Genomic DNA, 72,089 nt, shown 5'->3' on the forward strand with positions numbered 1-72,089 from the left:
TCTACACACTACACTCTACTCTCTACACTACACTCTACACACCACACTCTACTCTCTACACCCTACTCTCTACACTACACTCTACTCTCTACACTACACTCTACACACCACACGCTACTCTCTACACCCTACTATACACACTACACTCTACTCTCTACACCCTATTCTACACACTACACTCTACTCTCTACACTACACTCTACACACCACACTCTACTCTCTACACCCTACTCTCTACACTACACTCTACTCTCTACACTACACTCTACACACCACACGCTACTCTCTACACCCTACTCTACACACTACACTCTACTCTCTACACCCTACTCTACACACTACACTCTACTCTCTACACTACACTCTACACACCACACTCTACTCTCTACACCCTACTCTCTACACTACACTCTACTCTCTACACTACACTCTACACACCACACGCTACTCTCTACACCCTACTCTACACACTACACTCTACTCTCTACACCCTACTCTACACACTACACTCTACTCTCTACACTACACTCTACACACCACACTCTACTCTCTACACTCTACTCTCTTCACAATACTCTACACACTACACTCTACTCTCTACACTACGCTCTACTCTCTACACTATACTCTACACACTACACTCTACTCTCTACACCCTACTCTCTACACTACACTCTACTCTCTACACTACACTCTACACACCACACGCTACTCTCTACACCCTACTCTACACACTACACTCTACTCTCTACACCCTACTCTACACACTACACTCTACTCTCTACACTACACTCTACACACCACACTCTACTCTCTACACTACACTCTACTCTCTACACTATACTCTACACACTACACTCTACTCTCTACACCCTACTCTACACACTACACTCTACTCTCTACACCCTACTCTACACACTACACTCTACTCTCTACACTATACTCTACACTCTACACCCTACTCTCTACACTACACTCTACTCTCTACACTACACTCTACACACCACACTCTACTCTCTACACTACACGCTACTCTCTACACTATACACACTACACTCTACTCTCTACACCCTACTCTACACACTACACTCTACTCTCTACACCCTACTCTACAGACTACACTCTACTCTCTACACTATACTCTACACACTACACTCTACTCTCTACACCCTACTCTACACACTACACTCTACTCTCTACACCCTACTCTACACACTACACTCTACTCTCTACACCCTACTCTCTACACTACACTCTACTCTCTACACTACACTCTACACACCACACTCTACTCTCTACACTACACGCTACTCTCTACACTATACTCTACACACTACACTCTACTCTCTACACCCTACTCTACACACTACACTCTACTCTCTACACTATACTCTACACACCACACTCTACTCTCTACACTATACTCTACACACCACACTCTACTCTCTACACTACACTCTACTCTCTACACCCTACTCTACACACTACACTCTACTCTCTACACTATACTCTACACACCACACTCTACTCTCTACACTATACTCTACACACCACACTCTACTCTCTACACTACACTCTACTCTCTACACTATACTCTACACACTACACTCTACTCTCTACACCCTACTCTCTACTCTACACCGTACTCTCTACTCTACACCCTACTCTACACACTACACTCTACACACCACACTCTACTCTCTACACCCTACTCTCTACACTACACACTACACTCTACACTACACTCTACACACTACACTTTACTCTCTACACTACACTCTACTCTCTACACTACACTCTACACTCTACACCCTACGCTGTACACTACACTTTACTCTCTACACTACACTCTACACACTACACTCTACTCTCTACACTACACTCTACACTCTACACCCTACTCTGTACACTACACTTTACTCTCTACACTACACTCTACACACTACACTCTACTCTCTACACTACACTCTACTCTCTACACCCTACTCTCTACACTACACTCTACTCTCTACACTATACTCTACACACTACACTCTACTCTCTACACTACACTCTACTCTCTACACTATACTCTACACACTACACTCTACTCTCTACACTCTACTCTCTACTCTACACCCTACTCTCTACTCTACACCCTACTCTACACACTACACTCTACACTCTACACTATACTCTACACACTACACTCTACTCTCTACACCCTACTCTCTACACTACACTTTACTCTCTACACTACACTCTACTCTCTTCACAATACTCTACACACTACACTATACTCTCTATACTACAGTCTACACACTACACTTTACTCTCTACACTACACTCTACACACTACACTCTACTCTCTACACTACACTCTACTCTCTACACCCTACTCTCTACACTACACTCTACTCTCTACACCCTACTCTCTACACTACAATCTACTCTCTACACTACACTCTACACTCTACACCCTACTCTGCACACTACACTCTACTCTCTACACCCTACTCTCTACACTACACTCTACACTCTACACCCTACTCTGTACACTACACTCTACATTCTACACCCTACTCTACACACTACACTCTACTCTCTACACTACACTCTACACACTATTTTTTACTCTCTACACTACACTCTACTCTCTACACTACACTCTACTCTCTATACTATACTCTACACACTACACTCTACTCTCTACACTACACTTTACTCTCTACACTACACTCTACACACTACACTCTACTCTCTACACTATACTCTACACACTACACTCTACTCTCTACACTATACTCTCTACACTACACTTTACTCTCTACACTACACTCTACACACTATACTCTACTCTCTTCACAATACTCTACACACTACACTCTACTCTCTACACTACACTTTACACTCTACACCCTACTCTCTACACCACACTTTACTCTCTACACTACACACTACACTCTACTCTCTACACTACACTCTACACACTATACTCTACTCTCTTCACAATACTCTACACACTACACTCTCATCTCTACACTATACTCTACACACTACACTCTAATCTCTACACTATACTCTACACACTACACTTTACTCTCTACACTACACTTTACTCTCTACACTACACTCTACTCTCTCCACAATACTCTACACACTACACTATACTCTCTACACTATGCTCTACACACTACACTTTACTCTCTACACTACACTCTACACTCTACACCCTACTCTCTACACTACACTTTACACACTACACTCTACTCTCTTCACAATACTCTACACACTACACTATACTCTCTACACTACACACTACACTTTACTCTCTACACTACACTCTACACACTATACTCTACTCTCTTCACAATACTCTACACTCTAAACCCTACTTTCTACACCACACTTTACTCTCTACACTACACTCTACACACTATACTCTACTCTCTTCACAATACTCTACACACTACACTCTCATATCTACACTATACTCTACACACTACACTTTACTCTCTACACTACACTTTACACACTACATTCTACTCTCTTCACAATACTCTACACACTACACTATACTCTCTACACTACAGTCTACACACTACACTTTACTCTCTACACTACACTCTACAGACTATACTCTACTCTCTTCACAATACTCTACACACTACACTATACTCTCTACACTATACTCTACACACTACACTTTACTCTCTACACTACACTCTACTCTCTCCACAATACTCTACACACTACACTATACTCTCTACACTATGCTCTACACACTACACTTTACTCTCTACACTACACTCTACACTCTACACCCTACTCTCTACACTACACTTTACACACTACACTCTACTCTCTTCACAATACTCTACACACTACACTATACTCTCTACACTACACACTACACTTTACTCTCTACACTACACTCTACACACTATACTCTACTCTCTTCACAATACTCTACACTCTAAACCCTACTTTCTACACCACACTTTACTCTCTACACTACACTCTACACACTACACTTTACTCTCTACACTACACTCTACACACTATACTCTACTCTCTTCACAATACTCTACACACTACACTCTAAACTCTACACTATACTCTACACACTACACTCTACTCTCTTCACAATACTCTACACACTACACTATACTCTCTACACTACAGTCTACACACTGCACTTTACTCTCTACACTACACTCTACACACTATACTCTACTCTCTTCAGAATACTCTACACACTACACTATACTCTCTACACTACACTCTACACTCTACACCCTACTCTCTACACTACTCTTTACACACTACACTCTACACTATACTCTATACACTACACTTTACTCTTTACACTACAAACTACACTCTACACTTTACTCTCTACACTACAGTCTACACACTACACTCTACTCTCTACACTGTACTCTACACACTACACTACACTCTACACACTACTCTCTACACTACACTCTACACAGTACTCTGTTCTCTCTACTCTATACACTACACTCTACACACTACACTCTACTATCTACTCTCTACACACTACTCTGTACTCTGTACACTACTCTCTACACACTACTCTGTACTCTGTACACTACTCTCTACTCTCTCCACTATACTCTACACACTACACTCTACACTACACTCTACACACTACTCTGTACTCTGTACACTACTCTCTACTATCTACACTACACTCTACACACTACTCTCTACACTACACTCTACACTACACTTTACACACTACTCTGCACTCTCTACACTACATTCTACACACTACTCTCTACTCTCTATTAAATTTTTTTATTAATACTTTGTCAAAAAGCAGTGTTTTTTTTAATACTTTGTCAAAAAGCAGTGGTTTTTATCAATACTTTGTCAAAAAGCAGTGTTTTTTAATACTTTGTCAAAAAGCAGTGTTTTCTATTAATACTTTGTCAAAAAGCAGTGTTTTTTATTAATACTTTGTTAAAAAGCAGTGTTTTTTAAAATACTTTGTCAAAAAGCAGTGTTTTTTTTAATACTTTGTGAAAAAGCAGTGGTTTTTATTAATACTTTGTCAAAAAGCAGTGTTTTTTAATACTTTGTCAAAAAGCAGTGTTTTTTAATACTTTGTCAAAAAGCAGTGTTTTTTATTAATACTTTGTTAAAAAGCAGTGTTTTTTAAAATACTTTGTCAAAAAGCAGTGTTTTTTTATTAATACTTTGTCAAAAAGCAGTGTTTTTTTATTAATACTTTGTCAAAAAGCAGTGTTTTTTTTCCCAGGCATAAAACCTGTATTCAAGCAAAGTGGCACTTTTACTGAAGTGCGGTTTCAGGCTGTTTCTTCTGACCTGAAGTGATCCGTCTGTTCAGAAAGTCCATATAAGCCCAGCTAAAACAGCCTACAGCACACCAGGTGCCTGTTAGACAGGCCGCTCATTACAGATGCTCAGAGTTAATGATTTCCCTCCTCTTTTTCCAACCAGGAAGTGATGTGGCAAGAGGAGACAAAACAAATCGTCTCATGGCAACGGCTTCAGGACAGCCGCTCTCCCTGGCAACCTTCAGAAAACTTGTGCCAGCTCTATCCTCTACACTTGTTTTCTCTCCCCCAGAAGAATGCAGGGTTGGATATGGACAGCCTATGAGCGGCACTGAATAGCTCTCTGCCACCCTGAGCAGCCCCTTTAGGCGCAGAGGAGGCCCACAGGAACAAACATAGCTGTCACAACTCCTTGTGTTTTCCTCTGTTGGCTCACCTTTCGTTGCACAATGTCTCGCCAAAATTATAAGTGTTAAAAGATTTCTCCCATCATGAGGTGGAGGTTTTGTTTGGGCTCCCTTTTGTCTCCTAACACAAAACACTTCATCAAATTCAGGCTTAAGAACCAAACACAGTAGTTTCAACATTCAAAATGCTTTTCTTTTCTAGTCCATGTGGGAGGCATTGTGACAGTACAAGTACCCAAGCTGAGATATGTAGAGACTCTCACTGAGCTCAGTGGAAAAAAGGACATTGATGGAAAACAAGAAATTTCATCCAATAGCCTTCAAACTGACCTGTGCTCCAGGTGTGGTATTCATCACAATACTATATCTCGGTCAATATCAGTGGGGAGTCCTTAGGGCTTTCTACACCTCCAGAAAAGGCCTAGTGATTTCTGTGAAATTAAAAATAATAGGTCAGTCATTTTCAGTTCATTTAATATATTCATAAAATTGTTGTGTACTTGCAGAGTTTAAATGCAACAATATATGTAATCATATACTGCTGTATGTAAACAAATTCTGCAAGTATTGAAGTAATACTCATTTTATTGGGAAATTTTGGTTGAAAAAAATGGATTGCATTCTTAAAACTCCCAACAGAAACGGAAAAATTAGCTTAGTGCTAACATGCTACTAGAATCCCACAGGGGAGCTAGCAGAAATTAGCATTACTGAAGACATTATTGTCTTATTTGTTTATGACATTTATGGCCTGAACAAAAGGCCATATGTATATATATATACTGCTCAAAAAAATAAAGGGAACACTCAAATAACATCCTAGATCTGAATGAATGAAATATTCTCATTGAATTCTTTGTTCTGTACAAAGTTGAATGTGCGGACAACAAAATCACACAAAAATCATCAATGGAAATCAAATTTATTAACCAGTGGAGGCCTGGATTTGGAGTCACACACAAAATTAAAGTGGAAAAACACACGACAGGCTGATCCAACTTTGATGTGATGTCCTTAAAACAAGTCAAAATGAGGCTCAGTGTTGTGTGTGGCCTCCACGTGCCTGTATGACCTCCCTACAACGCCTGGGCAGCTCCTGATGAGGTGGCGGATGGTCTCCTGAGGAATCTCCTCCCAGACCTGGACTAAAGCATCCGCCAACTCCTGGACAGTCTGTGGTGCAACGTGGTGTTGGTGGATGGAGCGAGACATGATGTCCCAGATGTGCTCAATCGGATTCAGGTCTGGGGAACATGCAGCAGATCGCTCCCCACGGCGTCTCCAGGCTCTGTCACGTCTGTCACATGTGCTCAGTGTGAACCTGCTTTCATCTGTGAAGATCACAGGGCGCCAGTGGCGAATTTGCCAATCCTGGTGTTCTCTGGCAAATGCCAAGCATCCTGCACGGTGTTGGGCTGTGAGCACAACCCCATCTGTGGACGTCGGGCCCTCATACCATCCTCATGGAGTCGGTTTCTAACCGTTTGTGCAGACACACGCACATTGGTGGCCTGCTGGAGGTCATTTTGCAGGGCTCTGGCAGTGCTCCTCCTGTTCCTCCTCGCACAAAGGCGGAGGTATCGGTCCTGCTGCTGGGTTGTTGCCCTCCTACGGCCTCCTCCACGTCTCCTGGTGTACTGGCCTGTCTCCTGGTAGCGCCTCCAGCCTCTGGACACGACGCTGGCAGACACAGCAAACCTTCTTGCCACAGCTCGCATTGACGTGCCATCCTGGATGAGCTGCACTACCTGAGCCACTTGCGTGGGTTGTAGAGTCCGTCTCCTGCTACCACGAGTGTGAAAGACCACCAACATTCAAAAGTGACCAAAACATCAGCCAGAAAGCAGAAAGGTACTGAGAAGTGGTCTGTGGTCCCACCTGCAGAACCACTCCTTTATTGAGTGTGTCTTGCTAATTGCCAATAATCTCCACCTGTTGTCTGTTCCATTTGCACAACAGCTGTGAAATTGATTGTCAGTGTTGCTTCCTAAGTGGACAGTTTGATTTCACAGAAGTTTGATTTACTTGGAGTTATATTGTGTTGTTTCAGTGTTCCCTTTATTTTTTTGAGCAGTGTATATATATTAGGGCTGTCAAAGTTAATACGATAATAATGTGTGTGTGTGTGTGTGTGTGTGTGTGTGTGTATGTATATATGTATTTGTAAGTCATACTAAATAATAAATCTGCGTGCTAGAAAAATTTCAACTCAAACTATAAGCTCACCTAGATATCAAGATACTGTATGAAAAGTAATCATATTTTTACTCATATTAAGCATTTGTGATTCAGTGTATTAGACATCTCATCAAACTGCAAATATACAATTTATATTCAGCCTGTGAACTCAATGTGGTTGTTTGTTATTGCTCTGCTTGAAAAAGTTTTGCGACACTGAAAAACAAGAGGTTTACTTATTAATGTGTTTAACTGTGTAAAATAAGCGTATTCTCAAGAATGTTAACTCATTTTTGCAGAATAAATAAATAACAGAAACAAGCTAATGTTTTTCCCTGAATGTAACAAAATAGAAAGTTCTTAAAACTTGAAAACTCGAAAGAAAAACACCTTCAATAGTTTAATAGTAAAACAGGTCAACTTCTTCAGTAATATGAGGTAAAATGCTACCGAGGTACATAATATGAACTGACCGTTGGACTCATCCTGTGGCTCCCAGATGGCCTGTATTTACACTTGCTGACCAGGCAGGCTGGTGGGAGTACAGTACACTCTACTTGCCTAACCAAAGTCATGATTCTTATCTTCAAAGGGAGCTATAGGGGCACAAACATGAACTTTCTGACAGATGCATGCTGGACTGCTTGTCCCCAACACTGTTTTTCTTTTCAGTGTTTACATCAAAACCTTGCCAGTGGTCAAACACTCAAGCATTTGTGACAGTATTACTCACTACTGTGTACAGTCCTAAAAATAAAGGTGCCAGAAAGGGTTCTTTGGATCGAAGCTATAGAAGAACCCTTAAACAACTTTTAATGGATGGTTCTTTCAAGGAAGGATTTTGTAAACAAAAAGTGGAGAACCTTTCTAAATTTAACCCAAAATCAAAATGGACCATTATTCTACTACAGCTCTGGTCAGTAACAGCTCTAGCTATTTGGTGATAATAAGTAGGATTTTTGGGGGGCCCTCATCTGAAAGTGCACTCCCCCACTCCCCCTGCACCTCGTAAACAGTTTAAACAGAAAATGACAATAAGTTTTGCTCGGAGGCCTCAAGCTACTGTTTTGAGTGACCAGTGTTAGTGACCTATTGGATGTGTCCTATGTGTTTAGATTAAACAATGTCGTAGCATGTTTATTTACTTTCAGCCTGGTTTATGTTCATTATGGAAAAGATTCACTAAACTAATGCAATCCAAACATTCATACGCATACATGAGATATGATTAACCAGTGACCTTTTCCCTTCATTACAGTATTTTATTTGGCAACATTATAGTAACTCGCAATAACCACCTAAAAGTTGGTAGGGAAGTTTTCAAGTATTTCTCAGTGGTGACTGCGAGGCTCTGAGCAGCTGCTTATGTTGCTTATTAGATAGAGCCCTGCTCTGGCTCTAGTCATATCAAGCATGATTCATCATATTATATAATTCAAAAGACGATGTTCTTGTTTTCCTGTAATGTTACATCAAAATGTGATGTCTTTTGCTTCTGAATCATCTGAATGTTGATTACAGTAGTGTGCAAATGTCAAGGACACCCTTCAGTTTTCACCCTTTCACCAGAGGACACCCTTCAGCTTTATTACACACCTCTTCGACCTGAGAATAGCCAGTTTGCAGCGAAGTCTCTGCAGTTACTGAGTAATAAGCCTTAGCATGTAAATTTTAAGGGGCTAAATTCCAGTCAAACTGGCCAAAATGAGTTGCGAGGTAATCATTTTTTTCAGGAAATATTTCTGATATTAGATAATCCACTTACACAAGAAAGGAGTAAGTCAAGCAAATGAAAGAAGCAATAAACTGACCAGCCCAGAGTCCAGACCTCACCTTCACCGAATGTGTTTGGGAATATTTGGATCATGAGAAGCAGAAAATGCAACCAACTTCTAAGACTGAACTTTGAAGGTGTGAAAAAATATCACTACATTTTTCTTTGAAAAACTGAAAGCTGGGCTCTTAAAAAGAATGGAAGATGTAATAAAGACGAAGACTGGACACACTAAACAGGCTGAAATTGAAGCTTTTGTATAATGTTCTGTTAAATATACAGTGGGGTCCAAACGTCTGAGATCACTGATGAAACTGCTTCTGTTTTGCATTTCTTCTGATTTAATTCGACATTTTTCATTACAAATGATATTATCAGCATAACAATTTGAGTGAAAATTAGAATCTTTGAACATTTACATGAATTTCGAAAAGTATTTGCTGGTTTGTCCCCTTTGGCTTTAAGACAGTGTGCGCTTGAGTTTGTGCAAAAGTCTCTAAGAAGTAGATCAGATCAACGTGAGAGCCGTCTGAACATGTTTCATTGGAGGGGAAAGAAAAAATCCATCTTGTTTGTATGTTATGAAAAGGCCTTAATACTGTCAATTCCAGAAACTTTATTTAATTTGAATATTTACCTAGAAATAGAGCCAAATCTCAAAAATGTCTTCTTCATTTCAAATTTCATTTTCTTCTTCATTTAAAATGCTCATGATTCTTGAACCTTCTGTTGTTTATTTCCAGGTTTCTCACACTTCAGGACTCTTGATTGGACATTAAATACATACAGGTGGTCTCGGACCTCTGCACAGTACTGTACATGTTCCACCTTCTCCACTCACCACTGCAACCGTCATTGGTAGCAAATGCTCAGCAGGCTCAGAGACTCTCCATGGTGCTGAGTTTCACTCTGAAATGTGTCACGAACATGATTTCCAATTCACATTGACTTTACAGCTCAAATATATAAAGACTGCATACTAAAAGCTAATTATATACTAAATCATATACATTTATATAATAATTATGCTATCCCTTTTCTCTAGGAACTAACGTTGAAGCTAAGAACAATTAAAAATCCCTATTTTTAAGACTGAACAGTGGCAGCAAACACTGTTCATAGTTCCACGAAGTACCTATCAAAAGTGAGGCGACTGCCTGGAAGTGGTCAGTTCAGTCCATTATCTTATCTAAAGCTGCCTTATGTAACTTTTGAGCTGTCAGATCAGAGTCTAAATAAAGGTAACTTGCCATGTCGTCTTCACTGGAAGCATCTAACCGTTAACCATGCAAACTTACAGCGCCTGTGTAAAAACAGACGCTACTAAACTTTAGTAATGTCAACATCCATTTAGTCAACGTCTCGAGCAAGGAAACAAATAATAACATGTTGTACAGTACGTTTCTGCTGTGGTACTCATTCCTCACTCTGTTGGCTTGACAGAACCAACATACCGTTCTTTGTTATAGTGTTCTATGCCTTTTTTTCACCGGTTGCAGTTCTTGAGCTAGAACTACAAATGTTTGCAGGATCATACAACCTATATGGGAACAGGATGATATCACAAAGCATACCTCTTGCTCCTCTCGTAGGTATTGCATACAGACTTATGTACATATTAACATGTGCGCCTGTGTGTGGGGGGTGTTCTGCCTCTCGATCTGTCAGTCTGATTGACGAGTCTGGCTTTGGTGAATGCCAGGAGAACGTTACCTGCCTGACTGCGCTGTGCCAGCTGTAAGATTTGGTGGAGGAGGGATAATGATATGGGTTTTTTTCAGGGGTTGGTCTAGAACCCTTAGTTCCACTGAAGGGAAATCTTAAAGCTTCAGCACCAAGACATTTTTGACAGTTGTACACACTCAACTTTGTGGGAACAGTTTGGGGAAGAACCTTTTCTCTTCCAGCTTGACTGAATCCCAGTGCAAAAAAGCAGCTCCATAAGGTCATTGGCTGGGTGAGTTTGGTGTGGAAGAACTTGACTGGCCCTCACAAAGCCCTGACCTCAACCCCATCCCATACTTTGTGAGCCAGGCCCTCTCGTCCAACGTCAGTGTCTGACTTCACAAGTGCTCTTCTGGATGAATGGACACAAATTCCCACAGACATTCACAAACATCTTGTAGAAGCATTCGCAGAAGGGTGGAAGCTGTTATGGCTACAAAGGACAACTCCATGTTAATGACTATGGATTTAAATCCTCTGTGTGTAATGTGTAGGTATCTCAATACTTTAATCCATGTAATATATATACACAATATGCAGAGAAACAGATGGACTACAGTCTGTAATTGTAGAACTACAAAGTGCACCTACAGAGTAAGTGGAGCTGTTTTAATATAACAGTGCATATATGTTGATGTAAGTTAATGGATAACAAAAAAAAAAAAAACCTATGCTGGAGTTACATTTACGGCATTTGGCAGACGCTCTTATCCAGAGCGACTTACAGGTGGTGTTGGGAGTCTTGCCCAAGGACTCTTATTAGTATAGTCTAGGGCGTTTACCCAGGCGGGGCATTGAACCCAGTCTACAGTATAGAAGGCAGAGGTATGACCCACTGCACTATATCAACCTCTAATCAGGGTTACTTTTGGTTCCTTAAAAACCCAGTTTGAAAAAGAGATTTTTAGTGTGAAGAACCTTTTGAAAGATTTAAAACACTGTCAAATAATGTCGGGGTTCTTCCTAGATCTTACACTGTGTGAAGGTCCTTTAAACTTTAAAAAGATTCTTTAAACGGTTCTCCAAAGAGACATCCAGTGATTTCTTTTTTGAGAACGAAAATGGTACTTCTAGGTAAAGTTTCTTTCTAGTGCCTTTAAGTCATTTAGGGGGTCTTTAAACCAAAATCAAATCGTTCTTCACATTCATATCCCATTTAAACAAATGGCTCACTAAAGAACCATCCATTCAAAGTTTTTCAGTGAACCAAAATTCTTCCATGCTGTTGCACAAAGAACCCTTTTAGGACCTTAATTTTTAACAGTGCTCATTTTTTAAAGTTACAACAAGCTCCACTTGATATAAACACAGTACGTCTGAGCTCAGAGCTGTTCAGCAGGTTGTATCTTTAGTGTGGCTAAACTTATCAACCACACATGTGTGGCATGATTTCTTGGCAAGTAAACTGAGTGGCTTACTCAGGAAAAACATGTGTGGTTGTGGCCTCCTTCCTTCCTCTGCCGACCTACCTCCTCCTTAACACATTCGGTGACAAATAACTGACAGTCTGACAGAAGTGTGAGTAGTTCTCACGCACAGCACAGCACAAAAATGTACCAGTGAAAAATGTCTACTCGGTTTGTCACGTCTAGGTCTGTCACTAATCACTTCAACCAGATTATCCGTTTTTAAAAGTCATCAGTTCAAATGTTTCTTCTCAGTTAATCGACAAGGAGTGTAATTCAACCAATGATTTCTCTCAATTAGTAATAGTAACTCAGTCATTTTGAGTTATTCTTTTAGCATATTTCTCCAGCAGCACTGCTGTGTCTGATCCACTCGTGCCAGCACAACACACACTAACACCCCACCACCACATCAGTGTTACTGCAGTGCTGAGAATGATCCACCACCCAAACAGTACCTGCTCTGTGAGGGTCCATGGGGGTCCTGACCACTGAAGAACAGGGTAACAGAGTATGGACTACAGTCTGTAACTGTAGAACTACAGAGTGCAGCTATACAGTAAGTGGAGCTGATAAGATGGACAGTGAGTGTAGAAACAAGGAGGTGGTCATGATGTTATGCCTGATTGGTTTATATGCAGATAGAACGACATGATTAATATCATATAATGAATGACAGGCTGCTTACTCCATGTGTTACTCCCAGTTTTGGCCTATATAGATTTACCTATGTTAAAAGTGATGGCTGCTAAGCACATGAAACAGCGTTGATGCCTATCAGGAGTATCTGGCTGCCTCAGCACAAGAGCAATATGTTCTAATGGTTTTAGCTAAAATGTCAGTTGAGTCAGTGGTTGAGGTGTTGGACTTTCTGTATCAGTGGATTTATGTGACACACTGCATAAATGTTTACATTTAAATGATTTGGACTTTTCCTGGTTCTTAATTTGATGATTTCAGACATTCAACCAGGGTCTTTGAGTTAAATCAACTTATTGGCCTTTTGCATACCCTTCTCAGCTTTATTATACATGTTTGGTCAATGCAACCTTCTTGAGTACAACCCACTTCATCCCTATTGGCTGTTGTGGCCATATATTTGCATATTGGACGAGTCTTTCCACCTTGTTTACCTTACCCGTGTGTTGTCATTCTCTCCAGCCTACCTTCCCTATGGGCGTCTACCTGGTTTCTACCTGATGAACTTTTGTGAGCCATCTTAGGACTGAATGCAAATCAATTGTCACGAAATTTTGACACAGTATAACTGATAAAATATGCCGTCCAAAGCAAAACGTTTGAGAACCACTGGTTAAGTTACATGCTTTGCTGATTTTCTAATTGGAGGTAAATGAACACATTTAATTGAGGCATTTTCTGCTTATATTAGTGCACAATCTCTATTTATTTACCAAGTTTAACACACTGAATGTGATATAAATGTGCCATTACTTTTGCACAAGCCACATGTTATGTTTTATTTTTTCCAATATGTTAACTTTGTACTTCAAAATATTCTGGCGTGTTCTCTGTAGAGGGCGTGTTAACTTCTTTATGCCTAGAAAATCTGCTTACAAGTGTGTAATTATGAAGGCCTACGTACATCTCACTGTTGTTCAGGTAATTCCATTTTTATTCTTCGGCCTTGTTTAAAACTCTGATAATTCAATTAATCGCCAGAATAATCTGTAGATGTCTCGGTGACTAATGTGACCGAGAGTGACGGCCTGAGCCACATCTAAAACTTTTAAACAGGTTTGGGGAGGATAATGCCTTTAGGTGTTCTACTGAGTGATGAAACTGTAGTGAGCTTGTTTAAGAGTTAGATCTGATAAACTGATTGCAGGATTTAAGCTGACACTTTTTAGAGGACCTTCTTCCATCCGGGCTGTGTGATTCATAATGGCCACAAGACGACGAGAGTGATATCGGCCCGGTTGTTTCTTTGAAAGGAAAAAAAAACACATTAAAACCTAAAACTTTCTCTTCTATTGTGCCATGTTGGTCATTTCTCTAGACAGACTTGCTAAACTTTTACCCCGCTGCCCCCTGCCATCGTTAAACACTGTCAAAAGCTGTTTTAGATTACATTCAGAACAGCACCGCACATTACTTAGCCTGCTTAATGTGGAAAAATCTCTAGCGGGGATAGGCATACAGTACGAGAGCTATCCCCAATGGCAGACCACCTCCAGGGGCAACGGTCCACTTTGCATAGGAGGTCACCCAGTGTCTAAAGCTTAGGGATGTCACATGACCGGTTAAGTACCCACATGGAAGGAGCCAGGAGGCACCTTGCACAGGAAGGCTTGGTTACAGAATAGCCGACATGATGGCTAGCATTAACCACATCTTAAAAAAGCCACTTTAACCCCACACTCTCGCCTTGAATGCCCCCAAGGACCTGAGCTTTTCCAGGGTAGCTACTGGAAAGTTGGTGTAGCAAGCAACAGATTTGCAAATGAGTATCCATTCAATGAGGCTGTTTTGTTAGCTAAAGTTTGGTCACATGTAGTGGGGTATGCAGTTAAATACACCATTTATCCAAACTTATCCACTTCATAATTAGTGAATTCAGCTGATTTAAGGTGCACCTGTATTTAATTGTGCACACGGCTTGTGTAATCTGCATAGAAAGGCATTGCAAATATAATGGGATGCAGGTGCACTAGAGGGATATAAACCCCCACTAGAAATGAGCTGTGGAGCAGTGGACCTCATTCTCTGGAGTGATAGAGCACCACTGAATACCTTTGGGATGAGTTGGAGTGATCCAGAAGTGCCCATCTAATACCTGACCTCACTAAGGCTGCTGTGGCTGAACGCAATCAAATCCTCACAGTGCAATCACCCTCCACTTCCAACATCTAATAGCCTTCTAGGAGAGGAGTTGCTGTTACCACAGCAAAGGGAGACAAACACTCTGTTAGTAGCCTTGATTTCAGAAGAAATGTTAGATAAACAGGTGTCTACAAGCTTTTACACATATAGCGTCAGTTTCCTGGACGGGGATTAAGATAGTCCTGGACTACATGCCTCTTTTTGGAAAATCAGAATGCTGTGTAGTCCAGGACTAGAATTAATCCCAGTGCAGGAAACTGACACACTGGCTGAAGAGTTTTTAGACCTGTTTCCACTGCTTTCCAAAAAGGCATAATAACAAAGAAATGAATGCAGAAGTCTTGTAATTCACTTTGTAAGCAGCTTGTTTACCTGCTTGCCACCGCTAAGGCAGTGCTAATCTCCTCTGGTCCCTCTATGGGATTTTCAGTGCATTAACACCAAGCTAACAGTGGTGTATATTCACCTTTATAGCAGCTCTCACTTTACAACTGACATAACCGTACATAACTGTTTAGAAATGCTTATTACAACATCTGTCATAAAGGCTACTTTAGCAGACTTTGATCAAATGTAACCTTTATAGCGAATGACGATTATTGGGACCAGCATTTATAAACAGTTATGTAGGGTTATGTCAGTTGCCAGGCCAACCTTATGTAGATGTATTTTTGCCTCATGAACAGCACCCTACAGTAAAGTGTTACCACTTAAACTTGTCCTGACAATGACAGCATATGACATCAGGCTTATGGCATGGTTATGGCATGGTTATGGCAATGTTACATAGGCTCAAGTGAAGTGTCACCAGGTAATGTTACATTACAGTTTTCCACTCTCTTGTCCATCAGTGACACAGAGTCCGTATGTGAACGGGCAGCTGCAGTGGTGTAAGTATGAAGGCTGGTGAGTGGGCATGGTTGTTCGAGAGGTGCAGGATGTTTGCCTATTTTGTTCCTAACAGCCTATATAATCGCATGCGCTTTACTCTCCTTGTTGGAGTTTAGTTACAAGAACACAAGGATCAGTCAGTTTATTTTTGGTTTACACTGGAAAACCCCTTACCTAACTGGCCTTCTACAGAGCTCTGTCACTTCGTCATTTTCTGGTAACACCTTCTCCCCACGTCTGCAATCTGAGTTATATCTGACCTACACTCTCTTTTGACATCCACATCAATTCCATTGCTAAGACAACATTTTACCATCTTACCAGCAATATTTCTCGCCTCTGACCACTTCTCAGCCAAGCCGACGCAGAAACGCTTGTGCATGCATTAGTGACACCATGGCTAGACTGCTGCAGTGCTCTTTTTTCTGGCCACCCTGTCAAAACCCTCACTAGGTTACAGTATGTTCAAAACGCTGCTGCTGAATGACCACATCACTCCTGTCCTTCGGAGTCTTCACTGGTTGCCCATTACATTCCATGTTCAGTACAAGGTTCTCTTTACAACATACAAAGCTTTGCAGGGTCTGGCTCCTCAATACTTGGCAGAGTTTCTTCATCTATGTGTCTCATCCTGCACTTCGAGATCACAAAATCTAGGCCTTCTTCATGCTCCTAGATTTAAACTGGTGTCTATGGGTGGTCAATCATTTAATGTAGTAGCTCCCAAATTATGGAATACTCTCCCCCAGTCTATTCAGGATGCAACCTCTCTATCTTCATTTAGATCTCAATAAGACTTGGTTTCACTGTTATCGTTGTTGTACTTGAATGTTTACCTGTATTGTCCTCTTGTTTAATGTGTTTATGTTGATTGTAAAGCGTCCTTGAGCATGGCAAAGCTACCCTTCAGCATTAGCTATATATGTATATATATATATATGTATATATATGGAAACATATGTGTTCATTCCATACTTATTTATGTTCATGAAATGTTTCCTGTTTGGTATATATATATATATATATATATATATATATATATGTGTGTGTGTGTGTGTGTGTGTGAGTGTTACATTCTGCACGTACTACAACAGCATGGCTCAATAGTAAGATAAAACTGCTCTGTCCATCCATCCATCCATCCATCCATCCATCCATCCATCCATCCATCCATCTTCCAAGCCGCTTCACCGTCAGGGTCGCGGGGGGGTGCTGGAGCCTATCCCAGCAGTCTTTGGGCGAAAGGCACGATTCACCCTGGACAGGTCGCCAGTCCATCACAGGGCAGACACACAGACAGTCACTCACACCTAGGGGCAATTTAGTCCAATTGGCCTGACTGCATGTCTTTGGACTGTGGGAGGAAACCAGAGAACCCGGAGGAAACCCATGCAGACACGGGGAGAACATGCAAACTCCACACAGAGAGGACCCTGGTCACCCGGCCGGGGAATCGAACCCAGGCCCTCCTCGCTGTGAGGCGACAGCGCTACCCACCACGCCACCGTGCCGACCTCAAAACTGCTCTGTATTGAGCCATAATGTGGCACAATACAGGGCAGCCAATCAGAGTCGAGGCCATTTACATTTATAAGTCTTAAAGGCAAACCAACAAAAGAACAACATATTTAACCCGTGTGTGGTGTTCAGGTCTGTGGGACCCGTTTTCAGTTTACCAAAAGTAAAAATGATGTGATTTATTATTATTTCAGCCTCAGATTCTTGGCTTTTGCTCATTTTCTGTGAAGAACGTATAAAACAACCCATTTTCAGGGTCTTCACTCTGTTCACCCCCCACACATTTATATAACACATGTGGTGCTGGGTTGAAGTAAAAGTGTGGAGGTGCTGTGTCCTTCACTCTGTTCTCCTCCTACATGGCCTGCTGTTAGTGTGTGTGTGTGTGTGTGTGTGTGTGTGGGTGAGGGCGGACAACACGGACAGGCTGCTGACTGGCTACAGCTGCTAAAGAAGAACCCTACGCTGGACACTTGTGATACTTTAAACATCTGCCATTTTTACATAAATTCTTAAGGCTGTATTGATTTAACTAGACAATAATGCAGTGTTACCACCAGACCACTGAGTAACAAACACATCAACGCCACACACGGGTTAATTGTAAGGAGAGGAAATTCTCAACTGCTTCTGGTGCATAAAACCAAACAAATGTCATTAGTGAACCCATATATTAAATGAATGTACTGCCCTTTAAATTTAGCTGACTGCTTTTTTCCTTCACATGGTTATAAAACCTTTAGAGCCCTATTTCCAGTAAGACAAACTCTTGGCTAGTGCAGCTGCTTTTAGCTGCTGGCTCCATAAAGGCCCATATTAGCCAAACTGCTAAAATCTGCTTAAAACTGAAACCTGCTACCACAGCATTTCACTCCTGGTAAATCCCTTAGAGTCATACCATGATAATGCAGATTGATACTCATAATCTGCCAGCAGTGGGAAGTTGTGATTAATGATGTGTTACTATGTGAAGATAAGAAAGTTCATAATCTCTTCTCTTCTGTAGGAACAAAACTCGCATTGCTAGCTGAATGCAATGAATTACAGGCTCTACTTTGAAGGGCTCACTTTGACTCCAAGCACTCACAGCATTAGAGTTGAAATTTTACAAACAAGACCATGAGACCATGGTGTTCCTGACAATCTGCACTCCTCTGTGTTTGGGTAAAGTTGGTGGCTAATTGAAAATGGCATGGCCTTCTACCTCTTATGCTTAGTATGAATTTAAATTAATAGTAAAGTTCTGTCCAGTGCTCATAATGGTAATGAGTCATTCTATGGAAACGTCCCTTTTTGTGTCCCTAGCGTTTATAGATATATAACACTGGAAAAACATGTGAGGGTTACAATTTATTTTAAAAATTTAAATAAAATAATATGTTATTATAACAGTTCCACCTTCTTGAGCCTCAACTCAGCAATACTGGTTTTTATAAATCATATAGAATTCCACGCACCACAGAAGAGCTCGTCCCCACAGTCATGTGTGAAGGCTGAGGCCGTTATGAAGACAAATATAACAATCAGTAACACCAGTGATTCCTATGGAGAGACAGAAAATTGGACGTTTCTGTAAAAGGCCCCTAATATCTGCACGAGCAACTAGAGTGACAATATAAACTGACTTATGGTTCCTCTGTAGAACTACCTCATTTTGGTGACATTTTAGTCCAGTGACTGAGGAAATCAGTGTGTGCCATGATTTCTTTCCTTTTCACATTGCATGTATTGGCTAGCATGAAGCAAACATTTGACATTACTGAGCTTCACGACAATAGAGCCCTATCGCCATGAACCCAGTGATGATAACCTGTGACCATTTGCTGAATGGCTCTACTGAAGACTACAGACCGATATCACTTCTTTCTTTCCTTTCAAAAGTTCTTGAATGTGCAGTCTATATTCAACTGTCTCACTTTCTCACACAGAACCAGCTCCAGGACCCCAACCAGTCTGGCTTCAAACCAGCACACAGAAACAGTGACTGAGAAGCTCCAGTCAGCAAGATCAGGTAACTGTCATCTGTCCTGATTCTTCTTGATCTCTCAGCAGCAATCCTTCTGGATGTCCTCACCAACCTTGGAATCACTGGCTATGCGTGGAAGTGGTTGAAGTCCTATCTGGAGGATCGCTCTTATCAGGTAACATGGAGAAGTTCCACATCCTCTCCATGCAGGCTCTCCAGTGGAGTCCCACAAGGCTCGGTGCTGGGTCCTCTTCTCTTTTCTCTTTACACTAGCTCTCTTGGTGATGTAATATAACCTCATGGCTTCTCTTATCACTGTTATGCTGATGACAGTCAACTAATGCTTTCTTTCTCACCCTCTGACACACAGGTTTCCAGTCGCATCTCGGCACGTCTCTCTGACACCTCTTCATGGATGGCAGCTCAGCACCTGAAGCTCAATCCTAGCAAGACTGAGCTGATATTCATCCCTGCAACTACAGGTCCTCATCATGATCTTGCCATCTCATTCGAGAATTGCTCAGTCTGTAGAGGCAAGAAGTCTTGGTGTGATTCTGGATGGCCAGTAATCGTTCTCGACTCACATCGTGAACCTGACTCGGTCATGCAGATTTCTCCTGTAGAACATCCATAGGATCCGACCCTTCGTCACCCGAGAGGCCGCTCCGGTGCTCGTGCAGTCTCTCGTCATCTCAAGGCTTGACTACTGCAACTTGCTCTTGGCTGGTCTTCCCATGCAGACCATCAAGCTTCTGTAACTCATCCAGAATGCAGCAGCACGGCTCGTCTTCAATCTGCCCAAGTTCAGCCACGTCACCCCTCTGTTGCGCTCCCTTCACCGGCTTCCTGTAGCTGCACGCATCAGATTTAAAACCCTAATGCTGCCTACAAAGCCAAAAAAGGACCAGCCCCTACCTACTTGATGGCAGTGGTGAAATCCTGAACTGTACCACGAGCCCTTCGAGCTTCGAGTACAGCTCGGCCTGACGTGCCATCCTTCAATACACGTGGAAGACGAGCGCTGACACTGTTCTCTGCACTGGCGCCCAGGTGGTGGAACGCACTCCCACTGGTTGTCCGTACAGCAGAATCTCTCGTGGTTTTCAAACACAGACTGAAGACCGTCTCTTCACACAGCACTTAAATCAGCACTGAATTAAATATTGACTGTAATGCATTGCACGGCACTTATGTATTGTATTGTATTTTACTGCACTGTTCTGTGTTCAACTCTGTTCCTTTTTCTCTGGGTATCTATAGTAACTTTTTGTTTCTAGCAGTATCTGAGCTCAGGACCGACTTTCTCTCTAACCCACTGGTGACGATCAAAGATACTTTCTCTAGACAGACAAAGCTCTTCTTGTAAGGCACTCTGGATAAGAGCGTCTGCTAAATTCTGTAAATGTAAGACTTGTTCTTTTAATTCTTCACAAAATATCTAACCTGAGTCTCAGCTAAGACCTTGGCAAGATCGGTCATCATTACATGATGTTAAAATGATATACCAAACTAATCCTGCTTGTGTTTTACCCACAAAGAAGCCACTGTCTGCCAAGTTTACACAACAATGGTGCTTTTTGGATATTAATGGCTGGTTTAACAGGCTGATTGTTGTGATGTGTGAATAGATTTAAAGCAAACTGACTGTTTCAAAAAGTTTTGTGCTAACAGATTAAACCAATTTAAAACTGTGCGTTTCAGAGTAACCTTCTGGTGCCCTTGAGCAACATATGATAAATCCAGCCATGCATATAAAGCACAACAATTTTTTATTGAAATTAGGTTTCCAACAAGCCAAATATAGTGAGAATATCTTAGAAACCGTCTATTCAGATACTAAATATCCAGCTTGGATCTCAGAGTCAATACGGTTAAAGTGTAGGAATTTGCCTTACAATGTACAAAACAAGTTTCTTGTGACTATTATATATTTTTGAATGAGGCCTGCTTTAATCTAAAATCCTGTCACAGCTTCAGCAGTTGTCGACTGACGTTCCCCCCAGTTTGCGCACTGCCATCGCAGTACATTATGAAGTTGGAGATGTGTTGCACAGTAATAATGAAGAATACATGCAAAACACGTTTTTAAGACCCTTTGGCCTTTTTCATCACAGCAAGGCAGCTACATATTCACTGTGTAACAGTGCCACCAAGTGGCACTCACCGTAATTACTCAACTCGGCTCCAGCTGCTTATAGAGCAGAGAGGGTGGTAAAATAAATCAATGTCATATGATGCAGACATCATGAAATTCATCCTAAAGCTTTTAGATCTCCTGAGGCAAGCAGCAGGTGCAGGATCTGTGCCTTGGCAAACAGGTTTAAGCCTGGTGTCAAAGGCCATCGCTCTGTAAAGCTGCATTCATGAGAGGATCATCATATTCGCACAAAGTTAAATATACTTGTCTATAAGCCCTTCCAACTACATCCTAAAAACAACATTAGTCCAGATTATCCTTATTTTAACCAGCTGCTCGGCTTGCGGCAAGTGGAACTCTGACTTCATTAAAATTTGGCTTCAGCGGCGCAGCCTAATTAGAGTTAAACTGCCTCATACATCATTGGAAACCTCATTTAGCTGATGAACGGCGTATGAGCACAGCAGCACTTTTAGCTGAGCTCACGCTCGAGCTGTGGGCTGAAGAGGGACAATGGAACCACGAGCCATTCACCTCTGCAAACTAAGAGAGCTGAGAAAAATCAATAGAGACAAATAAACCCCACTGCCAGGACTTTGGAGTCTACTCTCAGTCAACGTCAAGTACTTTCCCTGCCAAGATTAGGGAGAAAGCACCATGTACTTGACATGATTAAATCAAAGGAGACAAAAGAAAGAGCAGCAGAGGTCAAACGAGGCCATGACGCTTCACTAATGCGCACCTTTAGTTGAGAAGATGGGAAAAATCAAGCACAGCAAGAGTCTCAGATGAGAAATGTAGTTGCTTTAATGGCTGGAATGCAACAGTGCACTGCTTTCTACAAAAGACGTTGTTTCGTTACATTGTGCTGGAATTTTATTGCTGTGATTCCCATGACATTTCATTTTATCGAACTTTTACTGATTTTTAGGAAAGGTGAGTTTGGTAACACTTTCTATGAATGTCACATTTGTAAGCATCTATAAACACATCCATAACATGTTATATTGCATTCATAAGGCATCATAAATGTGGCTATAAATATTGATAAAAACGCATTGCATGTTATAGCCATGCTTATTATGCATTATGAATTGTTAACATAATGCATTATAAGTGCTGTTCATAACAAGTTATAAGAGCTCATAAGCTGTATTAGTCCGCTCTCAGTAAAGTGAGGCGTACTGGACTAAAGCCTCCTCCAGGGTTCAGACTGAGGCTTCAAGTTCAAGTATTTACTGAAACACTAAAACACAATAAAGCTCATTACAGGCTTCAAATCTCAGAGTTTAAACTAGAGCAACATCAGAGTTTCACCCAATGTGGGAAAGTCAATGTTCACCACTGTTAATGTTCACCACTGTTAATGTTCACCACTGTTAATGTGCACCACCGTTAGCCTGGCACTGATTTAACACTTCATATCCAATAGAACGCCAGCAGAAATCAGCCTTACTGTAGTGTAGTGTTACAGAGTGACGGGTTCTAGCGCTTGACGTTAGAACCAGTGAGGGAACAAATTACAATGACAGCACTCGACTATCTCGCCCATCCCTCTCCAGGCCTTCACTCCACAGTGAATTTACACTCAGTGTGATGTCAGACGGGGTTCAGAGGAGGGGCTGATGGGTCCTTGGTTTGCTGTGATGTAATGTAGTGTAGCATTTAAAGTGGGACGCTGGGTAAGAAAAGCTCACTGTAGCAGTGATTCTAGGCTGGACGGCCTGTTTGGAGCATCTGAATATTCAGGACTGAGGCCCTGAAGATGCAACTCTAACAGCTCCAGCGCTGAGAAATAAAATACTGGAAATCTCAGGGTGTAAATAAACTTTATATTAGTCTTTACGCTCTCCAAGCTGGGACTGACTTCTTTGGCACAGAGAGTATAACATGTTATTAACACTACTTATAATGCATTATATTAACAATTCATAATGTATAATCAACATGGATATAAAGTATAATTCAGTGTAATTTATTTTTATAAATATATCTAAGCACATTTATGATGCCTCATGAATGCATTATAACACGTTACGAATGTGTTTATAGATGCTTACAAACGTGACATTCATAGAAAGTGTTACCGTTGCTGAGTTGTTCTTATGTGAGTGGAGTGCGTTGATGTGAACCTTTCCTTGCAGAAGCTTGTCATAGTATACTAGTCATTTAAAATAGCTTATTTTACAAATAAAATTCTTTCTGCACGAACAACGACAACTAAATCCACCCTTTTCAGACCACAGATACTGCTCATAACTATATAAATTATTACACCATAACTTAATATAAATTACTTGGCATTTCCCCTAGACATAATGTGTGCAATGCAAGAATTCAACTGAATATACACATCTGAAGAGATGACAAGAACACTCTGGAACAGTCAGATATTCATATCCTAAAGAGCAAATGCACAATTCATCACAATACGTCTCGCACGAACTGCAGGCACGAAAAACAGCTGACACAAAGAGTAACACGATTAGGCTACCGCAACTGTGTACCTGTTCTGGCTATAAACCTCACTTTGTGAGAAAAACATGGAAATGCCACTTTGCAGAAAGAATACTCGAGACTAACCAAGAGACTCAAGAGCAACCTGACAATATTTCTGTGTATAGCTACAAAAATACCCTGCAAATGTCTATTAAGACACAGAATCCACTTACAAATCTTGTAAACCGATCAGACATAACATCACGACCGCCTCCTTGTTTCTGCGCTCACTGTCCACTTTATCAGCTCCACTTACTGTATAGCTGCTCTCTGTAGTTCTACAGTTACAGACTGTAGTCCATCTGTTTCTCTGATACTCTGTTACCCTGTTCTTCAGTGGTCAGGACCCCCATGGACCCTCACAGAGCAGGTACTATTTGGGTGATGGATCATTCTGCAGTAACACTGACTTGGTGGTGGTGTGTTAGGGTGTGTTGTGCTGGTCTAAGCGGATCAGACACAGCAGTGCTGCAGGATTTTTTTACCTATCTCGTTGGTCCACCTTGTAGATGTAAAGTCAGAGACGACAGCTCATCTGCTGCTGCAGTTTGTGTTGGTCATCCTCTAGTCCTTCATCAGTGGTCACAGGACACTGGCCACAGGACACCGTTGGCTGGATACTTTTGGTTGGTGGACTATTCTCAGTCCAGCAGCGACACTGAGGTGTTTAAAAACTCCAGTAGCAGCTGCAGTGTCTGATCCACTCAGACCAGCGCAACACACTGCAGTGCTGAGAATGATCCACCACCCAAATAGTACCTGCTCTGTTAGGGTCCATGGGGGTCCTGACCACTGAAGAACAGGGTAACAGAGTATCAGAGAAACAGATGGACTACAGTCTGTAACTGTAGAACTACAGAGAGCAGCTATACAGTAAGTGGAGCTGATAAAGTGGACAGTGAGTGTAGAAACAAGGAGGTGGTCATGATGTTATGATCGGTGTACATACACCTCTTCTAAAATCGCTCATGTTTTTACTTTGTCGACATCTACAGTATTTGTTATGCTCCTACATGGTAAGACTTCAGGAGTGGATTGTCTTTGCTATATGTTTGTGTTGTAACGCACGACGATGAGAGCTAACGTTTGGCACAAAAAACACGGTCCCAAGAAGACTTTGTGCTTTTTTGTTTAACAGGTAGAACAGGAGCCTATTGGATGATGGCATTATCTTCCTATTAACAAGAGTAGCATCTCCAACACTCTAAAAGAGGTGAGTTTGACTCATTGAAGGCAATTTTTCTTAGGCTACAGACATGCATGGCTAAAGAATCTCCTCCTCCTTCACGTAAAGAATCTCATGGGCTGAGCTCGGGATTTGATTGACGCCTCCCACCACCAATAGGCGGTCACGGATCACAATGGTGGAGGCGGAACAGCGTGGAGTCACCATGGGGGCCAGGTTCTCCCACTTCCTCTTCTCAGGATGAAAGGCCTCAACGGTATCCAGGACTGAGGGCTGATGACCTATAAGAGCAGACAGGTAAAAGATTATATGTGTATAATAGTATAGTGTATTGTTCAAAAGTCTGTGTCTGTGTGTGAGGGTGGACAACATGGAACGGCTGCTGACTGGCTACAGCTGCTAAAGGAGAACCCTACGCTGCCCATATGTGACATTTTAACATCTAGAACAACTTCAGTGTATGTTTGGTCTGCAAATCTTTCTTTTCTCAGTAACAGCTTTCTGACAGCTTCACATCCTTTCAGACCCATTTTTCAAATCCACGCCCTTTCAATCCATAGGATGTGGATTTGTTGCAGAACTGAGGAAAGAGTAGAGCTTTACTTTGTTTGAACTCTTTAAGATGAAAGCTTTTCTGATGGTGATAGTTTTGGTGGTTTACCAGGTCTTGCAGAGTTGGTAGAGTCCCATTTTCTCTATATCTTTAGATACATTTTTGAACTGGATTATCTTACATCCAATCTCCTTAGAAACACCTCCTGAAAAATGAATAACTTAAAAATAATTTAATGGCCATTTTGACTGGAAATAAAATAAATGAGGCTTGGTTAATGATTACAATACACTAGTTTCTACAAAAATAGTGCAGTACAGTGGATGATTATGCCACATATAACACTGCAAGCTCTTCACAGTACACAGTACGTATCATATTTCATTTTGCTAAGCGGGGCAGACACACTAGACCAAAGGCAAAATTCATCAATATAATAAAAATGCGAGAAAAAATGAATAACTGTTAAAAAATAGTCCTAACGGGCAAACATTCAATCGGCTTATTTTGATGGTGTGACACAATATGCCACTACAGCAGGGGTAGGGAACTGAGGAATCCAGCACAGCTTGGCGAGTTCTCTCTTCTAGCACACATTCTAAACCTGGTAATTAGCTGATGAGTTAAATCAGGTGTGCTTGAGTTGGAAAATCACCAAACTGGCCCTCCAGGAGTTCCCCACGCTTGGTTTACAGGCTCTCAACAGTTGGTCCAAATTTTACTTTTTTTAAAAACTTTCAATTAGCCAGTGTTCTAGAACTACTGATGATACCTGTGAAATAGGATAAAAATGTGACATAATTTATTTCAATATTGCCATATTGCCTACTAAAAGTCTTCTGAATGCATGGCATACCCAGTCCCCCAGCCACGACCATCCTCCCTCGTACTATGGCTGCTGCAAAGTCTGCTCGTTTGGTTTTCATGGGCACAGTGTCTTCAGACCTCGTCCATGATCCTGCAGAAAAGATTACGGTAACACTTTCTATGAATGTCACATTTATAATCATTATAAACACATTCATAACATGTTATAATGCATTCATAAGGCATCATAACCATGGCTATAAATATGTAAAAAGAAGCCTTACATGTTATAGCCATGCTTATTATGAATACTGTTCATCAAATTATAAGAGCTCATAAGCTCTAAGTAAAGTGAGGCACACTCTACTAAGGCCTACTCCAGTGTTAAGAGTGACACTGACAGTATAACATGTTATTAACACTACTTATAATGCATTATATTAACAATTCATAATGTATAATAAACATGGCTATAAAGAGTAATGCGGTGTAATTCATTTTTATATCCATTATGCATTATAAAATGTGATAAATGTGTTTATAGATGCTTATAACTGTGACATTCACAGAAAGTATTACCAAGATCACAACACCTCTTTACTCTCAAACTTTAATGAAACATAACTTTCTATAAGCTTTATTAAAAATAAGCCTAACTTTCTTTTTGGCAACAACAAACTAACAGATCTTAATCAAAACTGTCCAAAATATGTTGTAGAATATGTGTTGTGAATAAAAATATGTGTCTTTGGATCACAGACAAGGCTCCTGTCGGGGAGGCTTCTGAAGATTAGAGTCTGTTTACTTCTCGATTAGAGCTGACAGAATGGATTCCATTTGCGGGGAGCGCTAATAGCTTAGCTGATGCCCACAATAATGACTATAAAGACAATTTTGCAGAAAAGCACTGAGTCAGAACACTTTAATTGCATTGAGGAGGAAGAGCTGAGCTCCTCTGCCCTCTGCGTGTCACAGATGTAGAACATTAATTTGGCATATTATTTACACTTCCCATTCTATTTGACTGCCAAAAAGCAGCCCTGCAAGCCAAAAGCCAATGAAACAGCTATAGAGCAGTGATGATTGCTTGAAAGATGCCAGAGCCTGAAGCCATTTGGGTTTGCTTTTTAGGCTTCTTCGTCTATAATGCTGTAACAACTTTTTTGCTGCATCCTGGCATGCCGCAGTTGTAGTAGAACAATCCCGGCCCTAATGATTTCCCCAAGCCTGTTATTCATCTGAAGAGTGATAAAGCCAATCTCTGCTCTTCAGGACGGTAACTTGACTGTAGCCAGTGGTCCCGATTTGCTTTTTGAGTAAATGAACCAGTTTGGCTTGGTTGGTTGTGTCTGGGCTGCGGTGCCTGACTTGACCGAAAGGAAGAGCGTGGCAACTTTGGACGCAATATTGATCGTAGGGTCTTGGCAAGCTGGACTCACTCTGCGGTTGGCCGATATCCTGTGGCTTTTGTTTTGCGAGGCGGTAATGGCATCCTTAATTCCTTTAAAATGAACCCAATAAGCAGATGTACATTAAAAACAGGCTGGAGAAACTGTATTACATAGCTTGCCCGTGCCCGATGCTGCACAGCACTACTAATACATCGCACTGCTCTATTCGCCCAGAGCTTAATTAGTAGATATATGGTATTAAAATGGGCTTTGTAATAAAGAACACATCCATCTTGCTTACGGAGTGTGATTTTCCTGAGATCCTGCTATCTCCACACCAGGCTGCGAGAAGACGGCTGAACAGATGGACTCGATCGGGATGAGCTAAAAAGAGCTACAGCTCCGTGAATAAGGGATAGCAATCTGGTTCTGAATAGCATCGCTGAAACGCCCTCCTGCCGTCTCCGCAATGCAGACCCAGATAGTATCGGCTGGTTATATTAGATTGGGAGAGTTGTGCGAAGGGGTTTTTTATTGCCGCCGGCGGTTCCAGGCCGAGGGAAATTAGATATCAGGGTTTAATCTCCCAGACTCCCTCTGCGCGCGCCTCCAACACCTGTTGAGTGACACACGCTGTGGTAATGGAATAATTAAAAAAAGATAAATGATTTATTACTGTAGTGTGTGCAAAGAGCAGAAGGTTTGAAAATGACCCGCCCCCCCACCAAGGATAGTAGGCTTATTTATTTTTTTTTTCGCGATACCTTCAGGGCTTCGAGAAAAAAAAGGGTTTATGTGCAATTTTCTTTCTTGGTGAGCCTGATTTGAAATGATCGTATTTGAACGGAAACGGTAGAGGAGAAAACCGAGAGGCAAGTACCTGCAGAGAAATCAATAACTCATTTCAGTAGGCCTTACATTTTGTCACACCTTGTTTCTTCTCATCATCTTTTTTCCCCCATTTTGAGTTAATCTGAATCGAAATTGAATAGAAGAGTTATCTCTGAATGCTAATAAAGATGTGCGGTAGATGTGCAGTCTCTCAGCCACGTGAATTATTCGATTTCTAGAGCTCTTCAAAAAGTTGAAGACAAGAGAAAAGCTAGTTGTTGGGGCTTAATGATACCCGTTTTTTATAGATGGACATGTGTGAGGTCAGGTTCGATCCAGTTTTCGATATTTTCAGTGTTAAAATATTCTATACCACACACTGGTTTGACCTAGAAAAGAACACAGATGATTTGATAACACACTCTATGAATATCACGTTTGAAAGCATCTGTAAACACATTTATAACATGTTATAATGCGTTCGTAAGGCATTATAAACATGGTCATAAATATTTATAAAAATGAATTACACTGAATTAGACTTTATAGCTATGCTTATCATACATTATGAATTGTTAATATGATGCATTATAAGTAACGTTAATAGCATGTTACACTTCCAGTGTCAAAGAAGTTAGTCCCAGCTTAGAGAGCGTAAAGACAACCTGAGATTTCCAGTGTTTTGTTTGAGCGTAAAGTGGAGTGAAGGCCTGGAGAAGGAGGGGCGAGATAGTCGAGTGCTGTCATTGTAATTTGTTCCCTCACTGGTTCCAATGTCAAGTGCTAGAACCCTTCACTCTGTAACACTACACTACACTACACTACAGTAAGGCTGATTTCTGCTGGCGTTCTATTGGATATGCAGAGTTAAGTCAGTGCCAGGCTAACGGTGGTGAACATTAACAGTGGTGCACATTGATTTTCCCACATTGGGTGAAACACTGAGGGCAGCTCTAGTTTAAACTCTGACATTTGAAGCCTGCAATGAGCTTTATTGTGTATGTTTTAGTAAGTCCTTCAGTAAATACTTGAGAATTGAGAACCATTGGTCACTGTGTTTGCACACTGTGTAATTAGACCTCTGCGTTTAACCCATCCGTGCAGTGAAACACCCTCATACACGCACACTAGTGAACACACACACTAGGGGGCAGTGAGCACACTTGCCCAGAGCAGTGGGCAGCCCTATCCATGGCGCCTGGGGAGCAACTGGGGGTTAGGTATCTTGCTCAAGGGCACCTCACTCATGGACTGTCAGGTGAGGGGATCAAACCGGCGACCTTCCGGTCACAGTGCTGGTTCCCTAACCTCCAGCCCACGACTGCCCCGTTGAGACTTCAACTTCAACTAGGTGAAGTAGTGTTAATATAAGTGAAATAGAAGAGAATATATTAATGAAGTTGAGACTTCAACTTGAAGCCTCACTCTTAACACTGGAGGAGGCTTTAGTCCAGTACGCTTCACTTTACTTAGAGCGGACAAATACAGCTCATCAGCTCTTAAAATTTGTTATGAACAGCACTTAGAATGCATTATATTACCAATTCATAATGCGTAATAAGTGTGTTTATTTGATTTTTTCGATATTGCATAAAAAAAGTAATACCTTGGTTGGGGTCGAAGATGTTGACGTTCTTGGTGAACTTGGAGCTTTGATGGATCCCTCCTTGCCGAAGGCCTCCCAGCCAGCAGAGGCGTCCTGTGTTATCCCATAGCACCCCAGAGTAGGACCTCTTACAGGGCAGGCTGGGTAAAGAGGACCAGGTGCGGCTATCCATGTCAAAGACTTCAAAAGCTTTCACCGAACGCTTGCATTGACGCCCACCTGGAGGGCAAGAGATTTTCAGTAAAATAGGCTGACAGGCAGAGAGGGATCCACACACACACACACACACACACACACAAAACATCCTTGAAATGTTCTGACAGGTGGAGAGAGACACACCAACTCACACACAACAGACAGTCTCTGAAACGCTCCGACAGTTGTAATGCGCCACACTCACTCACACACACTCCACCAACCTGCTACGTATATCTTGGATCCCTGAAGGCAAATGCTGGTATCATAGCGGGGAGTGAGCATTGGGGGCAGAAGGGCCCAGACATCCTTGCGAAGGTCGTACTGCTGCAGAATGCTTCTGGGCAGGAGGTCTGCTCCCATTCCCCCAAAAGCGAAAGCTCTGCCATCTGATCAGACGCACACAGGGTATGAGGTTTTACCCTCTTCGGTCTAACAACCAAACTACAAAGCACAAAAGGGAGCCCAGTAGATCAATTATATCTGCTAATTTACTAAATTGGGCCATTTGGACCTTCAGTTATTAAAATCTGCCCGAAGTTTTAATCAGAGGCTTTCTGACACCTTTATTTAAAGTATCAACTGTTACTTGAAGATATTACATAGCAGATGCTGTATTCGACAAGTACAATTACCACACCTTAACACAATTTATCACTAGTCAAACATTTTTAACATCAATTAATAAACAATAACGACATCACAAAATATTTAAACCATTAACTTTTAGAAGCAGTGGTAATAAAGTGGTTATTTTATTTTCATTATTTCTCACTCGTAGCTCATTGAAGAAACAAGAAAATCTGCTGAAAGTGTAGATTTTAAAGATCTGTAGTTTTTTAAGATCTGTGTATTTAATTAGACGAGGAGATATTTTATTTTGATTTAAAGATGATGAATAGCTGCAGGATGGACTGCCCACCCCAGGGCCCAGACCTCAACATCACTGAATGTGCATTGAATTGGGATTACTTGGTTTAGGAAAAGCAGAAAATGCAACCAACTTCCAAGACTGAACTTTGGAGATGTAGAAAAAAATATTCCTGAAGATTTCTTTAATAAATTGCGAGTGTCTAAAGAATGGAAGTTGTAATAAAAGCAAAATGTCGACATACTAAATGCTGAAAAATTGGACTGATATTCTAGTTCTTTGTTGAGGCTTCTGTGTAATTGTCTGTCAAATATATCTTCTTTGCTTTTTGTCCGATGCTGAAAAACGTATAACTTGTACGTAATGGCCACTTTGACTGGTAATTGGCTAAATGAAGGGTGGTCTCTGACTTTTGCTCTGACTTTTCTTCAGTAATAACTCTTGACTTCTAAGGGTTAACTGGTTTGTCCCTGTTGGATTCCAAGCTCGACCCTGAAGCTGACCCTTCCCATTCTTGACTGTTTTAGGAAATTCAGTAGTAGACAAATTGCTTTACGTCAGTGAATGTACTAAGATTGCTTCAACAACCTTTAACAGTGATGGAGACTCCCATCAGCTCTTCCCTCAGTGAACACCTCTTCCTCCACTTGCCCTCCTCTGTGTTGTACACCTCCACAGCCTTCAGGGGGTGCTGGTTCTTTCCCACACCTCCTACCACCAAGAGCTGCTTGTTCAAGACTGCCACGGCGGCCCCAGCTCTGGCGGTCGGCATGGGGGGCAGGCTGACCCACTGGTCTATCTCTGGGGCGTAGAGCTCCAAATAGCTGGTGGGTCTTCCAGCAGCATCGCAGCCCCCCAACATGTACAGCTGACCCCCCACCTCAGCCAGTGAGTGGTAGACACGCCCGCTGGAGAGGCGGGCCAGGCTCTGCCAGTGGAACTCATGGGCCGAGGGCACCGCCATTGCCCCGACCGACCACGGTGGCTTCTCAGCAGCAGGAAAGTGGCCTCGTCAGCGAGCTAAAGGGATGATGAGAAAGATGTCAATAGGGCCAAGATTCAGGTCCTATATATTGCTTGTCCCAAACTAGAGCTGCATGATGCCGGGAAAAAGTCTCATTATGATGTTTTAGGTTTTGTGATAAATGTAGCAGTATTTAAAGAGCAAACAGGAAATTACAACTACTCCCAAATTATCACTCTTTCAATGAGAAGAGTGCTTTTACAGGGGGAATAAAAACATCCCGGTTAACTTGATGCAAATATGTTTTGCTGCACAATATGTACAAAAGACCCTTTTGACAATATATTGCTAAATAGTGCACCTGCTGTATAACGTACAACATATTAAAACACATTCACATACCTTTTGTGACATAGTCAAAGGTTGGCCTACATCACTTCAACAAAAATACTTATGTATATTGAACCACATGAATGCCCTGATTTATCAAAGCGACCACAGAGACACATCTGAAACATCTGAGGCTCGTCAGAATGTTAACAACACACGATAAAGAAGTCTTCTGATCTACTGCAACTTGCATCAACTGGGGACCCATCAATACACTGGTTGTTAGGTGTAACGGGGAGCGAGGAGGCGGATGCATATGCGGAGATAAACGAGATTTATTACGGGCAAAATCCAAAATCCAGGGACATAGAGCCAACACGGAATGATCGGAGGGCAGACAAACCAGAACAAAACAACAGTACATAAACCAGTACATCCAACACAGCAACCAGAGCAACCAACAAAGACCAGCAAACACAAGGGGCAAACACAGGGCTTAAACACAACAGGGCTGACAAGGGACAGGTGGAAACAATCAGGGGTGGAGTCAGGAAACAAAGTGGCTGGACCAAAACAAACATATGGGCTAAACCAAGACACGAACACATGGCCAGGACTGGGAGGGGCCAATCGTGACATTAGGATGTGAATTGGGACAAATTCTTTGGACCAATATCTAACTGCTATTAGTATATAACTAACAGTTATTATTATCATTAATATTATTATTAGCCAAAGTTAACTGATGACTGATAAGTTAACTGATGACTGGGGATAGCTTGAATTTCATATTTATAGTTTAACCAACAACATACAGTTGGTAGTTTAGAGATTTTAAGCGTTTTTTTTATGGGACTAACTGCATCGCCTTAACATTAACTAACAAAAATATTTGCAGACTGTTGCATAAGGCTAAACTCAACTGAAGCAAAAAGAGTCAGTTGAAGAGAAGAAGAAGAATCACTGGGCTAAATATTCTAGTTGTGACAGTATCGCTATGTTTGGGACGGTGTAATCTCTGCCATATCCTTTTATCAGTGGCTCTGGAAAAAACGGCTGAAATTAAGGAGTCAACTACATTTTCACAATTTGAAAGAGCTGCGGTTTTTATTATAGTCTTACAGTCTATTATCAATAACGTTGATACGATGCAAATTTTAAGTATGAATTTTGCCTGATAACATGGAGCAACAGCAAATAACTGGCCGGCTGGCTCACCGGGTTAACGGTTCACGCCTCAAGCCACAAAAAATTATGTGCAGGTCTTCTCAGCCAAAAAAGTCCATCCCTCAACTTATCCCACTTTCAATTGTAATCGCAATAAGATATTCTGGCAAAACCATCCCAGCCCTAAACTACATTGTCTCAGCAGGAATGGAGAGTTTGAGTCGACTCCAGAAAACTGGGAGCATAATATATTAAAATATCTTAAAAAAAACTTTTTGAAAAAGTGAACTAATGGAAAATTCGAATACTGGGCCTCATTCAGCAATATCTTCATTATTTTCTTCAGGTTTTTAAATCGCAGAACTGTTCAACCTTTGTCCTTTTGAGTGTGTCTAGACAGTTCTTACCTGAGAACAAATCCCCCCCCCCCCAAAAAAAAAAAATCAGTTCAAAAATTCTTCTTAAGAACGTTTGGTGAATGAGGCCCAATAGGGGGCGATAAACAGAAACGTAAAGCGCTCCCAGGGCTGCAAAATATTATTTAAGACTGTGATTTTTTGTTTAACTGACTTGAAGTGTCCTACCTGTGTCCATGTCTGTTTAACTAAAACTACCTGAGCATAAAATTAAAATCTAAAATAAAAGTATATAAAATTTTATAGGGCAATATTAGTTATCAGAATGTTTGGCCCCCTAAAATCGCTATCAGCCACTAATGTTTCACGTTGGTTGGGCCCTAATATTAATATTGCAACGGCCAGTATCTCAATAATGAATGACAAACGATGTATCAAGGAGTCCTAATTGAAGTCTATGGGCAGAAATAGCCATTGTTAGCCATTTAGTTGAGCGCTTAGTTAACCGTATCACAAGTGGAGAAAATTCTTTTTATTTTCTAGCAAATTGTCACATAGTAGGTCTAACACATTTTAATAGATATAGACAAATCTCGTAGCATTAAAGGGATAAATCAATACCCTGCTAACTGTGACAGAGACATGTTACTGCAATAGACTGTATTCACTGCAATGCCTCAATGCGACTGAACCACTCCACCATTCAACCTAGCTAGGCTCTTGTTAGCCTCTTCAAATCATATTCATGCACAGGCACAGTATATATTTACCAGCTATTTCCCATTCTTACTCGAGTGTAGAGGAAGTGACAGAGAGAGAGGGAGGGGGAGAGATGGCGAGAGAGAAATGGAGGGGAGCCGGGAACAGCATGGCTGTTGATGCAATCGATTTTGCACGGCTGTTCTGCTGTGGCCCTCTTCAGCTGTGTACACAATTAGCTTGAAGTGGGCTGTTGTACCACAGCTTAGCATCCATCAGTAACCAAGCAACCACCTTTTCCACCTCCCTCACATCTCCCTTATTCCCTTGCTTACACTAAGCAACGACTCCCTTGTTTTCCCCTTACAAGGACACCTACAAGGAGAGGCATCAAAGGAATACACTAATTCCACTGAGCCCTTCGCAAAGCAGCGGACGCCGTCATGGATTTCTCATTACAGCGACGCCATTTCAGCAGAGACCCTTCGCTCTGTTACCATGACATGGCACCAGGCTTCGGCGCTCATCAAAGTCAAACCTAATTAATATTGGATGGTGTGTTCGGCTCTGAACCTGGCCTACTGAGGCACCGAAGCAGCTTCGCGGGGCTTGGCTATGTGTAAACACATGAGGCAAACATCCATTCGTGCGTTCCCCCGACTGCAAAGTCTCGCGTCAGTCTTTGCCTTTTAGGCAGATGGCGGGTCCCAGAAGGGCTTCACCGAAAACTTGATTACCGAATAGACACGTTTGGCAGCCGTCTTTGCATTGTGAGCCATCTAATTGTACTGTAATAATGATTTGACTAGCTTATTACAGGTGGAGAGCTCTGGGCCTCTGGTGATTGAGTGAGAGAGTGTTAAGTACGTAGGGACTCCTGCAAGTGGCGAGCACTTAATCAAGCTCAATCATGCTGTAAATGAGGTGGGCTCTCTCTCTTTCCCTCTCTCTTTCATAGTCTAAATCTCCCTGTCTCTTCCTGCACGGGAGAAAGACTGCCGTTTTCATTTCCCAACATGTAACGCCGCCCCAGGTCCAACGGCTGACAGGACACGAAGCTTTTAATCCGCTCTTAAACGAAAGTCATTTTGAATCCGGAGAAATAGACCCTTATCCAATTAGCCACTGATACTCTGTCAGACCTGTGAAAGATTCTGGTGATGCTTTCAAAGCCCTTCAAACGAGATTATCAACGAGGTCTGAAGAATATATATATATATATATATATATATATATATATATATATATATATATATATGGCTGAGGGTATTCTGAGATGCAAATGGACCTTCCGAGGATGAGGCAGATAGGTACCCCAAGGGTCTGGCCCTCTTGCATTTCTTTGCCACCCTTTGTGTTGAAGTCCCAGCCATTCACCATGGACTCTAACTATCTCCCTGATCATTTAAAGGCAAGCTGTCGTACGTTTCATCCACCAGGAGACAGCGACACAAAAGGAAGCTCAAGGAAAGGGACGTTTCTCCTGACTCCTTTTCTTTTCTCCTCCCTGAACTATGCAGAGGTGGGTTGCCATAGAAACAATGAGCAGGCCTCATCCCCCCCCCATCCCCCCCCTTCCCTGTTTTCTTTGGCGCGGAAGCCAAGGCTAGTTTAGTTTTAATAATGGATTAACAAATAAATAAGGACCACTGTTTTTTCTTTTCCTTCAACCGGGGCAGGCGTTCTCTAGTTAACGAACCGGAATTGCTTTCTCCTGGCATGCCTCGCAAAGCACATTAATTGCAATCTGTAACCGATTTGCTTCGCCACTTCTCTCTCTCTCTCTCTTTCTTTCTTTCTTTTTTTTTAATTAACTGCTTGAACAGCTTGAGATCAACAGTAGGCCTATGAGCGCCCACGGAAGTCATTTACAATCAACTCAGATCCCTCTCAAACTTTTAATTAGTTAGTTAGTCCCCCCCCCCTTTCATAACTTAGACCTAACTTTGGGTCTAATTTCATCCTTTAACTGAGCTAATAGCTATACATATGATCCAATGGGCTTTGGTTGAACGCAGTAGTTAAAGTGCTTTTGTCGTCCCCTCCTCTGGGTCTGTGCTGCACAGTAGGCACTCATTTATTGACTTCCATTTAATTAGCTTCCCAGTACTCAAATACTGCTTACTCTCGAATCCACACGCACGCACTACTCAATCAGAGCACTGCAGTCGGGGGACAGAAGCAGTGGGTTTTATTGGTTTATCTCCGCAGCGTTTTTGTAGTTCTATGGAGTCTTCTTCAGCATGATGGTTTTCTCTGCGCTCCATTTAGTGTCAACATCCATATTTCACTGTAAGGAGGGCTCCTATCTGTCTCCTACAACACTGGTACAGTCAGGCGTCCGCTATTATAGCGCTGCCTGCTGATGTTGCATCAGACGAGGCACAGTCTATTTAGACTGGACAGTACAACATTACCAATTCTCATATTCTGCTACTGGCAAGTTTATTTTATAGGATTTATTCAAGTGGGACAATAGCCATTTACTAACAGAAGAGTAAATGTGTCAGCACTAGCCAAACTCTTTGCTTTCTTCTGCACTACTTCATCTGGACAGGTTGGGAACACGCCTGACTCAACAACATCTGTCAGACATTAACATTTTGGCTGTGTGTTTTTTTTTTGCTTCCGCTCCATATTCCAGAGCTAAGCAGTAAGCAATGCTTTGATTAAGAGGGAGTCATATTCACAGTGAGTTTGAAATATTGATTCATTTGCAGCAACACTTGCTGAAGTCTCATAATATTTGTAGCTCAGGTAAATACTTTAATGCACTCCAGAGGGATGAATAAGCACTCAGGTGAGTTGTTTAGCAGGGCGGCTGAACTCTGAGACCTACCCATCTGACTCCAGTGCCTCAGATGAGCAAACTGCATTTTCACTTTCTTAAATTATGCCATGACCCAATTTCACTCAAGATACTGACATCCCCAATTCCTTGTTTGAAGCGTGGAGTGTTTTGACACCAAAGAGCAAAGGGGCTCTTTTTGCACTGTGTCGCTGGCTTGTTGTGCTGGGTCAGTGGCAACTGTAGCCGAGCAGATCATTTCCATAGCAACCCTGAATTCAGTTCATGAGTGCATGATAACAGAGCACACGGTGCCAGCACCACCTTCGGTGATCCACATATACAAATGAGCCCACATGCACTTCATTACATTTCATTACCACTGTTATCATTCGCTTTCTTTTGATGTGCGGGTGCGGTGGCCATTATTCTACCGCTTTTTTTATTTTATAAGGATTGCGTGGGTGGGATATTAAATATTCACATGATCACCAGGCATAACACTGCATATGGGGGCGAGACCCCGGGGGGTCTGTTACCAAAACAAATGCAGCTTTTTGAACACTGGAGACAATTAGGCAGTTAGCATCGCCTGCACTAAGAGATGAGCTACGCGATAGGTTTAATTTGAAAGGAATGCCCTCCAAGCAGGACGAATTAGTATGCATGAGCTTGGTATTTGGGACTAATCAGATGTTTCGCAGAAAGTAGGCCTGTAACTTCTGCAACTTGATGTGGGTACTGTACTTGATCTCTGACACAGTCTGAAAAACATGAGCAAAACTTGCACCCATCTATTAAGTCAAGGCAAAAAGTGCCGTTTGATAAAAGTAAGAATCGCAGCACGATCAGCTCAGTCGAAATGTAGGTCACCAAAGAAGTTCTGCACTATTGATTCCTTACCTTTATCAAATTAATTGTCAAAATGGCTCTTGCGGAAGACCCTTGATCAGAGACCGTGGCCTGGATTCAATTATCAAGGTTTTAAGATCCCATTTGAATATAAATGCCAAAGAATAATGGGATGGCAAGAAAGAGGATGGAGTGAGTATTCAAGAAGATTACAACTGGGAGCCAGGGATAAGTTTCTGTAAAGCGCCAACCCAAAGGCCTTACAACTAATTGCTATGGAAAAGCCTTTGTACAAGAGGAATGAGTTTAAGGCCCATGGATCCTCAATCAGCAGAAACTGCTTTTCCCCTGAGGTATTTCTAGAGACCAGTACGGTGGAAATCACTGAAGCTCAACTCTGAAACTTGGCAGGCTGTGACTGCACCAGACAGCTAACATTTGGAGTTGGTGGACGTATGCACAGTATAGCAATTTCGAAGACTACCGAGAAGCAAGAGATGATCTGTGATGTGGGACAGTGGACGAGATGTCTGAAAACCATAATGTTCCTTCTTTTTTTTCTAATTCTCTGAGAGAATATAACGGTCTGCTTGCAAAGTAGGGTAACCTTTAACAGACATTTATCAGTTGTATTTCAATGACCCCGGCGTTATGACTGACAGCATAAAGAGGCATTGACCTTTCTTCTGGAATAATGCAGTCCACATCCTCTTCGCTGACATCATGGCCAAAAGTTTGACATGCTGCATCTGGCAGAGACTCAGAACTTGTTTGGGACGCAGCTAGCCTGCTGTTCCGGTCAGCAACTGCTGCATTTTTTACCCAATATCAGGGTTATAATAAATCCTAAGAAGAACTTTAAATAAAGTAACTTAACGAAGCCCACGTTAATGTATCATTTTACCTCAGATATACTGGCTAACCGAGGCTGGCTAACAGAGCAGCCTGAGGCGACCGGTAAAACCGTTAGAAAGCTGCGTATTTAAATTTCAAAAACAAACAAACATTTTAACGGCTCTCCAGAGCTTCCACACAGTTACCGCCGTACTCACTCCGGACACCGTCGTACTGTCCGGTAAGGGATAAAAAGAGCACTACGGACACACGTTGAGCCGAATTTTATGCCCTCAAAACACACTTGAACGTCTGAAAATGCTGGCTAATCACTTACTTTTCGTTCAGGGACCGTTTTCCCTCCGTTCTCCTCCTCAGGCGATTCCTCGTGGCTGTGTGGCGAAGAGTGCTCGCTTGTGAAGAGCTCCGAGAAGCAGGACACTCCCTTCTCCGGTCTGTGCTTTCTGTGTTTTGCTTTTGTTTTTTTCCCCTCTTATTGCCATTTGTACCCTCGGAAAGCGACCGAGGGACAGAAAACCGCTTCTCCACGAACGCACAGCCGTGCGAGTCTCATGTCGTTCGCTCCTTTTCCGCCTCATATGGGTCACATTTTGAAATATTCATCCTCAGCTTTTTCGTCACGGCCGTCACTCAGGCGTACAGGGTCACATTCGTCTCTGATAGTACGTGTAGCCGTCACTTCTTTAGACTCGAAACGGCATCTTTTTATATTAAGGCTTTAAATAAAGTAGAAAACAGGCGACTGTTGTGCATTTTCACTATTTTTTACAGTTCTGCTGCACTTATGGATAAGTCAAACATCAACATATAGCATATAACATACAACATATAACTGCTGTAAGTGCCCATACTGAAATCTGATATACGGCAGTAGGTTTTAAATATATAGCATATGTTAGCATATATTCCTTATATCCAACGTATTGCTGTTGTCAGAAGAAAACCTCGTATCTCCAAAATGCTAACTTTACGGGAGAAGGAAAAAACCTGCTTCACTCTCAATGTAAGTCAATGGAACCAGACGTCTTTCCAAGCCTTTTTGGGCCATTTCTTTTAGTCCATTCATCATAAAATTTACACACAATGTAAAGAACAAGGCATTTTCAAATTACGTCAAAAACTGAAAAACAGTCAAAAATGGAGATACGAGTTTTTCTCCCAGCAACAGCGCTACATTTGTCACATTTGGACATAATGTGACTTATATGTAAAATTATTTGAAACTGGCCATTTTCACATATGGGACATATATTTCAGCCATAAATCAACGTATCGTCGCTGTCCAAAGAAACACAAGTATCTCCAAAATGGTAAGTTTACAGGAGAGGACAAAGACGTTCTTTACTTTCAGTAGAAGTTCAGGTAAAAAGGTTTTACTCCCAAGTGTTTCTGGAGCGTTTCTATTGGTCCATTCATCCTGTAAGCTCAAATGATGATGAAAAATAAAAATAGGCAAAGCTGGAAATACACGTTTTTCTTTGGACAGAAGACGATATGCAAACATATATCTTTAACAGCACAGGGTAGAAAGCTACTCATATGTAGATGGCATATATTACTTGTATATATTAACTACATGTTATATAAAGTTTTTATGCGTCTTTGTTTCCTCCGCATACTTCTACTGCAATAGCTACATAATTAAACTCAAAAAAACCTGCACACTGTAATCAACGCAATAAAAGCATCCAAATGGGAAATAAATAAGAATATTGTTCCCAGACACATTGAAATAATGTAATATTTAGAAGCAAACAAATAATTTTGCAACATTTATGACTGTGTTGGGATGTATTCAACCATGTATCAGATATATATCTCCAAAATACTAACTTTACAGGAGAAGGAAAAAACCCTACATTACTTTTAATGTAAGTCAATGGAACCAGACGTCTTTCCAAGACATTTTGGGCCGTTTCTTTTGGCCCATTCCTCATGAAGTTTATACACAATGTAAAGGGCAACAGGCATCTTAAAATTATGTCAAAAACGACAAAAATGGATATATGAGGGTTTCTTCCGACAGCAGCGATATGTATGATTTGTAAATTATTCATAGCCTATATGTCCAATTTTTGAGGCTTACATATATGAACACAACATATATGTACACATATTTTGACATATATGCCAGACGCTTTATGAAAATTGTGTATATATGGCTATATATCAGATTTGGTAGCATGTTATTCATCCAGAGTGAGGATGAACAACCTGTGATGTATAATTTCTATAGATTTTGTTCTTCTTCAGAGCCGCCCTTCATACAGATTGGATGCTTTTCGTGAACAGAGCTGTGTGCTGTGTTTGCTTGTGCATCAAACTGGTTCATATCCGTCCAAGTGATTCCTCTGGGCTACAGTCCCATCAGTACATCAGCCTCCAGCATGCCCTACATTTGCTCTACCGCTCCACAATGTGTGTCCTTGCTGTAGCATGCCGAGGCCACTGGAGAGCTAACCTGCATGTGCTGATAACCTGAGAATGGTAATTACTGAGGAGGGCCTGCTTCAAGAACATCTCTGATAAAGCATCCAACAAAGGTACACACACACACACACACGCACGCACGCACGCTCGCGCACACACACACACACACACACACACACACACACACACACACACACACACACACACACACACACACACACAAACACACACAGTTTGGGGAGCAGGTGTGATATCTTGACACCGTCAACCATCAGCTCACAGCTTCCTGCAGAGACGCCTAGCTAGGCACATATGCATCAATTTTGAGTTGATTCAAAAGCAGACCATGCTTCACAAGCAAGCGGGCTTGGAAGACAACACATTCACAATGCAGAGAACACTATCTGCCTCAAGCAAGGTTTGAAGTGTGAAGGGCATCTTTTTAAGTCTGCATCTTTGATCACTGAAGCGAACAAGACAGAATCAGAGAGCGCAACATCAATCGTTGGCCGATTCCACGTCTGTGTGAAGATGCTGGAAGTACAGCATTATCCATTTACCCGTAGCAGAGTTCTCACTCATGAACTTGGGAAAGTAGGTTGTCGGTTACTTTAAAGAAGTCTTTCATGTGTGTGGGATTCATGGGGGTGGTGATTATGATGGGGGTTCAATTTATACGCCTAATTAAAAAGTTGATCTGTGATAGCAATCTTGGAAGACTGCTCAGAATAGATTTGTGGGCAGAGGTACTTATAGACATTTTTAATGATGCCAAGATATGATATATGTACTTTTTAGCATTGTTGTTGGACTGCCTGAAGAGCTGTAGCTCATAAAGAAGGTTGCATGTGAGAACACTGAACAGTCAAGCATGGTTATCAAGCTCCAGTTAGGACATTTGGCCTTGTTTCCAAGGCAGGACTCATAGGACAACCATACTGAAAAGATTTCCTTGATTTTCATATAGAAAATGTATCTAATCATACTGTTCACTTTGGCCGTGCGTATTTGTGTTCACAATATTTCCATCATAATAAGAGCTTATTAAAGCATGCAACCTGTGGAGGACTTTTCGGCTACGTTCACATTACAAGCCTCATTGCTCTAAATCCGTTTTTTGGCTCAAATTCGATCTCTCTGACATGATGGTTGACACTTGTTTAGGTAAGTGGTTCAAATCTGTCTTGAAATGACCTGCATGAGCACATCGTACTCAGTAACGTCACTTGAATGAATCACCATCATCAGCACAAACTAACGAGCAGAACGAACTTTGCTGAGAAGATCATTAACTCTGATCAGCTCTCTGCTTCATTATTAGAGCCAGACGAAGGAGAAAAAGGTGAGATGAGCTGCTTTTCCACCGTTTACAGGCTTTAACGTCTGTTCGGGCGCTGCTGCCATGGTAACACTGAATGATGGCCGATCTGAGCGTCACATTAAGGTCGCATGGCCACGAATCGGATATGTACCTGATCTAGGACCACATATGAAAGTGGCTCAGGTCGGATTTGGAAAGATCAGATTTGTCGGATTTGTGCCATTTCAACCTAGTAATGTGAACGTAGTCTTTGTGTCATCGCTTGTGCTTCAGACCTCTGGAGTGGATGACTCTGATGACTGTGTGTTGAAAGATCATTTAAAGAGAACTCGTCCAAAACTCCGACGTTTCTTCTGAGGATGGATGTAAACTATTCAGTATAGTCATTGTAGCTGCGTCTGTATAATATTGATTTTGCATTTGAAACCTAAGCATCGAGCCGGACCTTCTTTTGGAATCTGTGCAACGTGACTAATACGTAAGGAATTGTCACGTGGTTTGAAAAATGGTGAAATTCCTCTACACCCCTCACCTAAGTGATTATTTCAGGCTTTACCGGTCGACTAGTTGCAGTTCACACATACCAAGTTTTCATTTTTTTCCCTGACTCAGTAATGCTGTTTCTTTCAGTTTAAGATATATATAAAATATGTTTATATATTTAGCATATTTATTAGTCCATCACTGTTAATAGTAGTAATTCAGAAAAAATATAGTGTTTTATCGAAACATACAAACTGTCTTTGGACTCCCTGCATGGGTATAAAGTTAGGTTCTCTGACTGCTACCCATCAAAATTAGATGATAGTTTTCATAACCTTCATGGGCAATGCATCAAGCTGAGGATGAAAACTAGAGTTAATTAGAGAAATGCTTTTCAGTGGAGCTAAGAGAATAACACATTCTGTGGAACTTGATTGCCTATTAAATTTCCAATCACAAAAAAATTAACATACTGTGTAATTAGCCTACATGGGATAAAATGGCTAAGAGAGGCCATGGGGTGAAAAATGTGTTGCTTTTTGATGATCACTTTCTGTAAGCTTCATCTTCAGAGTCAGTGCTTCATCACTTGATAAATGTTCCCTGCTAATTTGCTGCTGATTTAAGCAGTCCTTCAGATTCCTTGAGTTTGTCTGAGAATGCAAGCTTTCCCTCTCAGTCCATATCTGGGCCTGAACTGAAAAGAACGTCTGTGATTTATGCCATAATTTAATATATTATCTACAGTAAAATACAGAGAATGCAGGAGGCCTATACAGTACCTTCCCCCAGGGCGCAAAGGGAGATGTTATTAACTGCTAGTGTGTGCTAGAGAACCTACAGTATGCCATCCTTGAATCATAGCCATGGTTTCGAAACTACTCCTGCATGTGTCCATGGAGTCATGCAGTAATGTGGGCACTGCTGGCTTTATTGCATTAGGTTTATTATTTTGTCATAATATCGATTGTAGGGGATGCCTGAAAAACACTTCAGCACTCACACTGTGGACTGTTGAAACGAGATATTTCTGTTTGTCAGTGTGTTTTGAATGAGTGATTTGAATGACCGGATAATAAATCATTGCAATCACTGTGCATTTTTATTATAGCACAACGTTTAAATTTACAAGTTGTTTCACTGAATCATAATTTTATCTTTCATTAACTTACCAGCCATTAGTTGATTGAAAGTTACTGTAAAAATGACGATATAAACTCGATGCACCAATACTGCTTTTTCCCTTCTGATACTGAAACCAATCCCAGATCCTTAAAAGTAAGCCAATAGCGATATTAACTCTGTCTAACCCAAATAACCTATAAATCCCGATATTAATAAATTACATTTTTCAAATATTTTATTTCAAATCTGTGTTTTGTGTCACAAATAAAACATACACATATTGAGTAGACAGAATTGTTGGATTATATATGTTAGATGCTTTAGAAAACCTATTTTTGTTTATTTACTATGTATAGTTTTTGCTTTTATGTAATCAGTATATATAAAGATATATAACAACTGAAGTAAATGGAAAATTTCTTTATTGTGCAGAAATGAAACCTAAGCACACAGCAGTTTGTCTGTCTCAGCTCAACCGGTGTAATTTGTCTAATTTGTTCACTCGCGCTTACCAGTTTTGTCAATGTCACCATTCAAGGTGTCATTAGCAGCATCTTTCAGAGGTATTTCTGGCTTGTTTAAAGCATAGGTGTTGTGAGACCCCGCTGCTGAGTGATACAGGTGACTGACGGAGGTGCACCACAGGCATGCTACACTAAAGACTAAATCGAGGCTAAAGGCTATGATTACTCTGAGAGTCCAAACAACAATCTGGACTAACTCAGATTGTAAGTGACTACACAAAATGGGTGATTACTGAAAGAAGCCTGGCTCAACAACTCAGGTAAGGGGCTCCCGTTAGCATGGTTTTCCCATTCCCATTCCCATTCCATTACAGATTCTGCATTGAGCATTTTTACTGCTGCTAGTTGTCCCACACTGTCTAATGGCGAGCATGCACGTATCAGGAATTGCTTCATGGTATCGGTCACAGGTATCGGTATCCCCTTCACCAATACATTACTGCGTTTAAGTGCCCGGTATCCGCGCCAATACCGATGTGGTGTCCGTATTGTTGCAACACTAACATTCATTTCCCCAATGCATCATTTATAAACCTCATAAAGCTGGCACATATAGAAGGTAGCACAGTTACCTGCTTAGCTGAAAATGCTGCTGTTTAACCAAAACTCACCCAGCAGTCACTCTGCTTTTGCTTAGATATGATTTTGATATTGTATGATATCAAAATCATATGATATTGTAGAGATGACAATGAGGCGACACTGCAAAGAGACAAACGACACTTTGTTGGAAGTTGAACTGTCAAAACAACCACACTGAAGGCTGCCACGGTGGCCGTTTGTGCTAGACTGGGAAGGTTTATGGAAAATCAGTTCTCTAATATGTTCCAAAATATAAGCCTTTTTTCACTCAATGACAGACCCCCTATTAAATTAACTTGTGACTCATGTTTAGACATTGCGTAGACATTCTGGTGAAATAATCACTGTGGCTGTATAATTTTGATTATTTTTGGGGGAAAATAGTAGATTTTTTTTCCTTTCTCATTGTCAGTCAGCATTTAGACTGATTTGCTGCACACACACGTCTTGTTTATATGACATGCAAGCAGTTTAGTCTGTTTAGATGATGTTCATTTGCAGTCAACTTTCCTGCAACAAACACTACTGAATTCATTTAATTGATTTAGTTTTTCCCAGACAAATATTAGGGGATGTCTTTTAGTTGATTAAATTACATCAATACTTTGCAATAATTCTTATATATGCATGAACCACTGAATTGAAGGCCTTTAAATAAAATAGAAAACCAAAGGACCAAATCCATCTGCTGTCGTTTCAAAGATGCACATCCCTGATATTAACCTTACAATAATACTGCCAGTGGTCATAGCATTCAGTCTTATGAGGTGTCTGAATGTGCACCATGCACTACATGGTGGGGTCACTTGTGACTTATAAGCAGCTGTCACAAAATTAAGCCCTAAACGTACACAAATCCCTTATCTAGATGTTACCCATGCGTTTCAAAGACAAGGGTAACCACATTTGCGATGAGGATGTGTTTAGATGACACCAAACTGGACTCTGGATGCAGTTGACCTGATCCTGAGGTTCTGTGTATAGTCTACATGCAAAGTAGGCCCCAACTTTCACTTCTCTCGTTTATAAATGCCATAAATGTCAAAAATAAGAAAAAAAACCCCACCAAATACACAATAATGATCATTTCTGCAGCATCTCTATGTGATTATAATAATAATGCACATTAACTGGTTTTTGGCCATTGTAGATTAAACATGGACATTGGAAGCTTCTATAAGACAGTCTTTTTTTTTTTTTTAACTTGAAGCTCGTGACAGACATATTAGCATATATTTCACCCAGTTGTACAGTGACTTTGGGGGTACAGTGACTATGGAGTACAGTTGCTGCATACCATTTTTAACAGTTGCCTAAAACATCCTGCTCGTATTAGTTGGTGCTATGGGCAAAAATCATACTACAATTAAGATTGCTGATGGTTTTGGTCATGGATTTGTCATGATATTGTGTATTTATATCTTTTTTATCAATAGAGCCATTTTGCATGCTTCAGTAAATGTTTTTGTAGATTAACAATATGTATATCTGTCATCTTACTTTTAATAAGAAACCATATTTAACTAATGATAAGTAGATGTACAATATTCTTATTGGGCAAAATAGTGAAAACAAAAATGAACAGTATGGAGACGGATGACAACATTGATTTCTAACCCTAATGAGATAAGGTGAGTGTAGGTAAAGCCCACAGTGGCTTCTCTAAACCTGGCAAAAAACGGTGCTGAAAGCTGTTTTACGAAACCTCCGTATATCATTTGTTACACGTGTGTCTCTTACACATGAGCTTTAATCTACAACCATCAGAACTGCTATAACACCCACTACTAGCTCATATTTTTCATTTTCTCACAAATGATTGCAAATCCCACTTACTGTTGCTGGAATTTAATAACTATTACAAGCCATTCACACCATGAGCTTTAGCTGAGAAGCTGCAGAGCCTTTCGGCTTGTAGCAAGAATGCGGCATCGCCTGAAGCAGCTGGCAGAGCGAGGAGCACCATAGGTGATGCATATGGAAAACTAACTAGTCTCCATGCTATTCTAACAATTAACCCCAAGAGATGGGCTTTCCTTATACTTCCCCGCTTTAACTCATTACAATCTGATGTCTACTTTGAAAATAAACTAAACTAACGTACCTCAGGCAGTTGTGTTGTGTTATGTGCATTTATTTGCACATCTCTATAATGGTAAGAACAAAACTAATACCGTACAAAGAATTTCAACTGGTATACCAGATGAACTACTGTGACATCCACTACTAGCTTGCATTCTTAGTCAGTGACGTATCTAGGACTTCCAGAAAGCCTGGCGTGATGTTTTTTTTTCACAAATTATTGCAAATCCAACTTATTATAAATAAAAAGCAAGACTAATTAAGTTGGTAGTTAATCGACCATTCAAGGCCTTCTGTACAACTCAAAGGTTTTATTTAACCAATGGGAGAACTTGCTTGCCAGTATTTCCCTAGATACATTTCCCTAGATAAATGTTTCAGACAAAACATTTGACAGTTGGGCATTTCAAGAACTTAACATTTTGTATTGAATCTGATCTTAACAATAAAATGAGAAAATTACTACAGTACTTGTGAAGTTGAAAAACAGAGGATAACACTGCTGAATTCAAATGAACTTTTTTGCTTTATTCTGTATTATTTATTTGTGTTTTGAAGTTGCATTTTGTAGTTTCCAGAAAACATTAGGCCTTCTCTGCAGGCCTCGAAGGTCCTGAATCAGTCAGAATTACATTCCTGGCTTCAGTCGTAGCCGCTAAGCAAACATGCATAGCATCTTTACTTTCTCTTTAGTTCTCTTAAGTTAAAAAAGCATAGCCTGTGCACATATGCCATGCTAGTCTGACTAATAAATACGAACCATGTGCAAGAGAAGGAGATCCAGTCAGTAGCTAAATTCAGTAGCTGCACTGAAAAGGGCAAGTGTAAATGCACCGTCTTGACAGAGATCAGTGATCAGATGTAAATGATAAGTGCGAGTAAAGCCCTATCATGCCTTTTACCAAGGTTCCTCTACATCCTAAAATTTGGATCAATTTAAACACGTCTGTTGACTGTTTGGAAGACTCCAAACTAGCCATTATTATATGTTTATCTGATGACAGAAAAGAGCAGTTTTCACATTTTGATCTAATAGTTGGTTCAGTCTGCTTGGGACACACTGCTGTTCTAGTGTGTAAGTGGGAGATGAGGGACTGCAGCTGATCCTCTCCATCTTGAAATGCTAGTTTATGTTCTCCAGGGCTGAGCAGAGAGTCTGAGGATGTGCACTAGTATGATGTGTTACCTCATGCCTGTAATATACACACGAGAATAGCCAAACCTCCAATGAACACAAACCAGACTCAATTAAAGGCAAATACTGAAACACATGAACGATGACGACCTTTGCTGTTGAGATGGCAAATCAATAGTGAGCGATGGTTGCTGGTCACGCTAATAGCTGAGCGATGACATTAGAAAGCAGTGCAGAGTGTGTAATGAAATGCCTTGTTTTGTTTATAATGGCAAACCGGGAAATTGCGGGGGGGCATAACTGTGACGAGATGTTTTTGGATTCGGGTTTAGTCTACAGTGACATAGCATTTGGGTAAATGATTGAATTGTTGCAATGACCATTTTCGGTCCTCCCAAATTACTCTGCTATGTCATAAAAAAGATACTGACATATCACACTTACGGAAAATGCACCTGTGTCATATCCATCAGTCTTTACCTTTGGGAGTCGCACACACAGCTCTCATGAGACCAGGGTCTATTTCCAGGCTCCATTTCATCTTTCTCTCACAGCAGCTGAGATTTTTACCAATTAAGGTGATAAAGACAACAGCTTGCCATATTTTTCTCCGCTGTGAGACTGGAAAAGTGGGGCAAAGAGATCGTGAGGGCGGAACCCTTGAGAGACCAGCATGATGAATAATGCTCTAACTTCACAGGGCAGTGCTGGGCTACATTATGGCATACTGACCCTCTTCCAATGTTCGTTTTGAATTCGCTTACATACAATCTCAGTTTGCACCTTAATTCAATACTGGGCTATATTCTCTCCTCATAACACCATAATATCTTCTCTCAGTTTGGGCTGAGATGCCCTCCCTCTCTGTATCATTCTGAGATGTTAACTCAGTATATTAGAGAGATAGTAACTGCATTTTGGCCCACAGTACAGACTGGTCATATTTGGCAGTGCATGTATGGAGGTGAATTTGAAAGAATCTGAAAAAAGGTACAGGCAAAATCTGGATCTGTAACCTAGTGTAGTGGTCATAAACCACCACCTACCCTGACACCAATTCTTAAATGTTATTGGTTGGTTAGATGGCTAGATGTGTGTTTTTCAGGGTGTATTCCACTATAACCGGAATTCAAATTATAGATATGCATATACATTCCTGTGCAAAAGTCAGAAACCACCCTTCATTTATATACTTCCCAGTGAACAGCTATTAAGTGCAAGTTATTCATTTTTCAGTATCAGAAAAAGGAGAAAACATACCACCGCTGTCGGATCAAAACCTCGTATCTGCCAAAATGTTAACTTTACAGGAGGAGGGAAAAACATACTTCACTTTTAATGTAAGACAATGAAACCAGACGTCTTTCCAAGTCATTTTGGTCCATTCTTCATGAAATTTGCATGCAGTGTAAAAGGCAACAGGCATTTTCAGACTAATGTCAAAAACTGAAAAACGACAAAAATGGAGATTCGAGGTTTTCTTCCAACAGCAGCGATCACCCCGAAGCTTCCAACAACTAAATATAATCACAAATTTCAGTATTTAGCATGTGTACCATTTGCCTTTCCTACAGCTGCCGTTCTTTTTGGGAGACTTCCAAAGTTCAGTATTGGAAGTTGGTTGCATTTTCTACTTCTCATGATCCCTAACACATTCAGTGATGTTGAGGTTCAGGCTCTGGGGTGGAGAGAAAACCAGCAACTTCTTTGTTTTTGTTTTACTCAGTGGTAGCTTCTTAACAGCAACACGTCCTTTCAGACCTGTACCATTGAGTTGTTTTCTCACAGTGGGAAGGTGGACAGAAACACTTGTGGATTTGAAGCAGGTGGATTTTCTCTTATATCTCAAAAATGAAATCTTTAAGTACTGTTTATGTGATTAAGAAAGTTTTGGTGGTCTGGTGGTTTCATATTTTTCAAACACCAGTTTTCCAGGAAAATCCTGTTTTTTTATTTCCTTTTACTTTGCCTATGCATATGGATATTGCCTATGCGTATGGAGTATGCTTTATGTGACATACTCAGAAATGTATGCAAAAGTATGAGCATTCTCAGTCACATTGCAAGTTTTGTTGGTTTTAACAGTGAAAATAAGTGAACAAATCCTCTAAATGGAGCTTATATTGCTACTATGAAACACGAGTGCCCTAACATGACCGTATTTCCAAGGAAGTGTTTTGTTAAGGATTTGAATGAGGAGGCAGAGACAATGTGGCTGTATCTAAACTATTCTAGCTGCCATTTAGCTGGAAAGGTGTTTTTTCATCATTTTAGTGCACATTTTCTATTGGTCGCTTAGAATAAGATATTGGAAATAAACAAAATGCAAGACATGCCAAAACTTTTGTACAGGCCACATTTTATGTTTTTCCCCCAGTATATATAAACAGTAATCGTGCATTAAAAATGTGTAGACGCATGTTCTTTGTAGAGGATGTGTGGACATATTTTCACTCCGAAAATCAACAACATGAAAAAGGGTTGCCCAAATTGTTGGAATACAGCTGTAGCTCCTGAAAATGAATAACTTGTAAATAATGTCCATTTTCACTGGAAATGAAAAAATAAATGAAGAGTGGGTCTCTGACTTTTGCACAGTACTGTATATTTCGTAATATGACTATCAAATGACAAATGACATTCAAAAACCATATAAAAAACATCAAAGAAAATTTCAACTTAAAAATTTTAGTTACCAGGCTGCCTTAAATTTTTGAGTTAATTAAAATTTGAATAGTAAGTTTGCAAAACAAGAATGTGGTGTTTTATGCCATGTCAACTCACCATTTGTTCAAGTAGCTTAAAATCTTAAGGCAGCTCAGTAACTAACTTTTGTGTGTTCAAATAAATGAAGCTGCTGGTATTTGAGCATGAGATCCAAGTGTTCTATTAGCTAGAGAACGTAAAATATCCAGGATAATTCGGAATGAGAGTGATAAAAAAAAATCATATCAGACTTCACAACAAATACATCCTGCATTTTTTTGTTTAACCTCATCCTGCTGACTGCATTGGCACGTATTTGAACCCAGGTATCAATCAACCTCAAAGTAAACATTCTCCTTGAAGGCTCGTCCTGATCAGTCAGGAACGCACATTTACATTCCAAAGTCGGAGACGGAGCGAAAACCACATCATTAGCACCAATTATTCAGGATAAACAAGAATGAAGGCTTGGAGAACATGCTGCAATCACATACAGTCAGAGCTCATTAGGCTAGCATGGCAGCTTTACCCAGAGCTGTGGAGCAGCCTCTGCTCATTAGGTCAGAGAAGAAGGGATCCGGAGTCGTGATGCACTTACTGTCCCACAAGTGCTCGGCTATGTCAGACAAAAGGGTTATGTAAGGCAGGGAGTAGAGATGTGGGTCCCTGTTCACCCCCACTGTCTGTTTTTGACCTAGATTCTCTGTCACACCAAAATTGCTAACATTACCTATTAGCTAAAGCGTGAGATTGAATGTGGGTGCTGTCTCAGACAAAAAAATTCTAGAGTGAAACGAGCTCGTCTCGTGGGAGCTGATTCTGGTATCTCCTTTTTATGTCTGCCTCAGGAGTGCACACAGACAGGCCGAGGTGAGCAGTCATTCTGACAGGTCCTGAGACAAGTGACAGGTGAGGGAAGAAATGGCCTGAAGGACTAACTCAAGAGAGTCTAGAGTGTGGCCATATAGTAGAAGAAAACCACTGCATTATACCAAAGATGGTAATTGGGTCATTCTACAAAAACGTCTATTTTTGTGTCCCTAGCGTTTACAGATATATTACACTTGAGAAACATGTTAGGGTTACAATTTATTTCTATTTTTAAAAAAAAGAGTTAACAGTTTCACCTTCCTGAGCCTCAATTCAGCAATATTGGTTTTTAAATCCATCATATAGAATTCCAAGCACCGCAGAAGAGCTCATCCTCACAGTCATGTGTGAAGCCTGAGGCCATATTTTGAGGTAAAAAATCTGAAAAATTCTGCAAATTTAACTGCAATAATCTATACATGACTATGAACCATATGAATTTGAAGATATAAATCTCTTAAAATAAAAGTCACACCGATGACGTCACTCGACTGCCTTTGACCTGTTTTCTGAGGATCTATGAAGAAAAGCTCGTGGTGAGTCCACTGCGTCTCTCAGTTCTCAGAGATCTTCTCATTCAGCTCATGATCTCATGTGAAGCTTTTAGCTGACGTCACTGGTGTGACCGACTTTATTCTGAGGTAATTGTGAGAAAATAGAAACACAAATGGATTAAATTTCATATTTTAGTGGACGTTCCATGACTGACAGCGTGTGGTTTGATGTTCTGTAGCAGCTGTTTTGGAAAAATGCATTTTCATCAAAAACGTCTTTGGCGTTTCCTTTATTAGGAGGAACACCAATGACGATCAGTAACACCAGTGACTCCTATTGCTAGATAGAAAAGTGGACGTTTCTGTAGAACCACCCAGTTGCCAAAGCATCGCATTGCTTAAGCTTTAATCCTTTGCACAACATGGTTTCCATCACGGTATTACAGACCACATATTAGTGCCAAGTCATTAGCAGGTTGCTGCTGAAGCCTGGGAAGGATCTTCTTTGTGGATAAATGCCCTGCGTATCTCTGAAATGAGAAAATGAATAACTGTAGCGCTACTCCAATGCCCTGATCATGAGGTTGCCTCCGTACTATCTCAGAAGGTCTCCCATTAAGATATGCGCTAATACGCGTCGACGCAGCAAGAGAAGTATCCTTGATGGGTTCGGCAAGGTCACGTGGAACAATTATGGGCTGCTTCATTACTTTGCGATGCACTTTGTGGTTCCCATGGAGACCCTCAGGAGCTGACAGATGAGTAGAGTTGGAGTTTGCCTCCCACGCTCTCTCTCTCTCTCTCTCTCTCTCTCTGCACTTTCCCCTGAAGACTCCACATGCCTGTAATAGCTCACCCAGGGACCAAGACGCATTGTTTAAAATAAAACAGCCATTATAGGCGAGATGCTCGAGTGAGATATCGCTGTACACAAATAGGCCATTTTGCCATAACTAGGACATGGTTGTGGAATAATAACAAGGCCTAGAAATGAAAATTTTCAAAGGAGAGAAACAAGAGCTCATTGAGAGGACTGTGATAGAACAGCCACTGTTAAGAAATGCCAAGTATTGATGCAGCTCGAATCAAAACAGCATTGCTGATTGCTTGTTTATTATGAACTTGCGAGTTAAAATATGATCAAGCAGCATTTTCGTCTTGACACATTTACCAGTGATACATACAGCAGCAGTGGGATTTCAGTGGTTGGCTTGTTAGCTTGAAATGGTCAACCACGCTTCACTGCATCCTACTTTGTTAGACTATATTTGCCTGCAGTGCCTATTTTTGTCCCACAGTTTATATAATCATCCTCACTTGATTTCCTCCCACATAGCCTATATTTAACAAAGTAATAACGGGTTTCTCTGTTTTGTTGGTTTAATTGTCAGGCAGTATGCAGCAAAATATATTGCTATTCGTGCATGGAAAGGATGAAAGATGCACTTTGTAATTCTGACCCATGTAATCCTTTGTAGAATTCCCAAAAATGTTTTACAGTGTTGCTGATCTGAATTGATTTAATCAGCACCTAATAGGTGTTGTTTACCATTATTTATCTTAACCTGCTAACCAATTTTGACTTATTCACTGAAGAAACAGTAGCAGTCGATTGTTATAGCACCAATATGGTCAACTAGTTTCCATTGTATACATCCCAAGCCCACAAAATGGGTTCTTTCTATATGCCACTGAGAGTTTGAGTGACACCATCCATTGTAATTGAACTGAATCTGACCATCAACGCAGGAGAGAGAGAAGTATTCTGGCTGAAACTGTCAATGGGTCCTCAGGCTCATATCCAGCCTGTCCAGACAGCTGTGAAGGAGTTGACACTTGAAGAGCAGAGATGAAAAGGTTCATGAATGAAGGTGAACACCCTATCCGTGGCATGAGAGACAGTTAGCTATTCACCGGAATAAGTGCTGGAATAATGCTAAGGGCTTGAGAAAGAGGCAACAACAGAGATATGAAGTAAGCCAGCCAAGCCGAGGTTGGGGGAAGGCAGGGGGAAATCTCTGGAGGATGCCGAGTCTACCCCCCAGGAAAAACACAGAGTAGTGTTAGAGAATATTCAGCTGGAGGTAATGCCTCAGGAGTTCATCCAGGTGTTTCAGACCAGACTGCAGTGGAATGTGAATGTTGGAGAACACTTGAAGCCGACAGCTCGAGACTTTGGCCAATTCTACCAGATCTGCAGTAGACAGACGCTGTTCACTCCTATTATTGAACTTTAGACCAGTGTACAAACTAGGTAGAACTCTCATCTTTCTTTCTGCTTCCTATTTGATGTCTTATATCCATCATATGGTAGTCTGGGTTTGTTACTGTCAGCATTTCGAAGCTTCAAACTGAGCGCTGTGAAATTTGACCCCTTCAGGTAAGGGTCATCCATGTGTGAAGTTCCTAGATCACCATCGTAATGAAACTCAGCTTCAATGCTGAATGTTGAGGGTGGCACCTGTGTGTACATATATATGTGTGTTTATGTGAGTGTGTGTGTGGGAGGACAGGGGACAGCACGCTTCCTAGTATCTTCACTCCGAGATAGTGCACAAGTTCCATTTCACGAGTAGCAGAGCAGTTTGATTACTGCCTGGCCTGAATCAGATGACATACAGCTTTCAAAGACCAGAGCGATACAAGCAGTGGTCATAAGGTGGCACTGTTCAACTATCAACATTTCTCAGCTTCCCTGGCTCATGATCCACAAGGTGCTTCTGAAGATGCATAGCTTGAGGAAGACATGATATAACCCTGAATGAAATCCCTGATTGGACTATCTGCCAGACAAAGCGATGTGATTGTGATAGGAAGGACATTAGTTCAGTGCTCTTGATTCATTCCGAATAACAATGCATCGTTATACATGGAGGCTTCAGATTTGGCACTGATCTAAAAGTATCAAATGGCATTATTAGCACATTGATTAAATACTTTGAGAGTCCGAGTCGACAGGCTGGGCCAGCAGAGACGTGACAGGTGGCTGTAGTTTTCCAATTTGGGTGAGATCAAGAGAGTTGATGTAGTTAGCAACATTTGAACGGTTTCAGGGGAGGTGAACCACAAACAGATACGGCCGATTGTTTTATTGCTTGGCTTGAGCTCGGAGGATCCACACAGGGGGGAGAGCACAACAGTTTAAGGAGAGACATAAGAATTCTCTAGAAACATGGTCTCAAACATAACCATCTAAACCAGCTCTGCCACAGATAAGCATTTAAGATCTGTACTGGGAGATAAGGCAGCTTCAGAGTAGTATGATTTATGGTCCAGTCATTGCAGTGTGCAATGTATTTTTAATCACAACCGGTGGGCAGGTTAGAAATCTAGAACCGGCTATAGACTAATTCTACAAATCACTGAGGTCGGGAAAAAACCTCTTATCTCCAAAATGGTAACTTTACAGGAGAAGCAAAAAACCTGCTTTACTTATAATGTAAGTCAATGGATCCAGACATTTTTCCACATAATTTTGTGACATCACCGTTTCTTTTGGTCCATCCATCTTAAAATTTACGCACGATGTAAAGGAGAGTAGGTTTTTACAAAATATATAAAAACAAAAAAAAAGGTTTTGTTCCAACAGTAGCGAAATATGATGTCTGCCTCTAAATCCCCTTGGACCATACATTCACTTCTTGACAGGAACTGAAATGTCTTGTGATGTTTCTTTGTTCCTCTTGCCTTCAACCTTTTCCATATTCCCCAATTATAATAAGTGTCAATCTTTAAGTCAATCTAACTTTGTTGTGGGCTGCAATACGCGCAAGTAAACAGTCTCTTAGGGCTTCTGTTTGCTTTGCCTTTTCCCCCATCGGAAGCTCCGACATTAATACGCTAAGCCGCCAAGCACATTGTTTTTATGGCTGGCGTCTGTCAATAGTGAGAGATTTGTTTTTAATAAAGCAGCCAAATAGCTTGTTCCACAAGGCTGGTACAATTGCCACAAGTGTGGATGGAGCATTAAGCAGCGTTCGGATTTAATGCTTAATGTAAAAGTGCAGAACAACTGCTGAAATAACAAGCTGACGGAATATCCAGTCTCTCGAAGGAAGAAAACATATGTCAGGTCCTTCATATGCTTCTAGCTGCTGTACTAGATGATTCATAACCATAGATGTAAGTATCTGTCCCACAAATTATGAGTATTCCTTGCTGTGTATGCACACAAAGAAACATACATACAGTTTGCCAGCTACCGTGTTCCTCCTTCGGATAGTATTTGAGTGGTGGACAGTTCTTAACACAGCAGTCTGAATGACAAGGTAGTGTGTGGTGCTGGTACAAGTGTAACAAGCACAGCAGTGTTTCTGGGGTTTTTTACACACATCAGTGTCAGTGCTAGGTTAAGAGCGGCCTACCAACTAAAAATATCCAGCCAAGAGTGGCTCTCTGGAAACTGACCATGGGTGAATGACTAGAGGATGAACACAAATATGTATCAACAGATGGGTTGCAGGCTCTAACTGTAATCTAGCATTAAGCTACAAGGTAGATGTTTCCAGTAAAGTGGATGTGTATGGTGAAAACAGAAAAAAGGGACTAAACCGTCACTATGGGGAACCAGTCCTGTCTTAAGGGTACGTCTTGAGCGGGTTTTGTTAGGAAACATAACATTGTACCATATGCCATTGTAATTATATGCACACCAATCAGGAATAACATTCTGACCGCCTCCTTGTTCCTATACTCATTGTCCATTTTATCAGCTCCACTTACTGTATAGCTGCACTCTGTAGTTCTACAGTTACAGACTGTAGTCCATCTGTTTCTCTGATACTTTGTTACCCTGTTCTTCAGTGGTCAGGACCCCCATGGACCCTCACAGAGCAGGTACTGTTTGGGTGGTTGATCATTCTCAGCACTGCAGTAACACTGACGTGGTGGTGGTGTGTTAGTGTGTGTTGTGCTGGTACGAGTGAATCAGACGCAGCAGTGCTGCTGGAGTTTTAAACACCTCAGTGTCGCTGCTGGACTGAGAATAGTCCACCAACCAAAAATATCCAGCCAGCAGTGTCCTGTGACCACTGATGAAGGACTAGAGGATGACCAACACAAACTGTGCAGCAGCAGATGAGCTGTAGTCTCTGACTTTACATCTACAAGGTGGACCGATAAGGTAGAAGTGTCTTATAGAGTGGACAGTGAGTGGACACAGTGTTTAAAAACTCCAGCAGCGCTGCTGTGTCTGATCCACTCATACCAGCACAACACACACTAACACACCACCACCACGTCAGTGTTACTGCAGTGCTGAGAATGATCCACCACCCAAATAGTACCTGTCTCCTCCTTTGTATTACTGAGTGATAGAGGTGGGGGGCGGGGGGTCCGACTTTCTCAAACACAGCAAAGCCACTCAGAACTCCTGCCCAGGCTTCTCAGAGTTCCCCTCTTCACTCTCAAACTCAGTTTGGGGTGTTGTCCAAACTCGCTACGTGACAATTCTGTTACATCAGCTAACAGATGCCAGTATTGCATAGCATCACACTGATTGGGGGAGAGGGAGGGCCATCATACTCTGTAATTTGGTCTTGGATTTCTGGCTACAGATCCTACTATATCTACCGACGATAGGCCTTGAACCGTTACGCTACTTGGTTGGGTCGCCACACTGGAAAAAAGGGGAAAGAACATTTACTGATATTATTAAACCAGTTCATATGAAATTAACTCAGCAAAACTATATTGAAGCCTACAACTCGGGCAGTCATGGGCTGGAGGTTAGGCAACCAGCCCTGTGACTGGAAGGTCTCCAGTTTGATCCCCTGAGCAGAGAGTACGTGACTGAGGTGTCCTTGAGCAAGACACAACCCCTAACTGCTCCCCGGGCGCTGCGGATTGGGCTGCCCACCGCTCCGGGCAAATGTGCTCACTGCCCCCTAGTATGTGTGTGTTCACTAGTGTGTATGTGGTGTTTCACGGCACTGATGGGTTAAATGTGGGGGTGAAATTTCCCCTTTGTGGGACTAATAAGGGACACTTAAACATGATTGTATTTAATTAGATAGAAGTGAAATACAAAACAGGTTGCAGAAAATAATGAAATCCGGCTGAATAAAAACCTTCCAATGGAATTTAAGATCAACTGGAAGCTTTAAAGGAGGAAGAAGAAGACGTAGAAGGGGACTGGCTATACTTCAGAGGAAGCATCGCTTGGTCAGGAAAATATGAGTATATTTATCAAATAGTAAATCCAAATTGGATATCTGCCCTAGTGCACGATAAATAAATTAAATTATGAAATAAATGATTAAATAAATGAAATAAATGTAAAAATGTGGCGCTCACGTTGTAAAATTTGGCTAAGCTGTTGTTGTGTTAAATATTTGTTACACATTTTGGTGCTACTGTCTTAATTTTCAATTACATTTTAAAATTGAATCTGTATAATTTAACTTACATTTACAGCATTTGGCTGACGCTCTTATCCAGAGCGACTTACAATTTGATCATTTTACACAGGCAGGCCAAGGTGGTGTTAGGAGTCTTGCCCAAGGACCCTTATTGGTATAGTGTAGGGTGTTTGCCCAGGTGGGGATTGAACCCCAGTCTACAGTGTAGAAGGCAGAGGTGTTACCCACCACACTAACCAACCACAACTTCAATCAATGCATTGGTGGAGTATCAGGCGTTGCCATGAAATTATTTAAATGAACCGAGGCTAAAAGTTTGACTGAATGTAGCTCACTAGTCAGGCAGATTGTTAGAAAGCTAACAGTGTTGGCTGCACATCTGACAGAACTATATGGAACTATTAGGGTTTATTGATGTGCAAATTGGATTTGCTAATGTGTTAAAAAGCCATCAGTCTTCAAAGAAAATAAACAGATGTGAGTTTTAACATAGTGGAATCTGCGCATCACAAGTCATGTCTGATGTGTAAAATGTGTGAAGAAGGTGGAAGAAGAGGAAGACGTAATGGATTCCGCGGATAATTTGAGCAGTTGCAACAATTAACGTATCATTTTAACTAAATTATGGTACATACAGTGTTTCTATAGGTACATTTTCTCTGCTATAACATTTGAAAATAGTTCAGCAAACTGGACATTTTAGCAGTTTGTTGCTGCACAAATTCTGACATTATTTTTTTTTGTACCTTTGTACCTTACAGACTCCCATTTTTTATTGTTCACTTTTATTTGATTTGGTTTTGGATTTCATGACAAGGGATAATGTGTTATGGAAGGTGTTAATAATCTTGTCACTGTGGTGGGACCCTCAAAGGCACATCTCGGTACCTTTAGTCAGGGAACATAACTGAACCATAATCCACTGAAATGATGTTTTCTAAGCTGTGCTGACTCCACACACCCCGCCTCGCCTCGCCTCCAGGCTTTTATTCTACTGCTCTGTTTTAAAACATTCAGTTATGAAAAGGTACAAATACAAACTTTTCACCTGGAAAAAAAATATTTAAAGTTCACAGCTGGACCTTAAAACCACTGCTGGAGCTTTGAGGGAACATTTACTGTTTGTACCTTGATGAACGAAATGTACCTGCACAGAACCTTTTCTAGCAGTATACATAGATCTAAATGTGAGTAGACTGTCTTACAAGGTGTTGTTAGAAAAATTTGAAGTCTACACACGTGAGAAATCTTGCTGTTAGTCTCACTTTTGCAATTCAGCTACTTAATGTCGTTGTTGTGGTCTTGGTTAGGCTGCTGATGAAATTAGCTTGACCCATCAAAATTGGTGTAAACTTAATGTCAAAGCTCTAGGACTATTATTCATAAGAGATTAGCTCAGTTCTATTATTCATATTATAGCTTTTAGTTTATTTACCAAACCTTTGACATTTAGTTTGATCTTTTAAATGTTTTCCTCTTAAACCTTTGTCATCTGCGCTGACAGTGTTGCAGCCTGAGCCTTACAAATTGGTGCACATGTTCACTTGAAATCTTGAATAAATCTGCTTGAATTAGACTGGATCTGTCTATTCATTTAGCCATTTTAATGAACTCAGATTGAATAATGCTGAGTTAAGACAATGGTGCTGCTCTGACAATGCCTAATTGTGCATGACTAACGATTGAATTATGTATCAGAAACACGAAAATAAAGATTTAGAATAACGAGACTAAATGGTGTCAGAGTGATTTTATTAGGATGTGTATAGTGCACTTATTAAAACACTTTAAATTGACTTAATAATGATTGAAAAAACACAAATGTATAGTACAGAGGTCGCTAATAGGCAGGCTGTGGTCCGAGTCTGGACCCATACACTGTCCTATGCAGACCTGGACCTAACTGAAACTGTGGAGAATTAATTAATTTTGACTGTGTGGTCCTATTTTAATCAGCGTAACTTTCCTAGCCTTTATGGTAGCTTTAGTGGCCCGGGAGACTCACAGACCAATCATATGCGCTGTAAATATTACACGTGATGCTGCTCAGCCAATCAGATCTGTGCATTACGATGAGCTCTGAGACTTGAGTGAGTGACACAAACACAGGGGAGGGATGAGGAGAGAAACAGCAGTCAGACAAGAAAGTGAGCCAGATTATTTTACATGGCTTTCTCTACAAACAGAAAACTGATAATAAATTGTTGAAATTTCACTGAATTGCACTTTATTTGATCTGACATTCAGTTGTTGACTGTATGAGATGTTGATATTCCTACTAGGCTATTTCAGTAAACAGTATATGGCACTGAATCATGATGCAAGTTAGACATTATGATATTTCGGACCTTTGCTTCAGGAAATTTTCTCTAACTGGACCTTAGTGAATTTTAATTAAAGACCCCTGGTATAGGGTTCTGTTTATGTAGACTACACATGTGGAACCAATGTCTAAAAGTATAGATTTAACAGTTTTATTTATTTTTTCAGTGCACTAAGATAAATAAAACTTGTGGCTGGCCTAGTGGCATCTTGTTTTTTCTTAGCACTATCAACTATTGGTTAACTTTGCTATGTTATCATACAGCTATTTGTATGATAACATTTTACAGCTTTTCAACACCAAAACTGCATCACTCCACTGACGTATCACCAAGTAACAACTGACTTGTTACTTGTAAGAAACAGCAAGCTTTATGCACACAAACCTTAGATGTTTTTGTATTTGTACTTATACAAAACAAGACATTAGCCATGTTTACATCTAGACTCATAATCTGTTAGTAATTCGACTAATAGCTCAATCGGAATAGAATATGTCCATGTAAACATCTCAATCGGAATACTTTAGTTAGAATAAATAGAATAATATCCGTGTAAGCGCCTGTATCCGATTACATTCACTATCAGAACGTTTCAGTCTGTTCTGCATGTGCGTCGCGTCATAATGAGAGTTTATACTGTTCAACGTGGCGGAGCAGAAACTGGACTGCAGAGGAGACGAAGTTCATGCTCTGTTCTTTAAAAGACGGCGGTGGGACGGACGTCCAGCTTATGTGTCTCAGAGCACGACGTCTTCCTCTCGGCCTTCTTTAATAAGGACGTGTGAAGGACGTTTTCCTGAGTCTGACGTCATTTTAAAGCAATTAAAAACACAATCACTGCTCACTGCTGCTCATCTCACTCTGACTGGACTCATGTGATGCTCGCCATAATAACATCTACACTAAGTGGTTCTCATGCATGTGCATCTTTTTGGATTTGATTACTTGTTATGTGGATGTCAACTGAGATTTTCCATCAGATTGTTGAGTAGAGTGAGCATAAACACTTCCGTCTGTAATTGGAACGTATTCAGTCGGATTAGAAAAAATCTTTGTAAACACTGATAAAACTCTGAACTGTGACTGCAGACGCACATCAAATTCTGAATCTTTTTTACCATGAAAACTGTTAGGTCGAATGAACTGCAGTGATGGCAGAACTACTGAACGTGCTGGAATTGGCTAGAAATGAACATAATACAATTCAGCAATCAAGATGGGCTACAGCGTGCTTTATAGACTGGCGGCTAAAGAAAACTTGCTTTCAATAACCAACGTTAGCCCCATGCTGAGAGCACTCAATAAAAAATATTACGTTTATATATGCCCAGGTGTTTAGTAATGTTGTTTATGGTGTGGGGAACCTACTGTTCCTGATCAGTTATGGTAGCCACTCCTAATAGCAAGGCGATATAATGAGTGAAGTTAAATGTTTTGGACACTCCAGCCAGAAGATCAGTCTGTAAAGGACAAAAACTGCAGCTTCAGTCCAGAGAGGTTCAAGAGAACACCTGAAAAGGCTGAGCTGAACCTGATATTTCTGCAGTTCTGTGACTCTATCCATACCACAAAAGGCACAACCTAAAAGCAAGTGTCTTATTCGCTTTATCACTGTCGCTTTTGTTCTACTGCTTATATAAAATGCTTATATAAAATACACTGACAAGCATCTACACCCTCATTCACTAATGTAAAATAAAAGGACCCTTCAGATCATGTGAACAATCTTTGCCCTCTTGAACCAGTGAAGACCAGTGACCAGTTGTCAATTCTGCTTACTTCTATGCTGTGAGTGGGTCTCATAGCATCCTGACTTTGATAGACTAGCTGGACCAGTAACAGACGAAACCCTCCACGATCAAAGTGAACATTCTGCACCAGCACCCTCAAGTCTAATTTTATTCCGTAAACATTTGAGCACTTTCAACTTTTCATAATCAAATCATTCCAACGAGTGGGAATTTTTCTCTCTCTCTCACTCCCTTTTAACACACCAGAAACTACAGAGGCACATTCAGCAATGGATGCAATTTTACTCTCATTAAAAAGGAGGAAAATAAAATGCCTGGGTGATGGGGGTGCTCGAGCTGTTTATTCATGCTTAATGGTAAGTGACAGAATAATAAGAAGTTGCGTGAGGCCTCCCCGTTTCTTTCCCACATTTAGATCAGACGCCGCAAACTTGATATGCTCAAGCCGTCAACCGGATCCAAACAGTCTAGTCATTTGTTTTGTTGCTGTGTTTCTCTTCTTTGCAGTGCCCCCCCACCCCCACCCCCCTTCAGCAGGGGCTGGATTGTAACACGATGCAAAGTGTGGCAACTAGAGCGAGACAGTGTGCCTCCCTAACTCCCTCTTCCTCGTCTCCCACAGTGAAGCAAAGGTGGTACACACATCTGGGTTGCATGCCCTTGTAGTTCCTCCTTTTCCTCTCTTCCACACCCACATACTGTGCCATTCTCTTACCCCAACCCATTGCCGCCAGTCAGGTGCAACCACTGTACGGTAAGTCACATCGTCATCGGAGCAAAAGGTCGCATCTCATGAAAAGGGAATGCTATCTCGCTGTGCCAAAGAATCAAAGCCGTGTGCTTCCTGCTAATTAGATAACTGAATATTTCATCACATCAAAGGTAGAACATTCTAACACACAAGCCCACCCACCTCCCCCAGCTCGGCACCTACGGAGAGAGGTGCAGGTTCCCCCCGTGTAATGACTCGCTGCAAACACAGATAGCGATTGATTACAGCCGCGAGTCATTAATGAAAGATTGTGCCCAGCGCAGGTTGATTACATTGGTTATCCAGTACTTTATCCCCCTCCTGCAAGTTGTGCGGGTGTAATAACAAGAAGTCTTTTATTAGCTGAGATATTTACACAAAAATATTTGAATAATTGGCCCAGAAACACTACTTTTATCCCCCCACACGCCAATTCACACATTCCCACCCAGAAGCAGCTCCATGAATACTGTCTACCCATTGATGGCTTGTGCAATAAAATAGAAAAATGAGGGCTATTGTATTCATGGGCACAGCTGGCCCAGATCTGCCAGCAGCCTTCAGCTGAGGGGCCGGAACTGAACAGCTCGCTGCTCTTGCAGCTTCTTCTGGACCTCAGCCACTCCAATGACCTGTCACGCAGGATCTGAATTACCCACCAGCAGTGCAACCAGTGCTGGACTGAACACCATGGATTGGGAAGCATGGGTTACCCTGCGAAAAAGGCTGGATTTTTTTACTGTGAGTACAGAAGCGGACAATAAACACAGTGAACAACAAAATGTGAGGCAAGACCAGGGGCATCTCTACATTAGGGCCTTGTCCCACTAGATGTCACTGTGGAGCAGTGATCAATAATTCAAATAAGTAATATATTTTTTTTTTTCGTAATTAACATTGTTGTGTGTATATTTCCTGTTATAATGGTAAGGCTGTCTGATACATTCCAGATATCCTCCAGTGCCTGTTGTGGAAATGCCAGTAGCTGATTAAATGTTTGGGACACACCAGCCAGAGGATTTCAACATCATTCAGTCTGGAAAGGACAAAACCTGCTCCTTTAGTTCAGAGAGGTTCAAGAGAAAAACATGGCTAACTGTGAGAGCAGCTAAAACACTTCTGCTTTGCTATAACTTGAATCCATTCATGCATTGGTGACTTTAAGAGAAAAGTTTGTGACAAGTTTACCCAGATGAAAGATCGCTGGGTGTCTTTTCAGCAGTGAACTTTCCTGGTGAGTCATTCTGCGTTTTTACAAGGCGTGTTATTCTTAAGACCCGGAAAGCGAGTTTCTCTGCTCTGAATTGTTGTTTGGATGTGTATTTGCAGACCACAGTGAGTGTAAACTGCTAGATAACTTTGGATTTGCAATGTGATGCTGTATAACAAGGCTTTGTGAGATCACTCATAATCATATCACTCATATTCCTGTCACCACGTCCACTGTCTGCTGCTCCACGTTACGTTAATTTGTGAATTGTGATTTCATTGATGGTGTTTGGATCAGGTTTGTGTGTAGTTTGGCTGGCGAGTTGGCTGCTGCCCCTAGTTTTTGTGCCCCTCCAGGCTTTCTGTGCCAGAGACAGGGCAAGACAATAGGTGCAAAATAGAAGACATCAAGAATGATGCTGACATTACAATGACTGAAAACTAGGAGTGCAATTCAACGGTGTACATGCAGAAATAACAATAGCACAAATATGAGTGACGCAGTACAGACGGTGCCGTTTGCAGCAGTTAGGAATTAGGAGTGGAGTTCACTGATGGCTGTTCCTGAAGCAGCTTGTTTTGGAGATCAAGAGTCAATATCATCTGTCAGACGGAAAGGGGCTGGGATTTGAGGTGTGCTGGGTGAGAGATAACTATTGAGCCCTTCTCTTGATGAATTTGATGCATAGAGATAGCGCTAATCGGATGTCACATCCGATTATTAGTTGCCTACAATCTGTTCAATGCAGGAGCCAATAACCTGTCACAGAAAGGACAACATTTGAAGCTTAATATGGCTTATGCTTTCAGCATTTATGAGAAACAGAGCTCTATTTGAACTATTTTATGACCAGCGCAGGAAAGATTACTTCAAAAATGTTCACGGATACTGTTTACAAATGACACGACAAAAAATATAATCAGAAATGTAATAAATCACATCTAGATTACCTATAAAGCATAATCTGTTATACTTTTGGATTATATCTGAACTAAATCTGATCTTAAATGGACCTTTTTGCCTTCTTACAAGTTGTTTTTATACTCCAATTGGTCAGATGACCCCGCACTAATACCCCTCCTCTTGTCCTCCTTTACTTTTGTGGACTCACGAGTATCTTACCAATTAGCCTCATTTATTGATGTTGCTTAATCCAAAATATTAAACTAAATTTTAAGATTTTAGTCATATTTATTACCTTTATCCTTATTAATCCTTATAAAGTACCTGTAATCTGATTATAGTTATAGATATATAGTTAAGTGTCCATCTCCGATTACAAGTATTTGATTTTTGGGTTACGCCTTATTTTGATGCTCCCCTATAGATGATCTATAGATTATCATCAAACTCTCTGATATTTGGTTGGTCATCAGCACCATTTTGGTAAGGGTGAGGTTTAGAAGAGAGTGTAGTTTTTTAATAACAGCTGAAATGCACTGCTCTGTAATAATAATATATACTAGGCTGTAAAACTATCATTTTTATTGCAGTCAGTTCCGCCTCTGCAGCGCCCCCTCTGGTTCATCTCTGCTATATGCTCTGATGACGTGTCTTCATACCAAAGTACTGAACAGAAGTCAACGTCAAGCAACATGGTAACTATGGAAAGTGAGACGCTTCAGGAAAGGTTAACGTTAAATGGTCATTGTTAAGTGATACTTTTTTTTTTTTAATCCCACAAACAGGGAAATTCCTTTCGTCCGTACAGCCTTTCTCAAACTGTTTTCCTGCTTTCTGTAGTTCCAGTGCTGCTTGTCGTGATTTCTGTTCAGTGAGTCACGTCCCAATGGTCAGATTTATGAAGGGAAACATGAATTTGAGGGGGAACTGACTTGGATGTAACACCAGTAAGTGACATGAACAGCTTGTGGAACGTATGGATTTAGGGCCACTGCAGCAAACCCTGGCTGACCGGTGATACACTCTGTGACCTTGATGGCAAACTGAGTGAAACTTAGACAGACAGCGTTCAAAGAAATCCACTTATTTCATTAGGAATTCAGTGCATCTAAAAAATCAGGTTTTATCCAATATAGACCTGCCAAATGTTCTACCATTTTCTGGGGCTCTTTGGTGGCTTGAGGTAGGGTTTTTGTTAGATTCAATGGAATTGTTCACACTCAATTTCAAGGCCAGTTGCATTTTATATATATATGTTTAATGATCTACACATGTTGCTATATGCTTAAAATTTACTGCTGAAAGCCAAAAATCTCCGCCGCTCTTTGTGTTATTTTCTAAAAGTGATGTTTCCAGAGCAGATCACTGAAGAGACGCCGTCTGTTTATAGTTTAGAGCCCAGATTTGGGGAAAAACGGGTCGACTTTCAGTAGAAAAACAAAGTTCAGCTTCTTTTATTATAAGGGTTTAAAATGACATCACCATCTATTAGACTGGAGAGAAGAGCTACAACCTCACACGACGCCCAGCTTCTGAATGGAGCTTATGGAGTATGAACGTTATGAAGAACATGGCCAAGTGCGGTTTGGAACCACCAGTGGTTCCAAGGAGCTAAAGAGGCATAGACAGGCAAAGCATCTACAGTGGACAAAACAAATGATTTTTACATAATCCAGATTACATGTAGTCTATTAGTACCCAATGCTGGTTTTGACCATACATATTTTAGCTTTTGAAAAGCAATGTGTAGTGTTTATTTTTTAAAGAAATACTAAGCATGTGCTAAAAAAACATCACTATCGACCCACGGTAGCTTTCATTCTTCACTATGCTGTTAATATGCAAGTCGGTGGGTATGAAAACCCACCGTAGCATTCATTCAAGTACGTCTCCAACTCCTCAGTTTTCCCTTGAAACTGACGTTTGAAAGGGATCCCCACATTCTACAGGGCGACTTAGTCAAACTGCAATTCACACTCTGCATATTCAACCACAGCTCAGACAGATTTCCCATGGCACGGCGCTCAAAGCGTCAGCAGCCTAGTGCCGCAGTGAGCCTCCTGACGCGTCGTCATTGACTGCTGTCAGAGGAAAAAAGTGCACTTTTCTGGGCGTCCCTGCGACGACAAAAGGCAGGGACAGGAGAGAAGACACTGTTGAGTGCATTTGTCCTGAGGGGGGTGGAGGGGAGGGGGTGGGGGGGCCTTATCAGCTGCACCTGCTGCACTCCCTTTCAAAGAGCGGGGAGATGCCGCCGCACAGACAAATCTGCTGTCTGATAACAGGCTGATAATGCTGCCTCACTTTATCCTGTCACAGAACTTTTGTTAATCTCTACTACAAGTGATGGAATAAAGGCACCGCGTTATAGTGTGTGTGAGCGATGCGTTTGTGCGTATGCATGTGTATTGAGGAGGGACTGTTTAAGGTAATGCCGCACCGAGAACATGTCCAACATGTTAATTGAGTTTATTTTCAAAACGTAGCAGTACTTGCTGGGCATTTGTTTCGTCATATTGATCACAACGTAAAAATAGTAGGGATACAACATCATAGATATACATATGCCGCGTTGGGTCCAGCCATGCACGTCTATGGTGCTGCCACCTTGGGACGGTCAAATTTGCTGCTGGACTGTGTTCAGCACCTTTACAGAGCAGCAGTTTAAGAAAGATACTCTCCAAAATTACACTGCTTCAAGAATACTGACTCTCGGAAAGCAGTGATCCACGCTTATATCTGTGTGGTGTTTACGTGTAGATGTGGTTGTGTGGTTGGTGAAGCTCAGAGAACCTGCTGATGTGATTGTTTTTCCTCTGGTTTTGTATTAAGCTTATTTAATTTAATAGTCTATTCAGGGGGTCTCAACTTTATATAGTAGTTATTTATTTACAGTGATGGTTAATGCTGGGAAGGTAAGTGATAGTGGTCCTTAATCCGTGTAGATATTCATAATAGATTAACGTTAGCACCTTCTTACACAAACCTGAAGTTAGCTCCTTACTTGCCAGCTTCTTGTGGGAGTTTTCCCGTTCCACCTTAAATGGTGCAGCTTCAGGCACCAGAAAGTGACTGCTGGTGATTTGGTGAAAATCAGTGAAGTAATAAGGACATTGTGGCTGATTTATACAAGTGTCTCTCAATACAAGTGCATTTGCTCAAAAGCGGATTTTGACCTCTCCAACATGGCGGACGTATCGCCTCAGATAGAGAACCACAGACAACGCAGGATCTAGGTATGTATAGCTACGTGCAACAGTACATGCTATATTGTGGAATCATTTAGTATGACCTCTGCGGTTTAATGAACCAGGGTCTTATGATCTGTGTCATTTTCTTACCATTTCCAGAATTTCCCTGAAACCTATCAGTGCTTTTTTTGCAACTACGAGCTGGAGAAGTAAGAAACTCATATTCTCTCAGCACCAATGTAGCAGTGGTGACTGAGAAAGTTAAGGTCACTACACTCTGGATGCACCACATTACGTCAGACAGCAAAAATTCCAAACCTTTCCGCATATTGGCGCTGACACTCTGAGGCGACATGAGGCAGCCAGTCTTTTAGGTAAACAGACAAACGTTAATGGTAAGTTACCTCAGCCAGTGTTACTTACCTTTCTTTTTTTTTTAACCCAATTTTCTCCCCAATTTAGTCGTCTCCAATTCCCCCGGCTGCTTAGGACTCCCCCAGTCACACGATACTACCAATGCTAGGAGGGTGAAGGCAGCACAGGCTTCCTCTGAGACCTGTGAAACCAGCCACCGCTTCTTTTCGAACTGCCACTCAAGCAACGTCACGGGACAGCCGAACGCACTCGGAGGAAAACGCCAACCGCCAGATCTGCTACATCAGCTAACAGACGCCTGAGCTGACTACTATCGTGTTGAGTGATTGGGGGGAGAAGGGGGGGCCATCCTACCCACCCAGAGAGAGCGAGGCTAGTTGTGCTCTCTTGGACTCCCGGCTACGGACGGCTGTAGCATCACCAGGGATCGAACTTCCGATCTCCTGATGATACGGCCAACAGCAGGAAGGAAGGAGCATCTCCAGCATGGATGCTAGTCTGACTATGTATCCTCCTGTCTCCCAGCACCTGCACTGGGTCCAGGGGGCTTCCCAGGACAGAGCTGGCCCTCTTTTTTACAGCTCATATGCTTGAAAACAGCGAGTTTTTGAAGAGGTAGTAAACAAATGACAAGTGTGAGAAGTGATGCTGGACTCTTTATTTCATTCAATGCATTCAAGTAGAGTGTATTGGATTTCTATGGCAGCGCTCGGCTACACAATGATGCTACGTGACGTGGCACATCCGGTGTGTGATGGTCTTTGCGGTGTCCCCACCCACACAGATATTGGCAGCAAAGTAATTGCCAAACTCTATGAAACATCACAGAGAGAAACTGAAAACAAAATGACACAGAGACGTCAAATCTAAGAAGCACTTTAATTTTAACCCTAATGTGATGTTGGTGTATTGTTACTCAGTGGTCATAGGGTACTCCTTTAGCAGCTGTAGCCAGTCAGCAGCCTGTCCATGTTGTCCACCCTCACACACACACACACACACACACACACACACACACACACACACTAACCGCAGACCATGTAGGAGGAGAACAGAGTGAAGGACACAGCACCTCCACACTTTTACTCCCCGCGGGTTCAGCCCAGCACCACATGTGTAATATAAATGTGTGGGGGGTGAACAGAGTGAAGACCCTGAAAATGGGTTATTTTATATGTTCTTCACAGAAAATGAGCAAAGAATCTGAGGTTGAAATAATATGACACATAATAAATGACATCATTTCTTTTTTTGTTGGTGAACATTGAAAATGGGTCCCAAAGACCTGAACACCACACAAGGGTTAATGTTTTCCTCCCCTTGATTTCACACAGCACAGAAAGATACCAGCCCTAGTCAGTCATGCTGCCATTT

The 72,089-nt window shown here is 41.2% G+C and overlaps 1 protein-coding gene across 1 annotated transcript; it reads right to left on the reverse strand.

Moving 5' to 3' along the window:
- Positions 1-25,515: 25,515 nt before the first annotated feature.
- On the reverse strand, positions 25,516-40,702 carry klhdc8a (kelch domain containing 8A). The gene is made up of 6 exons (XM_017714833.2): positions 40,416-40,702; positions 32,677-33,108; positions 31,442-31,606; positions 31,023-31,241; positions 27,244-27,345; positions 25,516-26,115 (listed from the first exon to the last, which is right to left on the reverse strand). Exons 2-6 carry the CDS (start codon positions 33,050-33,052, stop codon positions 25,913-25,915), a joined length of 1,065 nt encoding a protein of 354 aa, XP_017570322.1. The 5' UTR covers positions 33,053-33,108; positions 40,416-40,702; the 3' UTR covers positions 25,516-25,912.
- Positions 40,703-72,089: the final 31,387 nt, after the last annotated feature.

Source organism: Pygocentrus nattereri, chromosome 21 (genome assembly GCF_015220715.1).
Source record: "Pygocentrus nattereri isolate fPygNat1 chromosome 21, fPygNat1.pri, whole genome shotgun sequence".
Lineage (NCBI taxonomy): Eukaryota > Metazoa > Chordata > Actinopteri > Characiformes > Serrasalmidae > Pygocentrus > Pygocentrus nattereri.

Bases quoted from the DNA above. Each gene is read 5' to 3' on its own strand.
- klhdc8a (XM_017714833.2), bottom strand. From the start codon at position 33,052: ATGGCGGTGCCCTCGGCCCATGAGTTCCACTGGCAGAGCCTGGCCCGC. The intron at 31,607-32,676 runs GTTGTTGAAGCA...GCGTCTGATCAG, and splicing joins AGTCTCCATCACTGTTAAAG to ATGGCAGAGCTTTCGCTTTT. The intron at 31,242-31,441 runs GTTGGTGGAGTG...CTTGCCCTCCAG, and splicing joins ATCCAAGATATACGTAGCAG to GTGGGCGTCAATGCAAGCGT.